The sequence below is a fragment of the Neodiprion virginianus genome, chromosome 2, assembly GCF_021901495.1.
Source record: "Neodiprion virginianus isolate iyNeoVirg1 chromosome 2, iyNeoVirg1.1, whole genome shotgun sequence".
Lineage (NCBI taxonomy): Eukaryota > Metazoa > Arthropoda > Insecta > Hymenoptera > Diprionidae > Neodiprion > Neodiprion virginianus.
In genome coordinates, this window is record NC_060878.1 from 18,824,737 (window position 1) to 18,896,825 (window position 72,089).

The 72,089-nt window shown below is 42.4% G+C and overlaps 1 protein-coding gene across 1 annotated transcript; it reads left to right on the top strand.

Annotated features, from left to right (window-relative positions):
- Nucleotides 1-48,094: 48,094 nt before the first annotated feature.
- On the top strand, nt 48,095-49,054 carry LOC124297714 (uncharacterized). Its single transcript, XM_046749021.1, has one exon. It carries the CDS (start codon nt 48,095-48,097, stop codon nt 49,052-49,054), a length of 960 nt encoding a protein of 319 aa, XP_046604977.1.
- Nucleotides 49,055-72,089: the final 23,035 nt, after the last annotated feature.

Below are 72,089 nucleotides of genomic sequence, written 5' to 3' on the forward strand. Positions count from 1 at the left end.
GTACAGAAAAATGCCAAAATACAGAAAAAAGTTGAGCGTGACAAATGTAACGGTTGGTACTGTAGCATCTGCGATGAAACGATCATCGAATCGATGATACAGTGCATGGGGTGAAAGGTTTGGGTACATGAAACGTGTGCACGAGTACGTCCAGGAGCCAAAAAATACTTTTGTCACAAGTGCAAGTGAAAGTATAGAAAATGTAAAGCGGTTCAATTTACAGATAGTGTGGTCCAATTAACCAGACCGGTTCGGTAAATTGGACTTTTGCAGGGGCCATGGAATATAAGTTTTTAGATAGATTATTAAGTTGTTTATAGAAGATCCATATGGTAAGATATTCAGAATAGTACGTACTAACTTGTGTAATTTCATTCAAATAATAAAAAATTGTTTACTGCATAGAAATTCAACAATTGTAAAAGTGGTCCAATTTAACCGACTTTCCCCTATTATGAATTTGCGGCTAGTTACGGATAGTTAAAATTCCATCAATTCGGACATTAGAGTTAGAGGGGTTAGGTATCCTATTTTGAGAGATGTTTCATGTGCGGAGAAATTTCTTGATATAGAGTTTTTGTTTCGTGATTTTAAATACCGAAATCCGTGTGATGTTGTAAAATATTTAGTTTTGTAATTTCTATGCATTGTACAGACATTGGAAGGGAAAGATGCCTCTGGTCAAATGCAAAGTGAAAGAGGAATGGCTTCAAAGAAAGGACCTCGGAGGACATCCCATTTCAGTTTGTGCTTCAAAAGCCAATTATACAGACATATTTAGCAAAATATGTAGCAAAACCTTGAGTTGCGACAAGAAAGGATTTCAAGCTGTTACGCAACATTACGAATCAGCGGTTCATTTGAGGAATTCGAAGACAAAATTGGATACGCTTCAGCTTCGACTTACTACCGATCCACCTGATTCATCAGAAGCTACTTCGAAAGTCAATTTATACTCTCCCCGGAATGCAGCAATAAAAGCAGAAATTACATGGTGCCTGAAATCTGTAATTCCTAATTATTCGAGTGCATCGTCACAAGATATTGCTGAAGTATTCAGAGCAATGTTCCCGGACGGCGTTACACATGCTTTCAGTCTAAATCCAACTAAACAGAACTACATAATTACGGATGGTTTAGGACCATATTTTCGACAAATGTTTCTCAACGACTGCGGAACTTCATTTTATACACTCAGCTACGATGAAACTACGAATAATGAAAGTGAAAGAGAGCTGCAAATGGCGATACGTTATTGGTCAGATGTTGAAAATCAGATAGTCACTCGTTACTTAGAAACTTGTTTCATCGGTACAGCCCCAGCCGAAGATATTGTAAAATGGCTACTTAAAAGTTTGGATAACGCTAATCTTCCAATTGTGAGACTGCTAATGTTGGGTAGCGATGGTCCAAACGTCAATAAGAAAGCCTTTACACTGATAAAAGAGCAAGTTGTGACGTTGCACCTAGAGTGCAAGTCACAACAAACCCCAAACCCGCGGGGAAGAGCCGAACGGGTGAGCCCTGTCCCGTCGGGAAAGACCCGAACATCACCGAAGCCCCCCGACGCTCGGCAGAGCCGAGCGCGAGAAGCAGTACGATCACGGCCGTAAACGCAGCAACACCGTCGACGCCAAGGATACGAGCGAAAGAGAGAGAGAGAGAGAGAGAGAGAAAGAAAGAGAGTGAAGCACCAATACACACACACCGACACAACCCCGCTACACGCACGCCGACGACTCCAGGAGAGGGAACCGGAGAGGCCCAACTACACTCCACCACACCTCGATACACACACACACACGTTGACGACACCAGGTTAGCCTGCATCCTACAGCCGATCTGCTCCTCCCCTCGCAACACCAACCCTTTCGACCTCACACTCCCCGTCACACGACATTCCCCGTCCCCTGGCAATATCAACCCTCCCTACCTCACATTCCCCGGCACCTCACACTCCTCCTCCCCCGCGCGCGTATCTGTAAGTTAGTATTAAGGAACGCTAAGGGCTGAGGCGTGATCAGCCACAGCTAACGTCTACAACCCTTTTGTACCTTTCCTAGTTTAAGTCGACTCATTCCCCCGATCGCAACACCTGTACACCCCCCCCGTCACAAATATACACATCAAGTTTTACCGATTATATCCGCCCCGTCTCTAATTGTCTTCCCCACCCATATTATTCGTGCGGACTCAAAACCCGTCACAAATTGGCGCCCAACGTAAATTACCCACATTTTTACCCCAAATCCAAACAATTAAGAGACAAAACACAGGAATAAACGCTAACAAAATACACATAGACTCACGAAACAAAACTACACAGTCACGAAAATTCAAATAACGACAGTTGAACACACACACTACCAAACACGATACACACAATGGCAGACCAAGGACACAGGGAACCGCAAGGCCTAGCGCGCGAACACATGGACATACACACACCCGAACGCAACCAAAACAACTCGACACAGAGCGGGCCGCGCGCGACACGAGATCAACAAACGCCGACCCAACCGCAGGAAATAAATAGACGAGGCACGATAAATTCACCAAACACAATAAATAGAATCGATGCAGCTATCATAGAGAATACACACAATTTACACAGTACACAAATTCAACACCAAGAAAGCCCAGAACCAACAAATCACACACAAACATACAATACAATCCCCACACCTACACACACGCAAACTAACACGGTAACAACCAATCAAACGAACCGACACTTCACAGGAACAGACACATTTTTAGCCACCAACACACGTAACACACGACTTATACAAAACCTAATAGACCTCGGAGCATCACCAAGCGACAGAAACGTATACGAAGATCCACACATATACAGCACACAGTCAATACATCCCACAAACACAAACCACACATCAAACCCAAACAGTACATACTGGAATCAGCCAGCAATGGCAATGAAAACAATACAAACATGGAACATAAAATACTCAGGAGACACAAACGAAGACATAGACGAATTTTTACAAAATCTCCGCGACTACCAAACGGGTTATGAAATACACGATACACAATTAATCAACAACCTCAGCCCGATACTCGAAGGTGACGCAAAAAACTGGTACAGATTAAATAGAGGCAAATGGCGAACACTGGAAGAATTCGAGAGAGATATTACACACGCATTTCAAGACATACAACATAGGGACAGACTGGAACAAAAAATCAGAAACTACGTACAAGGACCAACACAAAAAATCACACAATTCCTAATACAATTTAGAACACTACTATCACAACTAAAACCACCATACCACCCACGAACACAATTAGACCTGGCATACAGAAACATGAAAATAGAATACAAGGCATACATAAAACCATACGATTTCGCGAACTTCGACCAACTGGAAATGGCCGCAAAAGAATGGGAAGCAAATATCGAATGGGAAAACACGAGACAAACAATATTAAACAACTACACACAACCGCGAGAAACCTACACACACCAAACACACCACACACAATACATCCCATACAAGTACACACAAACACAACCCCGCCCAGCAATACTCCCAACACCAAATATACCACCGGCACTCACATACAACATACGACGAAACCAAACAAACCAAAACACGCAACAGACTCGATACCCCGCAATCACGTATAACTCACCACACTACACTCAGCAACAAACACAAACGAACCCAAACACAGGCACAACACCACGCAGATGCTTTAACTGCAACCAACCTGGACACTTCAGATGGCAATGCACACAAACACAGAACCAGGGAAACGAGTAAGGGTTGACCCAGCAAGGGTGGAGGGCAACCCCACAAACAACAAAAACACACCCGAAACAGTAGCACCTACGACAGACAACAACATAACGGAAAGTAGATTCCACATCAGAATCGAAATACACGGTCACGAATTTAACGCACTAATAGACACAGGCGCAACACACTCATACCTAGGCGCAGAAGTAATACAAATACTACACAACACAGACACACAAATAAACAACACACCCGACAGAACAGCCACAATGGGAAACGGAACACAGGTGACGATAGAAGGAGCAGTAACACTCCCAATACGCCTCGGCAACATAACAAAAGAAATTAAGTTCGGATTAATATCAAACTTAGGCTCGCAATGTATCATTGGTAACAGCGACTTAATAAGATTTGGAATATTAATAAATTATGGAAAAAACACATGGTCACTGATAGACGACCCACAGACACACTACCACATGCAAACTAGACCACAAGAACTACCAACACCACTCAAAGAATACACACAAATACATCAAACACGAGAATCACGACACCAATCAACACAAACACACACAAAACAAGCAAAAGCAGCAGAAAAATTAGAAGCAACGAAACAACAAACAAAGCCGAAAACAACAGAAAGACATGAAAACACAAAAAAAAAAAACAACCATAAAACAAAAACCACTAACACCAACACTACCCAACACAAAGACACCACCGGAAAACACCCCCCAAAAAGACAACCCACAGAACACACAAATCACAAATCAAAAAATCATACCCACAAACGCACAAACAACAGACGACACACAAACCGACAAAGAAACCGAACCACAGATATGCGCAGGAATACAAGAACTCACACAATCACAACACACACAACTACAGACGACAATACAGCAGAAAATCTCAACACTACCAGGCCAACTCGGGCTAACACACCTAATTAAACACAAAATAGACACACAAGGACACGCACCCATAAAACAAAGATACTATATGGTATCACCAAAAATTAGAGAAGCCATCCACACAGAAATACACAAAATGCTGAGAGAAGACGTGATAGAACCATCAGAAAGCGAATGGTCGAGCCCAATTGTCATGATAAGAAAACCAAATAACACATATCGCTTCTGTCTAGACTTTAGGAAGGTTAACTCAGTATCAAAAAAAGACGCATACCCACTACCATACATGACAGCAATATTAGACAAACTACGGACAGCACAGTACATATCAAAAATCGACTTAAGCCAAGCATACTTCCAAATACCACTCGACAAAGACAGCAAACACATAACAGCCTTTACAGTCCCGGGAATGGGCTTATTTCAATTTAAAAGAATGCCATACGGACTGACAGGCGCACCAGCGACATTCCAAAGACTACTAGACAGACTCATAGGCCCAGAATGCGAACCATATGCATTCGCATACCTAGACGACATCATAATAGTAACACAAACATTCGACGAACACTTACAAAGACTAGAGCAAATACTAAAAAGAATTACAGACGCAGGACTGACAATAAACCCAGAGAAGTGCGAGTTCGGATGCGCACAAGTAAAATATCTCGGATACATAGTAGACAGACACGGACTACACATAGACCCCGACAAAACACAACCCATAGAAAACTACCCAAGCCCAAAAACAATAAAACAATTACGGAGACTAATTGGCATGGCATCATGGTACAGACGCTTCATACCCAACTTCGCACACATTACAGAACCACTAACACGACTACTGAAAAAAGACCAGAAATGGCACTGGGGGGAAGAACAAGAAAACGCAATGAACACAATCAAACACGCACTCACATCACCACCCACACTCGCATGCCCAGACTACACACAAACATTCACACTACAAACAGACGCTAGCGGAACAGGGATAGGTGCCGTACTAACACAATCTCTCGATGACGAAGAGCATGTCATAGCCTACGCTAGCCGTGCGCTAAGCGAGGCAGAACGCAAATACTCAACAACTGAGAGAGAGTGTTTGGCGGTACTCTGGTCCATCAAAAAATTCAGACCCTACGTCGAAGGTTACCATTTTAAAGTCATTACAGATCACCACGCACTGAAGTGGCTTAGACAATTAAAAAACCCCACAGGCCGACTTGCACGATGGGCACTAGAACTATTAGAATACGACTTTGACATTACACACAGAAAAGGTACAATGCACGACGTGCCAGACGCACTTTCAAGACGACACGAAGACGAAGAACACATAGACACAATAGTAGACACGACAGACAAGTGGTACACATACAAAAAAACACAAGTACAAACACGCCCAGAGAAAAACGAGTCGTGGCGAATCAGAAACAATCAACTATACTTCCACCGCCCGAACCCCCTACACTCAAACCTCCTACCAGACACAAACCCATGGAAACTAGTCATACCCAAAGACAAAATAACACACATACTACACGAAAACCACGACGTAACACAAGCAGGACACTTAGGGATCGAAAAAACATACCAACGAGTAGCAAAAACATATTATTGGCCAGGGATGTACAGAGACACAGTAAACTACATAAAAAAATGTGACACATGCCAAAGAACAAAAACAATACAAGCGCGACCAGCAGGACTAATGGGCATGAGAATTATTGAAGAACCATGGACAGTAGTAGCTTCCGACATCATGGGCCCACTCCCACGATCAAAAAAGGGAAACCAATACATCATAGTGTTCGAAGACCTATACACTAAATGGGTGGAAATCATACCCACACGCAAAGCAAACGCCAAAACAGTAGAACAGACATTCCACTCACACGTAATATCACGATGGGGTACACCACGCATACTACTGACAGACAACGGCACACCATACATAAACAAACTCATACGCGAACTAACACAAAAATTCAACATAAGACACGCAACAATCCCCCCATACCACGCACAAGCCAACCCCGTAGAGCGAGTCAACAGAACCGCTAAAACAATGATCCAAGCCTACGTAAACAACGACCACACAGAATGGGACATACACTTACAAGACTTACAATTCGCAATCAATACATGTACACACACATCAACTAAACACACACCAGCCTTTTTAAACCTAGGAAGGGAATTAAATCCCACACAATGTCTAAGAAATCAGTTAGAGAACCACGACGAAGTAGAATTACAAGACACAGACAGATGGACAGACCACTTAAGACGACTACAAATACTTAGAGACGAAGTACAGAGGCACTTGATAGAAGCAAACGAAAAACAAGCACACTACTACAACCTACGAAGACGAGACATTCAATTCAAGGAAGGAGACAGGGTACTAAAAAAGAACCACACACTCTCATCCGGACCAGAACGAACGACAGCTAAGTTAAATAAAAAATTCATAGGCCCATACATAATCACTAGAAAAATCTCACCCACAATATACGAATTAACAACAGAGAGCGGTAGAAATATAGGAAAATGTCATATAGAAGACCTAAAATTATATACATAATCAAATAACACACCCCGAAAATAAACTAACATGTGTATTCACTCCACAGAAACACAACATGGAAAATAAACAACCAAGAATACCGGCCCTAATGACACTACGACTGACGAGACCGACGACAATAACAACAAACACAGAGAGAACACCACTACTACAAACACCAGGACAGGCCCCACACCCACACAGATACGGACGCGACGGCACACACCGGACAGAGACCCGACGAACTCTACTACCGACACCCACTACACACACACAGGTAACAAAGACCACCACGACAGTAACACACACAACAACCATTGCACCCACAACCGCACAGAGACACTCACAAACACACACAACGATGACCACACACACAATTACACCCTCCGGACCAAGGCAATGCCCGAAGTGCAACGGGCTGGTCCGGGGCACCAAATACACAGAACACATACAAACATGCACACAAACTAACACAGACACATCACACCCACCACAAACTATCACACACCCACCAACAGTTATCCACACCACACAAACCACGAGCCACAAGGTACAAAGAACAACGCAAAAACTCACCAGGACCCACACCGACGAGAGCCACCGTACCAAAACCAAAAATTCGAGTACAAAATAATATAAGAATAGAATAAGTTTATATAAGAAAAAAAGAGACTAAGTAGAATAAGTAGATATAAGACGACCCACAACCCACACCAAACACACACCCCGCAAATACAACCCAACCTCCATCCCTTAACCCCGACAGATCGGAGCAGACAACACAAAGACAACAAAAATAACAAAAGGAGAATACACAGACGAAAGGACCACAAAATCCGTCACCGAAACCGGCTCACCCTATAGGCCTCGCCCCGCGTGGGGAGGGGGGAGTTGTGACGTTGCACCTAGAGTGCAAGTCACAACAAACCCCAAACCCGCGGGGAAGAGCCGAACGGGTGAGCCCTGTCCCGTCGGGAAAGACCCGAACATCACCGAAGCCCCCCGACGCTCGGCAGAGCCGAGCGCGAGAAGCAGTACGATCACGGCCGTAAACGCAGCAACACCGTCGACGCCAAGGATACGAGCGAAAGAGAGAGAGAGAGAGAGAGAGAGAAAGAAAGAGAGTGAAGCACCAATACACACACACCGACACAACCCCGCTACACGCACGCCGACGACTCCAGGAGAGGGAACCGGAGAGGCCCAACTACACTCCACCACACCTCGATACACACACACACACGTTGACGACACCAGGTTAGCCTGCATCCTACAGCCGATCTGCTCCTCCCCTCGCAACACCAACCCTTTCGACCTCACACTCCCCGTCACACGACATTCCCCGTCCCCTGGCAATATCAACCCTCCCTACCTCACATTCCCCGGCACCTCACACTCCTCCTCCCCCGCGCGCGTATCTGTAAGTTAGTATTAAGGAACGCTAAGGGCTGAGGCGTGATCAGCCACAGCTAACGTCTACAACCCTTTTGTACCTTTCCTAGTTTAAGTCGACTCATTCCCCCGATCGCAACACCTGTACACCCCCCCCGTCACAAATATACACATCAAGTTTTACCGATTATATCCGCCCCGTCTCTAATTGTCTTCCCCACCCATATTATTCGTGCGGACTCAAAACCCGTCACAAAGTTAAGCTCGTGAGGCAAAAAAGTCTACTTGATATTGGAACATGTAACTTACATGTAGCACGCAATGCATTTTCAAAAAGGCTGGAAGTGTTGGGACAAAAGGCCTGCTTGCTGTCAAGGTTTACTATTATTTTGATGGATGGCCGAAGCGTTGGGAGGATTTCACGAAAGTTCAAGAGGAGTGTGAAGTTCCACATCATCGGTTCATTAAACACGTTCCATCGAGATGGTTAACACTACAATAAGCTGCTCTTCGGTTGCTCGAGCAGTGGAAAGCGCTGCGTTACTACTTTCTCAAAAAGGTAACGGAAAAACAATAACTTTCACCAAACATGGAAATGAGATTGTATCGATTTTAAATGAATCGACGATGGTGTCGGAGATATGTTTTGTGATCGATTTGGCTGAATTATTTCAAAATTTCACGAAGTTTTATGAACGTACTGAGCCACTAATCCATCTTCTATGTGACGAGTTGAGGCTGCTTATTTCTTCAGTTGTTGGGAGAATTTATGACCCAGATGCTGTGAAAAATTTTCTCAATGAAGATGATCCATTTTCATAAGAAAATTTGTGTCCTGAAACTAAAATTACATGCAGTACAGCGCTTACCAATGCTCTGAATCGCCTTCCAGAAGCTGATAGAATACATTTTCAGAAACGAGCGCAAAATCATTATCTCACAGCAGCTAAATACCTATACGAGAAGTCTTGTCTGTCTGTCGGTACTACTGAAAAGTTCTTTAACCCTCCTGCGCATATGAAATCCTGAGCAAAGTGATCACAAAATGCACCAGGAGTTGGGCCGATGGTTTCATCAGGGAAACTTTCAGACTCTGTTTTTGAGGGCGCTGAAACCGAATTTTGCATTAGTTTTCCGAAATCAAGAATGGCCAGGCCATTATTGGCCAATTTTATGGTGAAATTCAAACTTTTTGCGATATTCGTGAAAATTTGTGTACATAGGCTCTCCGTGTCGTTGAGCACGAATATACGGCCAAAAGTGCGCGATTCACAATGGCCGAGTCAAAATTGGACAGGTCAATATTCAATTGGCCAATTTCATGGCCAAACCCAAACTTTTGGCGAAATCGATGAAAATTCGGGTACGGGGGTTTTTAGGGTCGCTAAGCACGAATCGAGGGTCAAAAGTGCCAGATTCGAAATGGACAGGTCAATATTGGCCAATTTTATGGTCAAACCCGAACTGTTGGTGAAATCTATGCGAATTCATGTACAAGAAATAAATAAATTTGCTTATTCGTTTATTTTTTTATCGATCCTTTCTGAGTTGAATTAGACATATTGGCTTTGGGGATGTCAAGAATCTTCTCAAACCAGTGCAGCCAAGAAATTTTGGAAGGAGTCGTTGAAGGTAAAATTTCTCAGTCGCCCTGTCAAATCTGCCGCCTTTGTGCTGTTCAATTACCCTATTTTCCTTTGTAGTACGGGGAAATGTCAACAGGTGGCTTGGAATCTACAAGACCACGAAACCCGCAACTGAATTTCTCCACTGAATTTATATAAAGCTAAACCAAGCCGCCATATTGGAATTTCTAAAATCCGAAAACAGGTTCATGATCAGCGGCCTTAAAAACCCCCGGGTATGAAGTTTCAGCTCGATTCCGAAAGGCTAGCACGAGTTTCCATTGCGCATGGGCTAAACCAAGCCACCGTCTTGGAATTTCTAAAATCCGATAACAGATTCATGATCAGCAGCCCAAAAAAACCCCGGGTATGAAGTTCCAGCTCAATTCAGAAAGTCTAGCACGAGTTATCCATTGCGCATACGCTAAACCAAGCCGCCATCTTGGAATTTATCGAATCCGATAACAGGTTCATGATCAGCGGCCTCGAAAACCCCCTAGTATGAAGTTTCAGCCCGTTTCCGTCACTTTTAGATCATTCCTAGATGTTAGATAAAAGATCATAATTATCCACAATTGTAGACTTTTCACCATTTTCTGTGTCATTTTACAAAAAATCTGGGCCTGATTGAAATTCGTAATGCGCTGTCAAACACCCCGAATAAGTTATTGCATCAAAAGTTATCGATGAAAACTCCGACCCCGAGTATACTCGTGGTTGTGCGCAGGGGGGTTAAATGTTTGAGTTCAACAGAAATAACCAACAAAGAATCAATTCGCAGCATTCAGAACGTCGCTCGTGCACAACCCCTTGAGATGTCAACCGCAAAGTTGTCCGACGAATGAAATCTTCTTGGATTGGAAAAGTTATGCTTTAAAAGGAACCAACGCATTGATCACTTCTGGAGGGATATCATGGAGCTTAAAACATCCTGCGGAGATAGAAAATATCCGATCTTAACTTCGATTGTTAAAGCCGTCTTATCGCTTACTCATGGGAGTGCCGATGTGGAGAGAGGTTTTTCAACATCGAGTCGAATTCTTTCTGAAGATAAAGCTTCAATGTCACTGAGAATGCTTAATGCAAGACTTTATATAGAGGAAGCCATGATGAAATATGAAAACAAACTTCATTTAGTTCCGATAAGCAATGAACTTATTCTTGCGGTACAGTGTGCTTCTCAGAGGTACAAGCTTTTCCTCGAAAGTGAGCGATAAAAAACCGAAGATAAGCTGAACGAGAAATGAAAAAAAGAAGAAGAAATCAACAGGAAAAAAAAACTATAAGAAGAGATGACAGAATCGAAGAAAAGACTGAAAATCCTAGAAGACGATTATAAAAAAGCTGGAAAAGATGAACAACAACAACGTAAATCAGCAGATCGCTTGTTTGAAGAGGTTAATGAGAGATTAAAGAAGGCTGTTAAAAGAGGCGACATGGCAGATATAAAGATAGCTCAGAGCATGTTGGATACTTCGAAATAGTTAAGAAAAGATGAAGAAGAAAAAATGAAGATTAAGAAAGAAATATGTAAGAAAGTTGAAAAGAAAAAGTTGTACCTTTTGACTAAAATACTTTTAAAAAATGAGACTATTCACAATCGGTTATTGTTCCTATTATACTATAACGATACTAGTCTTTAAGGTACTAACATTTTGAGCAATGTTAAAACCAAAGGTATAGCAGTCTATATTGAAAAGAAAAGAGTTTTATAATATCATAAAAATAAATATTGTTCGTTTAATTATAGAAAATTTAATAAAGTTGAATACTTTTATAAAATTTCGAGTGTTGTCGTCACTTCTTTCTTATATTTCTGCCCCTACTCATTAATAAGATACTACTTATATATGAATAATCAGAAAAAAAGTATATAAAATAGGAGCAACAGGGTAACCTCGTTTTCACTCACTTTTTTTACTGATTTTACTCACTTTTAACTCACTTTTTCACTGATTTTACTCACTTTTCTCACTTTTTTTTACCCAGTACCCAAGTGGGAGCCCTGTGAATAATTTTTCAATGATTTCTATTTACCATTTTATTTATGCACCTTTGATTTATTTATTACTATTTTATTTATACACCTTTGATTTATTTATTACCGTTTCATTTATACACTTTTAATTTATTTATTCGTTTTTTTCAATCTTGAGAGTGAATGGATGAATGAATGAGTGTTTCTTTTTAAATAATTTATTTTTGCATCCTTAATTTATTTATTCGTTTGGTACAAGTACGAAAGTGTCTCATAGTTGAACTGCTCATGATTTGTATTCAGATTGACGATTTTCTATTGAATATATAAAAGTCGATAGTTTATGCGTCGTGGCTATAAATTGTAATAAAATAAAAAAAACAAATCGTCACATTAAAGCAAATCGTCACAATTTCCTTTCTTCGCCTATCAGCAAGTTGTAAAAATAGGGTTCATGTTTGTCAATAGAAAAAATTCAATTAAACCGTCCTGAGGATGACCCAACATTAGGGTCGAAACGTTGATGCAAACTATATTATTGTTTTGATGACCTACATATCTAAAATCCTTCTTACGTTTTCTGTATAATTTCACCAGTAACACTGTCGAAAGCTACAATGCTATCGTCAGAAAGTTCAACGGAGAAAAGTGTATTCATTGCCAAAGAGGACATTCCTATAACACTTAGTGTGCTGGGGATGTTGTACAATTCAACATACCAGAGTCGTACTCAAAATTGAGTGCTACGATGGAAAAGAATCCGACTACCGAATTTCAACTACAAGCAATTTTTTTAATCATCCTAATTATGGTATGAAATTCAGTAACGCAATAAAACTAAAAAAGCTTAGATTACAGGTTATTTGCATACCTACTTTATATGTTTTGTCTAAAAAATGTTATGCGCTATTGTTTAGAGTGAAGGCAAAAAGATATGGATCATCGACGTGGGATCCGCGAATTAGTGATGAGAACAAGTGTGAATGAAACGAAAGTGATGTTGAGATGGAGAGAGATAATGATTACCGATAAACGAGACTTTTATTGGTTTCGATGTGGCGATACAAACCGTATCGCAAGAGAACGTTACAGAAAGTGATGATTTTACAGAGCGAGAGAACACATAGATTACATACATACATGATTTCGAGACAGTAGACAATACATGAGATACAGATGATAGGTTTTGAGTCGCGACACGGGCAAGCGGCGAGATTTGACGCAGAGACGGCAAGTAAACATTGCACGCGAGTGTGCGTACATGTGCGAGGACGATTTTGAGTGTCGCGAGACACACATTTAACTATTCGATACTTTGCCGAAACAACTATGTAATATGACACTAGCGCATAACAGCCGTGCTTCCTCGGAAGCGTAATGAAGATTGTTTTTAAATTTCTAGATGAAGTACCTTCATCTTCAAAAGATTGCTGTGCCAGGTATATACTGAACATGATTGAGATCTGAAGTTTATTCGCTTGATGGCTTGAACACAGCCTGGAAGATCGAAAGGCACAAAACGAATTCCGCAAGAGCTCCAAGGAAGCACCAAGTTAAAAATGTACAAAATTGTACGAAGCGAAAACTGCAAGACAACATTGAGAGAGTCTATAATGTGTACCGTAACAATTCGACAATGGTGTGATGTGTGAATACTGCGAACCTGAAGATGATACTCTGCAGCAAGGAAATGCGACGAAGATGATATGGAGTAAGTGTACAGATATTAGTGATCATACTGGATGATAGGTAGTGTGACGTGGATTTTTCTTGCTCCTCGGTAACTCGGAGAAAATGACCGAGAACTTATCGCGTGCACAATAATTTGGCGTCCACGATAGTAGTATAACAAGGAGAGTTCTGCGTAAAAACACCTTTTTTACCGACCAAGCCGACCAATCCGCCTATACGTGCATCCCAGACGCAAATCCTTGAGAGTTACCCCCTACTCTCGTAAGATGAAACGTGCTCTGCCGACCGTTCGTCGGTAAGAAAATCTCCCAAATGATCATGATTGTCGGTGAAAAATCCTCTAAATGACCATGATCATCGCTAAAAGATGCCTGAAATTGCCGTGGTATTTTCCCTTGTGGGATAAATTGTGCTCTTTGTCGGTAAAGAAAATCATGCTCACGGGCGAAATCGATAACTGCATTACTGAGCGCACTCCGTGAATCCTTAGGCGTTCGAGCGGACCTCGTGGATCCTCGAACGTTCGACCGCGAATCCTGGCATGTGTCAGGTTTTGAGAGCTTCCGGAAGGTTCGAAAAGATTCTCACGACCTTGAACGAATCTAGACTGACAAACAATTCGTCCGACGTGTTTCGACTCGACGGTGAGCGGCATGCGGTCAAAGGATTTCGGTGCGACGTTGAATTTTAGACAAATAATTCTCGGAATCGTCCGACGCGTTTCGACTTGACGGCGAGAGGCTTGCCGACAACGGATTGCGGTGCGACGTGGAATTCTGGAAGGTTCTGAAATTTGTATGTGGCTGCTTCGACCCTGAACGAATGTAGGCTGACGAACAATGCGTTCGACATGTTTCGACTTGACGGCAAGCGGTCCGGGACCGTGAGAAAGAGCTTCTTTGACCTTGAAAGATTCTCCGAATCGTCCGACGAAAACAATACTCGGAATCATCCAACGAGTTTTGACTTGACGGTGAGCGGCCTGCGGACAACGGATTGCGATACGATGTTGAATTCTGGAAGGTTCTGAAAAAAAACTCTCAACTAGCGGGACAGAGGTTCTGAATAAACGGTTGATATTGACGATGCAAAATATTTTATTGAAAAAAACAACTTAAGATTACAGTTTTACATGAAATTCATAATGCTAATTTATGAGCGTTTTTACTCAACGGTATCGTACCCATGCTTTAGGCAATGAGAATGAATCAGTGTTCGAGTAGATACCGATTGTCTTTTGTGTTTGAGTGAAAAATTTCGCAGTAACAATACGTTCTGAGCTGCACAGTTTGGACGTAATATGGCGTAATGCGTACAGTTTGAATTCGTGTCTGATATTTTATTCCATTTCTGCAACGACGGACAACCCAAATCCATCAAATCCACGACTTCAACTTTTTCACCCAGAATTTTCTGCAGTCAACATTTCTTCTCCAAACCTTTTACGTAAACTGTTGAAGCATCACGCAGCGATATACATTCGATGGTGAAGTCGAGCTTCTCGAAAGGTAAATCACCACCTTCCCAGGATCGTCCATGATAATTCCGTGACAGACACAAATTTTCGCTTTTGAATGGAGCGAGTAAATAATTCCAATCGAGAGGAGGTTCGAAGAGAAAAATTGACGGGTTGGTATCTTCGTCGAGTGACACAACTCCCAACTCTATTGGTGTGAAACCAGGACCCGGTCTTCTGAATCCTTGTACGTCGACTATGAACTCCATCGTGAAAAATACTGAATCGATTGTCACAACGTTCAAGGTTTTTATACCAATTTTCTTAGTTATATTCATTTAAGTTATATTCAATTATACGGTCATGTAAAATCAAGCAGGAGGCAGATGTAGGAAAGTAGGAAAGTTATTTTTAGCCTCAAATTTGATACGAATGTCTACCGGTCCAGATTTCAGAGCCTTGTATTGTTTCGAACAGTCAATGATAATCAGAGGTTCGTACTGGAGAAATTCGCTCTTCGTTAACAGAGGCTCAGGTTCTTTGCCGTAATAGGTGGCTTGAAAGTTTGCGAACATCTCGTACAGTAATGCAAAGCGATTGTGACTCATGTCCAAGTTCAGGTTACCGTGCGGATAATACTCGGAATTCGAAGAGAGCTTGACGTCAGTAATGTTACAGTGACCAAGATGACTGGCATTTTTGCCGGCTTTGATTTTTCGATTCGTTTGGAAACCGAGCGTGACGAATCGCGGTTTTTCCAAATGGGTGGACGTTTTCAGGGTCCAAACGTGTTTTGTGGTTGCCAGTAGCAAAGGATATTCGTACAACTCCCAACTGCGGAAGCTCATGAAGACAGGTGTATCTCTCTCAATGAAATTCAACAGTGCGATTTTTCGTTTATCCGAGAGCTTCACATAAGGTACCAACCATTCCACCTGATCGATCACGATTCTAAAGTCTTCATCCTGATTTTGAACGATGGCATTCAAATCACTTTTTGATCTTGTAAGAATCAGCTCGTGTTTCGCGTTAACGATGATCTTGCGATAGTCTTCAGCAAAGCCCAATATCATGCTCAAGGGAATAACTACGTCAAAGTTGCCATCGGCATCAGTTAATTTTTTCGTTTCCTGAACATCGAGCCATCTAGGATTTTCCATAAGCCAACTTTGACCAGGGTTGAGCGCAGCGAAACCTTCCAGCAGGCTGGTCAGACAAACGTTTTCACATTTATCAATCTCTACAGCGTTTAGTTCGTACCGTACATCTTCGAACAAATGGCAGATGGCGTTATTGACTAAAGTTGTGATCGCAGCTGCATGCCGTCCGATTTGAGCAATTTTCCAGAGATATGCAGCGAACTCTTGCTCGGTAATACGCATAAGTCCTGATGCTGAACGGTGATTCAAATCTCATCGATGTTGTTGAAAGTTGACGATGCGTACGGTTTGTGTGCGTGTATTTCTTGGTGGGCGATTGATTCGTGAAAGACGACAGGTGTTTAAATGCTCAAGATTTCCTTCTCCATGGTACGTAGCATACAACGAAACAGCAGAATCGCAGTTTTATTTGTCGGAAATTCCTTTACCAAAAGGTGTCAGCTTTAGACCCAAAGCTATCAGGAACTCCACGTTTCGACGTGTTAGCGGTTCGGGAAACATTCGATGACTGACTTGATCGGGACATGCTGACTGACTTATATAACTCTTTTTGGACAATCTGTTATATACAATACCCATCTTTTATTGCGATTTGATGTGCAGTCTCACAGTTATAACTTCTCCGCGAAAATTAACCAGATCTCCGTCTTGATCGACTAACCGAAGCTGTACGTGATCTATTGTCTTGATGGAAATCGGAAGGTAAAACGAAACGAAGGTGGAACGATAGGGAAAATTTCATGAATAGTATGCACTTTATGTTCATTGACGTAGGCGCCCGTTGTAATGCTGCATTCGATTCGCAACGCGTTGACCTTGAGAATAGTTACAGGCATATCCGAATGGTGAGTTTGGTTAGCTGCCAATACGCGCGGTGTAAATCCGAGAAGCTGATCAATAGAATCAGCAGATTCCAAATTTACGATATGGTTACATTTGATTTCACAGCATAACGTATTATTGTTAGGCTTTATGCTGATTTCAATGTTGGTATTTTTTAACGCGTCTTGAACATACTTTTCAATATCCTCAATTTCGTAGCTGCCAGTGGATATAGTGACTACCTTATCGGCTACGTATATTTTATTGTGACCGACATCAACGTTGGGAATGGAATTAAAGGTGAACAGTTTAACGAGACCGAGAACATAATTTTTGTTCAGAGCAAGTTTGATCGGAGAAAAATATTGTGCTTCGAGAATCGACGACGTTCCCGATATCGTCAATGTAAACGAATCATCTATGACTACCAGTGCTCGACTGACGTTATTAAATTACGTGTCATTTTTATATAGCTCATTGCTTAGAAATTTTAGACACAAGTGTCCGCAATCGAATGTACCGTAATCCTGATACCTTTCGTCATTGTAATTAACGCTACTCACACCGAGATATTTTACAAGGTCTAACGGAGGTTGAAGATGTCCGAAACTGTCGAAGTAAACTACATCGCTGCCGCGTTTCTTACACGTAACCCAGTGTGTCCCAGAGCCATCTTTATCGTCGAGATTGACTACAGCTGTCTCGTCCTTCTGCGGTCCGGTTTTGGGCATTTCGTTGCGCATAAAGACACCTCGGAAGTATGGAATTTCCATGATTTTTGCATACTTCAGCAAATCCCAGTTGGTCAACGCTCGGCGTGATAGCTTCACATTTAGTTTTTTGAAAGATGACGACTGCAACCCTTTTTATAAGGTTTGAGATGGAGACCTTTACCTAAGGCGATCGCTTCCATCGTTTTGTTATGTCGTTTGCTTTCCTATAATTCTCGTTTAGCCGCGCTTGCATCGTTTACAGCCTTTGCTATACCCGCAGCACGTCCCGCTAACGCAACCGTAGCGCTGAGACGGGCAAAAATAGGTATGAGAAATGGTAGAAATACGCCAACTTTTGAGGGTACCGGTAGAACGCGCGGTGATCGCACATTATGTTTACCACCCTCTTTTTCCACACCTTCTTGAGCACCTTTGAGTGCAGACTTGATGCTCGTTTTCGCGTCGTAGCTCCGAATCATAGACTGTTCCGCAGCTCGTATGATTTTGTTCAAGAAAACGTTCTTAGGTTTTCGACACCCCATGCCTAACTTTGTTTTCACCTTCATCATGTTAGCTACAGCCCAAGCGGCTGCCTTCTCACCCAAATTTGCGTCCGTTGCGAGAACCCGTTTCCAGGCTTTTTCGGCTAATATTTTATCCGCAACGCTTCAAGCTTCAAGGTTCTCACGATTTTTCGAATACGCTATATCGTGTTCCTTACACGCTGCATCGAGAGGATTGATACCGGAATCGCCTCTCGCGAGTATTTTCGACTTGATCGCTTTCTTGAGGATCGCTCACGATCGCGTGTGTGCACAATCATGTCCGCTCTGCGACTGAGAGAAAGTTGTAATAAACGATGCATTTACGGAAAATTCAGCCAGTTACGTTCGAGATGAGGTTCGAGACACAATCGACCAAGCTGCCCGTGATGAATTTTGACAAATTTACGCGATAGAGTACAAAACGGAGAGAACGTCATGGCGAATTGTTGCCGAGTAGTGTACGTGCCGTATTCTGCGGACCATTTAACTGTGGCAAAACCAACGCATTATTTGCGCTTATAACGCATCCGAACGGTTCGAGGTTCGAAAACCTGTACGTTTACTCAAAATCTCTCAATCGACCAAAATGCAAGTTTCTGAATCAAGTGCTCGAAAATGTCGACGGTGTTGGGTATTACCCTTTTAACGAGCATGAGCACGTCATTGCACCGAACGAGACGCAACCTAACTCGATCATGATAATTGATGACGTAGCGTGCGAGAAGCAGGATAACATATGCGCGTATTTTTGTATGGGTAGACATCATGATTTAGACTGTTTCTATCTTTGTCAGACGTACGCTCAAATTCCTAAGCATCTCGTGCGCGACAACACCAACTTGCTGGTCTTATTCAAACAAGACGAGATGAATCTGAGACATGTGTACAACGATCATGTAAACACCGATATGTCGTACGTAGAGTGTGAAGACTTGTGTGCGGCATGCTGGAATGGTGAAAAATATGGGTTCGTTGTGATCAACAAGGATAGAGAGCGGGGTAACGGTCGGTACAGGAGGGGATTTGACAATTTGATAAATAAGACGAAAGAATAAAATACACGATCTTCGAAGGCGACGAAACAGTAGCTTTCCAGAACTAGTTGTGTCAACATGCAGGAAATTCGTAAGGAAACAGAAGTCTTGCACCGTATTGCACAAGTGAGTAATGCGATTCGTCGTAAGCACAGAATCCTCAATACGGGAAAAGAGTCGCTGCAGAAAACAATGAAGGATGTCTTCAAACCTGTGGTAACCCCGCTGCAGGAATTAGTCAATGTTTCTCGAGGCACGAAACTTGTCAAGGAAGAGGTGAAGGAAGAACTCAAAACTGAAACGAAGGATGAGCCGAATAACGAAATGAAAGCAGAAGATTCTTTTGCAACTGCAGAGGAAGAGGATCAAACTGTCACGCAATCGTCGGTGAGATCAGACGATGAATATCTTGAGATGCTCAACGATAAACAAAGACAGCACGAGTTGGATACCGTGTACGGGGTACGGAGTCTTTCTACCGCTGGGCCGATGGTTGGTAACTCACCGATAAGCTTCAAGCGCGATTCCGTTCGCATAGGCGGTACGCTCTATCCGAAAACTCAGGGACTGCTGGAGCTGCTGTACAAAAAGATGCCCAACAGCGCTCACGTTACCTGCAACGACAAGGAGAATTACAGAAATATCCCTCTCGCAATAAATGCTCACAGAAAGTACTATAGCGCAACCGAGCCTATCCGAAACGCTCAGAGCGCCAAATTCAAGCATTAAATTGCTGAGCTGCTCAATATTTCTACGCCAGGCAAAGGCGTATGACCATCGTCACAGATGTCGAAACGTACGGGCAAAGGTGTTCTGCTACCTCGGCTTGGGTTACTCGACAAGGTGTTAAAACAGATTATATTTTCTGGGACGACGCTAACGAGCAGGTGGAACGTCTTCGTTTGCTTATGGCATCTCAAGCGGCCGGGAATAAAAGTCACAACAATGTAATCATGTCGATTCTGGAAGAATTACGGGAAGCCGGAATCATTTATTAGCCAATTATCGTCGACTCTGCAATCGTTCACGAGATGAGCGTCGACGTGTTTGGACGTCAGCTGAATAAAAACACAGCTGCGAGCACTCGCGGTCCTCCAGGTGTCGGGTTTCAAATAACAGCGGACGGGCATTACGATATACGGAACAAGAGACTGTGCAATGTCGCAGATCCCGCAGAGCCGAACAATGCTGTAACTTTAAAAACCTTAAGACGAAAATTCAGCGTGCTGCAAAAACAAATTGACAACCTTGATCAAATGATCAAAGCTCTGGAGATAGGCGCGGAGAAAGCCTTGGATACCTTCTACACAGACTTTAAAACAGGCAGAGACCTGTCGATTCGAAACGCTGATATCATTTCCAAATTGAACACCAGACTCAGAGCGTTGGAATATGAACGAGAAAAAGCAAGCACTAGTGACGGAACTGCATAAGCCTGCACGCCGGAATTACCTGCGTCGACGTGTAGACGTGCGCGGCGTCGACGAGACCTGGCAGGCGGATCTTGTTGATATGACGTCGTACGCTGGACAAAACAAAGGCTACAAGTACATGCTCACAATCATTGATATCTTTTCAAAGTATGCGTAAGCTATACCGATAAAGAGCAAGTCTGGAGGTCATGTTACGAAGGCAATGGAATCTGTGCTTGTCCAAGGACGGGTACCAAAAAACTTACACGTCGACAGAGAAACCGAATTTTACAACTCGAAATTTGAATCGCTTATGACACGTTACGGGATCAAACTGTACTCCACGTACAGTAATTTGAAGGCTTCGATCTGTGAACGTTTCAATCGGACGCTGAAAGGTAAAATGTGAAAACGGTTCAGCATGCAAGGAAGCCACAAGTGGCTCGACATCTTATCTGATTTGGTTTCGGCTTACAACAACGCCAAACACCGAATCATCAGAATGAAACCGTCAGACGTCACCGTTGTATAGTCGAAGTTCCTTTATTTTCAAAGTCGCCTCGTGATTCTGTATATTTAATTTTTTTCGGATTTTTTCCTTTCGAGGGATAAAGGTTGAAGGTTTTGGTTTCGAAATAAAGTACACTCGCGATTTGAGCCATCGGATTTTTTTCGTTCATCGGCTCTTATGGGAAAAACCTTGCGGCATAAAAACCCACGACGTTTTATGTTGTTTACGTTTTTTCCTTTGTCAAGAAGCCAGTTTGGTCCGTGCCATTGCAATCCTCGGTTTGTGTTTGATTTTTTGATCGGAGAATCGAGGATCGTATGGCTGTTCACCCGCGTTCGGAGAATCTGGAACCATACGACCGTTCACCCGATCGTTTCGATAATCGAATTATCTCCCTTCTTTTGGGAAGTCGTATGTGAAAGAGCACATGACTCTCCCGCCTTGGTGTCGTGACGCGACGGACGACCGCGTCTTACTGCCTATTTTGACGTGTATTGCACGCTCGCCTCCGCGCTCATTGGAGATTTGGCATCCCTGTTGACGCGAGTTGGTCGAACGAGCTAACAACCGAAAATCGCCATGGCCCCGGACGCAAAAGACTCGTAGGCACTGAACAACCGTTGCAAACGAAAGGCTATTATTACATCCGGCGTACAGAGGGCTTCGAGCGATACCTACCATATCAGCAGAGTTCAAATGCGGCGACAAAGTTCGAATCAGCAAATTCAAAAATATCTTCGAGAAAGGTTACACTCCCAATTGGCGATTGAAATATTAACGATAAGTCGAGTCGAAAATACTTATTCTGTGACGTACAAGCTCAAAGACTACCGAGAGCAACCCATCGCTGGTGGTTTCTACGAACAAGAGCTCTTCAAGGTTAAACATCCGGATATCTATCTGGTGAAGAAGGTGCTCAAGAAGCGTGGATGAAAAATATATGTTGAATGGTCAGGTTTTGACAATACACACAACAGTTGGCTAAACAAATCGGACATGTAACATTTGAATAAATTAATTTTTTTTCTAAAAACGTATGTGCTTTTCCATTTTATACCCGACACGTAACAAGTATGCATCTTTATTTTTTAGACAATCGACAGACACATCTATCGTTGTACAATTTTCTATACTTCGGAGCGTTCTTATTCACCATCCTACATAATAATATTTTATACATCACGGTGCAGTTATAAAAATTAATTCCCACATAATAATATTTTATACATCATGGTACAGTTATAAATTGAGTCCTACATAGATTACGATACGGTAATTACAAAGCTAAGGTGCAGGCTTGTAACCCCACGGAAGCGTGTCGGTTGTGTTTTGAAACACGATCCGCTTGTCGTCATTCCAGCTCAGTGCCACTTTCTGCTGTTCTACGGTGTATACCTCGTGCTTTCGACTCAATATTAAATGCTGATTTGTGGACAAATTTTCACGTTTCAACGCACATTCCAAATAATCGTTGAAAGTTATTTTTCTCAACGCTGATCTTCTAACACCTTTGGCACGTTTATTGTCTTTCTCATCTCCCAAGACTCGGAGTGCGTACAATTGAGCTCGTAATCCTACAAATTCCAACATTATTTTCCCGTTATTCTTGTCTTTCATCAAGCCAAGAACTTTTTTGTTTGCTCGAGGCATTCCATAAGCGTTGTCAAGCGGATAATCAGACGTATCGAATTTATGCAAGTCCTCCTTCATATGTTCGTATGTGTCCGGGACGGTAAAGTTGTAAATCAAACTGTCGGTATCCGTATACATTAATTTAGCTCAGTTGCCAAATTTCTGCTTAATATAATTATAATGAAAATCATAGATAAATGTTTTAGACAGATCCAGGATTGAGAAACCTGCATACAATGGTTCATTCAACTTGACTGTCGTCTGACTCATTTCGACGATAATCATCTCTTTGTCGAAAACAGTGCAGCTGTGAAAATTAGGTTAGGCTATCGTGGCTCTAGCACCGTACCGTCCGTCCCATTCAGTGATCAATCGATCATCTCTGTACTTTCGCACGTTTTCCATTGTTTTGCCAAAAGCTGCGTTGTTTATCAGTTTGTAAAAATTTTTCTCGAATTCGTTGTGAGATTTTTTCCGCAAATCGGTATTCGAATCGATATATTTTTTGAGCCACGGGCTTTTTTGCCTGAATTTGAGAACTCTGTGAATTCTAAGTCATTTTAAGCCTAATTGTAAGCATTGTTCTAAAACGCTGTAGTGAACAACGTAGATTTTCTTGGAAAATAGCGTGGGCGTCAATTTGGCCTGTTTGTTGTTCGAAATCGGAGGTACAAGTACTCCGGACACAATGGTAAATCTTAATAAGTTTCATGCAGTTCTGCAGGATATTCCAAATCTACCTCCAGCATGTAACCAAACTCCGCATCGTCCGAGATGGTAAGAACGTCGCGTTGTCTGAAGTCTGATACCCATTCGAAGGAACTGTATGGCAAAGCAAAGCTCATAGCAGCACCGTACAAATTATTAACGTCAAAGTACATGAGATAAGATTCTTCGACCTCGGGATCGAATTCCTCTCCCATATATCTATTATCGGCCTTTGCGTATCTGTTCGAACGCTGTGACACACCACCTCGAATACCTTTTTCGATAAACATAACCATGTCTATGTCGGTAAGAAGCTCGAGTTCGATGCCTGAACATTTTAACATTGCATCAAACAACAGACTGGGCGCTGTGTAGTAATGTAATGGGTCCAGTTTGTACGTCGTCCAACAATTCAGTCCAAAATTTTGAAAAACGTCAGCAAGTAAAGACACGTCCGTCTGTAAATACAAGTCCGAATACTCTCCCAAAGTTTGAACGTTAAAAGTTTGCCATACGTCGCACGCGTGTGCGTAATCGTCGTCTGATATATTCCGGTCATTCAATTTTGAATAAAACTGTTCTTTGGCTGGCAAATGTTTCTCCTCGAGCTTCTCCCAACTGTTTATGTATTCGTACGATCAGACACCTTTCCTAGTTAATAACCGAAATTTATTCAAGCTACTGCAGAATTTACGTGTTATTGTTTTTTGACAATCGTCCAGATACGATGATAATTTATCGAGGCTGCTAGGCATGAAACGGTACGAATCTATGAAACGGAACGTTACATCCGTTCCCTTAACGAATTTAGTGAAGGAAATGTACTTTTCTTTGTTGACAGGTAATAGTTGAACAGTACCTTCGAATGACTTACCCAGAGCTTTGATCAGAAAATGCGCATCGTAACCCGACAAATTGTGGAATATCACTGGGATAGTGTGCGAATTTTGGTAATTCAGATTACAGCTGCAGTGAGCAGCACCACGGTACTTTCCCGTGAAATGACAGTGATCCCGATGTTTCACGTCTGTGGGCGTGAACGGTTTTTCACAAATATGACAGACCGCCGGTAAATCAAATTCGTTGATCTGATTGAAATTTAGTGGTTCCATCGGTACAACAGTCTCGTAGTATCCCTCTAACGAATGTGCCAATTCCTTTAACTCATTCACAAACCATTGGATGTAAGTTTCTCCGCGATTAATTTTGAATTTTGAAAGCGAATCGTCAAACGCACGATGCAGATAGTAAGCTATACTATACGGAAGATGCTTCTGATAAATTGATCTATTTTCCCCAAAACTTTCATGTGTGAGCTGCAGTAAACATTCTAGATCTGCGTAAACGCAGAACGGAACGGTTTCTTTGTGTTGAAAATTTTTAAATTTGAGAATCTTGTCCTCTTCTGCTGGTAAGATAACTTTGGTTTTGTTCAAATTCATGCAATCAACTCGGTGCTTCAACAAACATCTTTCGAAATTAAAATGAGACAGACACCTATCGTACAACCACGTCTGATGTTAGCGCTTGGAAATTTGGGAACTTGTCAATCTCGACAATTTTCGAATCCATGCAAAATGATGTGCTACATTCTTTTCAATATCTTCCATACCATCATCGTCATCGTCGTTTTCAGACTCTATCACTATAAGATGGATTGTAGGTTTATCAGACTTGTTTCGGCTCAGATAAATGGGTACAATTTCACTGCGCTTTTGTTTTTCCGTACTATCTATACCATAAACGTGAATTGAAAGTTTGTTAAGTTTCTAAAATTTTGGAATCTGGTCTAAAGACATTGGAAAATGCAAACCGTCGTATTGTAGCACCGAGCTGAAATGTGCATATGAAGTGATTTCGCTGGGATTGTTATTGGCTGGAAAGAGGTCTGCGGTGACCCACCATAGAAAGCAATATGAGTCGCTGTTACGAATGTTGACGACAGCCTTCTTATCTTGAATATCTTTGGATAGTGGTGTGTATGTGAACACACCGCCTCGTAGTGGCACGTACTTGTTGATATTCACAGTCAAATTGATTATTTCAGTCAGCGACCAACCAGAGTTTCTCTCCCGAAAATCTTCCACCTTGGCCAACATTTTTTGCTTTACGTTCTCTTCGAACCACCCGTGTATGTCAGCTGGCTGGAGAATGATATGGTTTCTGGTGTTAAAATATTTCATTTCTTCAACAAGTTCAGCGTTTTTCGTTATATTGAATTTACAACACAAGACACAGTTTGCTTTGAAACTTCCCACTTTTCGTAGCATTTTCTTCAGTCTTGCAACGACGAGGTGTTTCGCATCTTCCAAAATCCTGTTCAAATCTTTATGCCGCAGATTGATAATGGCTCCCGTTCGAATTCGGCTCTCGAAAGCTGTCTCCAAATCTTCCCACCGTACTCGATCGCTTCTTCGTCGTCTTCGTAATCCATCACCCACTTTTTGAAATTGTTGAAATTTGACTGTCAACGATTTCAGAATTCCAATTGTAGTCAAAATTCTTGTCTTCTCCCCGATCGTCAAGGCGTTTTTGCGTAAGATTTTATCCAAAAGCCTGGTATTTCGGGTTCCGAATCGAATCCATTTTGCAATTTCTGCCGGTGACGATCTCTTAGATAAAATCTTGAACGCCGTTTCCATGATTTGTATTGATTTCAAACACTTTTCGGAATCCATGTTTCTTCTTCTTTCGATCATGCACTTGACAACGATAGAGTTGCAAAGCTTGCTCTAGAATGATCGCTCTACGCTGACACAGTCTCTTTTATGGGTAAACACCGACGTGACTCACACATTGCCGAAAATTCGTGAACAACCGTATGCAAAAGTCTTCAGCGAAAAAAATTTCTAGATATTACTCGAACGAACCTGCAGCGCGTGGAAGATGGCAAGGCAGTTCTTGGAACTTGGCGAAGAAGTTTCGCACGCCTCATGTACGAGAGAGAGCTGTGGGAGTGAACTAATCGCTAGAGTTATACATGGAACTGTGATAGGCTTAGTAAATGTCGTTCACCGAGAGCGTTACGGGGATGTTTTACTTTGCCCCACGGTGTCAGTTTCACGATTTCGAGGTCTACGCACTAGTGCAGTAGGACAGAGTGAGAAGGATATATCCTGCAAACGTAACCGACAAGTGTCAACCACTTTGTGATTTGGTATTAGTTTAATCGTGAACCTAAAACATATGAAGAAGCTGTACGAAGAGTGGGGGTGCTCCGTCCGTCTGATGAATTCATTAACAGTTGAGCTTGCAAACTGTCAAGGTGGGTGATTGAAATCAGTGCACGTATACAGTTTTTTTTACCTTAAGTGTACAACAACAATTTTTCGATTTTACTTGAGTGAATAGAAATAATTTAACATGTGTGCGTTTTTTTTTCTCAGATTATTTTCAAGAAAAAAATGGAGTACGTAAACATTTTACAATATGTGCGGGTGCCTATAGAGTGGATATTCGAAATATTTTACGATTTTCTGGTACAATCAGTAAGGTTGGCAATGAGCGTGCACATGGCGAACGGTGACCGTAATGACGATAACAACCCTCGAAATGACGTTATCGTTTACCAGGCGGGTGTGGCGGCCCGCCTGGTACGTGATGAAAAGGGGGATTTTCTGTTTCAAGAAAAATTTTTATTCAATTTCACAACTTTAAGAACAAGTTTATTCTCCTTTTTTCTTTCTTTAACAACAAAAACCTTGAAACTTTTGTGATACATACATGTCCTACGTTTCTAAAATATCATTTGACAACTTTTGGAACAAATTTGATAAATACTTTTGTGTGAGTGATGTATATACCGAGAGTTCTAATCCAAAGATGGCGGCGCTCCCCCCTAGCTCGCCCCTACCCCTCCAAATCCGCAGCATTACCTCCCCCCCCCGCTCCTAAATCCGCGGCGCTACCCCCCCCTGACCCCTAAATCTGCGGCGCTACCCCCCCCCCCCCCCGCCTCTGCCGCCCGTTGATCATTTTCGCGATTTGCCGCAAGATGTCTATTTTCGTAGAATTTGACACACACACACACACACAATAATTCCTTCCTGTCGAGACTTGTTTGGCGCCGGAAAGCCGCACATAAATCGGATAGGGTGAAAACCCGCTAGATCTATTGAAAAAATTCCAGGAAATTACTCTTTAAGATGGTGCCGACAGTGAACTTTGCTGGTGGTGATGCACTTAAATCAATCTGGGGCAGTGGGAGTCCCATAAAAATTCCTCGCACAATATGCGTGTCGAGACTTGTCCAATGGAAAATTGTAGTGGGGGGTGGGTGGTATATAAAGCGTACGTCTATCGTGATCGTCACTCTGTTCTCATCGTATTCTCATTGTGAACTGTTCTCGCTTGTGAAATAACCTCGGAACGCGATGGATCTAGCAAAAGTTAACCACGTCAGCCGCCTGGAGAATCTGCCAACCAAGAAGATGTCGGAACTCGAAATTGGGGGAGTGTGTGACGTCATCGGGTTACGACTGGTCAAAACAAAATTCGGGGTACGTGTTCTGGCGACGATCAATGGAGAATACAACGTCTTCTTACCACCGAGAATCGTAAGAGTTCTACAAAAAGATTCCGGTCAGCTGACTGAAATGTGTAGCGTGGCCAGGGAAAATCGTCTGCAAATGAAATACCTTGGTGGAGAATTCAACAAGTTTGAATTTTCATGCAGTTATGTGCCTTGAATAAACTATGCGACCCCCCTCTACTTCCACAAAATTCATCCACGAGGGGATAAAAGCGGGTGTGCTGGAGATGGAATAGTCAGTCTTCCACATACCATCCGTCAGTATATAATCCAGCGCCACATTCCCGATCCTCAACATGGCGATGATCCTAGACGTGCAATGTTTTATCGGTCATAACATGAAGTTTGTACCCAAGGAAGTCGCAGTCATGAATGTGAACGGGTCGGGTCTGGATTGCATCATTTTCAAGCCGCCCTATGATTTGGCAAGCTTACCACTTGAATGTAGAGCTACCAATGTATGGTTGACACACAATCACCACGGAATATCATGGAATGCGGGCAACAAATCTCACGAGGACGTGACAAAGATTGTGAGAAAAATGGTTGGAAATGCGTGTTACGTATACGTCAAAGGGGCGGAGATGAAAGAATAGCTGACGAAGATCGTTGATGGTACGAGGGTTATTAATATGGGAAATTTGCATATCATACCCCCTGCAATGGAAAAATTGAGGTATATGGAAGCGGCACCGTGGCATGACGTGAACCATGGATACTCCCCAGCGAATAAGCTCCAGCAAGCAGCAGCGCCAGGCTCAATTTGGTATGATGACAACTCTGAATACATCCCGTGTTCAGTGCGTCAGCGTCGTTTTGTGCCCGTGTCATTGCGATCTGCGTGCGAGCCCTGCTCGAACGATTCGTCTCCGCAGGGATGCCAAATCCCGCGGAGACGAAGAGGCGAGCGCGCATCACGCATTTTTTAAAACAGTCCAGTTAAGTCGTCCGTCTAGTGACGATCGTGAGTGACGCCGTGCGTTCTCTCGTACCACGACCATAGACGAGAGGCCCAAATATACTCTCGTATACGTTCGCTCTACGGAGTAAGGTAGATGTGTACGGCCCGAGTGTCTCTCATTCTACACGGGACCGAGTGCCCATACACACATACCAAGGGTCTTGCACCCTTTCATCATACAACGAGCCCAAGCGCTCTTGGTGTACTACCAACACTAATTATACTCTCATATACGTTCGCTCCTCCGAGTAAGGCAAACGCAAATCATTCGAAATTCGATCGAATCGAATAAAACAAAAATCGCAGTACGAAACGCACTCGAGATCGCGGTGGCATGAGCCAAACGGGCTGTAACCGGCATATACACATTCATATACACAATCGACACATTTACATGTGCGACACATGCTTTTATACGTTTACAAATACACGTTCATACGTCGTGGGTTTTTATGCCGCAAGGCTTTTCCCACAAGAGCCAATAAACATTCATAATTCGATGGCTCAAACGCGAGAGTTTTTTATTCAAGAAAACCTCAACCTCTTTCCTTCACACTGATAAAAAAGTTTCTATTCAAAACTACGAGGCAACTTCACCTATGAAGAAGCTTCGACTATACAATTTGGTGTCAGAATCGGGATGCGAACCCACGCCCACATAGAGGACAAGAAGAAAAAGGTGCAAACGTGCATCGTATTCAATAAATCGTAACACTCTTCGACTAGTCAGCCATCGTCTCCAAACTCATCACCCCCCAGTTCGCCATCGATGGAAAACGATCATTATCTACAAAAAGATAAGTATGCAAACGGTACACGATTCTTAATATTGTATTATACACTTTCTTTGGCGTTAGACGTCTTTCTATAGTTCATAACGTTCGACGTAGTCGAAAACACATTTCGGTCCAACGCACGCTTTGTGTGAAGAAAGTAGCATGCATATATCCGACAATCACGTGTATGAAACAAGGTCTCGTTTTTTGTTATGAGAGTCTCGATATCTAGGCGTTGAAAGATAACCGTCGCACGAGGGGGTTTGTTTACACTTGACGCGGGCCGCGCTCGATCTCTTGATCTTATACGGTGAAAGACGGACGAGTTTGCGCGCGTTTTCGAAACGATACGCGCTGCACGGGGAGAGGCTTAGAGCCAACCCTTGAGAATCAGTCGAGCTTCGACATCGAACGCATAGACGTCGTATCCTGTTTTTCTCGAAGATCTCATAAATATTTGTACGCACAAGCTCAGTAAAATGGCTGCCCGCGTAAAGTTTATTAATCAAAAGCGTGCGACTTTAAAGGCGAACATTACCAAACTTAAGCGATTCACGGAGGACGCGGATTTTGAACCCGCGAACATAAAAATGCGGGCGGATCGTGCAAAAGAACAATTTCGGACATACGAGGAATTACACGATGAACTCGCATTATTAACCGACGGAGACGGTGATAACGTCGATGAGTTTGACGAGTTGCAGGATCGATTCTACGCGATCATAACTAAAATCGAGACAGATTTATTATCGACAACACCACAACATCCCGGTGTAGCAAACGTAACGTCGCTGCCGATCGACGGCACGCGTCGACTTAAATTGCCGGTCGCCGACCTCCCAAGTTTCGACGGCAACATCGAAAAGTGGCTATCGTTTAAAAATACATTTCTGACAATGATCGATTCTCGCGAAGACATAACGAAATTACAAAAATTCTTATATCTAAAAAATTGCCTAGAGGGTGACGCGTTGAACAAAATTCTCATTTATAACGTGAGCGAAGAAAATTACGGGACGGCATGGAAGTTACTTGTAGATTCGTATGACAAGACTCGAATTTTGATCGTAAAACATCTCGACGCGATCCTCGAGATGCCTGCGGTAAAAAGGGCGCCGCATAAAGATCTAGCGCGACTCATCGACGACATGCGCCGACACGTGAACATGCTCGCGTCATTGGACGTGATACCAGATAAACACTTGTTAGTCCGGATCACGGTCTTACATACAGGTCTTGCGTCTCTGAGTTTCGACGTGGGCCTCTTAACGTGTCAAGCCGCTAGCGTCGCTGCGATCGAGGGATGCCCGGTGCGATAAGGATGACGATAGTCGCGCTCGCGCGTCACATGGGCGTGGAATCCTAACCCATAAATTTTATTTACATATTATTATTTCTATAAATTTAGATTGTGCCGATAAAAAAAAATGTCTGGCGACTAATCAATGCAAAAAATGCAAAATCAATGCGTATTATGTTACTTAAAATTAAAAAAATTAAATTGATATTCAAAAATCTCTCTAAAAATCAAGCGGCCCTGATGAGTGTGTACGAATTTTCAAGCCTATTTTCCAGGTACCTGTTGGTGTAGCGTGATAAAGCATGGAATTCAATCTGATCGCGATGGGATCAAATCCCGAACGATTTTTTTTTTTTTTTTACTTTTTCCTTTATCATCATTTCAATATTAACTTTTTCCTTTATTATCATTTGAATATTATAAAACTATAATGGAATTCATGAAATTTTCTATTTGAAAAAACCCACCTGGCTATATAACAATATATAAATGCATCGTTTCCATATTTTTATTTACGTTTTAAACGTTTGAACTTTTTATTCGTGTATAAACATTTTTTCATCGTTATTGAGAATGAACATTTTGGTGGATTGATAGTGTTGCTAGAGATACAGCGGACGAGACAAAAATGATATTCATAGAGCAGGGAAAATAAAAGGAAAACCAATTACATTGGAAAGAAATGAGGCTTTATTCGTTGGTCAGCTTAGACAATTTTTTTTTAACAACAAACTTTTTTGTTACCTTCAGGTTCTCTTGATGTATGAACTGTCGCATTCTTAACCGTATATAATACACAATGGCGAAGGATAAAATGTCAGAGCTGTGATTTAGACAGGGAAAAGAAAATGTATATGTCGCCATCACCTCTTCAACTGTTAAGTCGAAAACATGGGAGGTAGAAGCATGCTTTGCAAAACATGTTTCGACATGCTGGATGAGGTGGAAAAATCTTGGATTTGGATGGATCAAGCTGCCTCGAGATTTCATGTCGACAAATTGAGCGACGGTAGATCCACCAACACAATTTGATCCGACAGCTTCTCGGCAGGTGTGACAAGAACCATACCGTTTCAACAGCTGCTTGCATAAATACCCTGAAAGTATATACGATATAAAATTATGGGACAGCATCCAAATGCAACCCGTTGTCATCCCGAAGTAAGAAAATATGCATGCGAACCTGGAAAACCGGGTAATTCTCAATTATTTCCCAGGATAAAGAATATGAGACATATTCAAGAAGATTAAATAGTCATTAGATTCGCACAACACCGAGAAAACAGTTTTTTTCTGCTTTCACCCAACATTCTTTATGCTGGGATATTAATTATTCAACTAACTAGAGAGACTGTACAAAAAGAAGGGTTAGGATATTCTACAACTACCGGTGTCGAGTTAGTGAAAGATAAAATTGTTTGGAAATAGCTTAATCAAAATAAAGAACCTGTCACGTAATAAATTATACAGTCTATAGCCGGAGACAGGGTATAATCGTGATCAGGATTCCACTCGATGAGCTCATCAGCCTCCCATGACTCGTTAGTCAAAGCCGCGTCCAATTTTTGACGAATTTCCTCCCTACATTTCGCCATTTTCGACTGCGATTTCTCGCCATCCTCTCCGCTTAAACTTTTGAGATCACTCAGCGATACTAATATTTTTGGCTCCGATTCTTCTTGGACTGTGCAATTACCGTACTTCGGAGGCTTTATGACACTGTAGACGGACAGTAATTTATACAGTTGCAAGAAAGTAGGACAGCTGGGATGATCATTACAACCTGCCGCCTGTCGAATTGTGCCAAAAAATTTCTGAAACAGATAAGTTGTAAATATTTCTTAGAAGAAATTTTGATAACATGACGTTCATAAAATTGTAAATATCTTTTTGCAAATTGAAATTTATATAATTTGTGAATATTGTAAATGTTCAATTACAAGTATTTAATTCAATAACTATTATGAATTTTATTTACCTCCAGATTATCTTGGTTCACTTTGCCAGTCAGCAAATATTGGAAGTTGAACTTGCCGATTAGATAGACGCACATGTCTATGGTTGATCGCAATGTCAATCTCAATCCCGTCAACGTGTCTTGCGTCAGGAATTCTCCGGGACTAAGTTTTCCAGCAAGAACAGCTGATTGCCAGTCATTCAGCCACTGTAAAGTATCTTCGAGCACCTGGAGAAGAGGCGCACAAATCTATAGATAAATTTTTGCCACTTTTTCTCTTTGCTTATTAACAACGAATTGTTCTTAGGAATAGGAACCAGAAGGTAAATCGGAGCCTCTTCTTTGCCTGTTTCATCTGGCCAAGGACAACTGGAGTAAGGATCGAAGACAAGGGCTGAAAGAAAGGTCAGGAACTGGGGCTTCGAAGATGCAATAAGGTATGTAAATAAAAAACGTTTCTATTTTTAGACCACGATCGAATAAATTGTTTTTCAGTAATAAAAAAAAAGAATCATTCGGTTACCTTGAAATTTGGAGACTTAGGTGTAAGACCTTCGTTTGGTGTTTTACGATCCAGGGCATCGAAGGTATCATTCAAACGTTTGCAAAAAGCAATTGTTTCTTCGCAGTCAGCGAGTGCTCCACATTTTTGCGACGCGTAGAACGCTAATCCTTGAGCCACAGAATTACTGAAGATCTATAATGAAACAAAAGAATATTACAGAATGAATAAAAAATCAGATGAGTCTGTTTAGAGAAAAACTGCGAACTCTTAATTCGAGAATGACGCGAGGGAGAAGTGACGGGATGCTTGGGAATGATGCAACAAATTATAACTGAATACTCGACACGTAAAATAATGCTTTATTTATTAATACATGTTCCTCGATTGAGAGATAGGTTCGGACTAAACGTGGTCATCGCGACAGCTCCGTTGCTGGGCGAAGCACACGCAAACGTATCGTAATAAACATCAGGATAGAAAAAGAAAAACAAAATAAGTGTGGTAGAATAGAATTGGCGAATTTTGACGTTGAAGCGATACTTTGCCATAACATTTCGCCCGCCTTGACAAGCTTGAGGAAGATTGATAATGATGTAGAACAGGCAGAGTATCGATTAGTCTGCAGGAGTGTCCTTCGGTTTGTCAGTGTCAGGACTCTGTAGGAGGCATAGCTTGACGATTGGCCGTTTATACGTCGAATGCTGAGTACGGACACTCACAACGCGAACAAGACCATCTTTTCCGGGGTGCAGTTCGACGACTCGGCCAAGGGCCCATTTGGTTGGTGGATATCGCTCGTCCTTGATGAGAACGAGAGAATTAATTTTCAATGCGTTCGTGCGGTAATGCCATTTTGCACGCAGTTGCATCTGTTGCAAATATTCCGAACTCCAACGGGACCAAAAATGCTCCAGCATTTGTCTCAACAACTGCCATCGGGATAACCGAGAGGTTGGAAGATGGCCGAGAGATGGTTCCGGGATGGCATTAAGAGCGGAACCGATCAGAAAATGTCCCGGAGTGAGCGCATAAAGGTCTGATGGGTCGTCTGAAAGTGCACAAAGCGGGCGAGAGTTCAAAACTCCCCCTATCTGTGCGAGTAGCGTAGCGTACTCTTCGTACGAGAGTCGTGAGTCGCCAATGACTCTTTTGAGATGAAATTTTACGGATTTTACGGCGGCTTCCCACTTTCCCCCCAAATGAGGGGCAGAAGGGGGGTTGAATTTCCATAAAGTTCCATCGTTTGCTAGAGAGGTAGCGATAGTAGAGAATTCTTTGGACGTTGCGTGGAAGAGTCTTCGCAATTCCGCGTCTGCGCCGACGAGGTTTGTCCCGCAGTCACTCGTTAAGGTTTCGCAAATCCCTCGGCGGCTCGTGAACCTCTTGTATGCTGCTATGAATCCCTCTGAGGAGTAATCTGTAGCCATTTCTAAATGAATTGCGGAAGTCGAGATGCAAACAAAGACGACTATGTATCCTTTGTACGTTCTGGCACCGCGACCACGAAATGTCCGTAAGAAGATCGGACCGGCGTAATCAACTCCGGAGTTGATGAACGGGCGCACTTGACTGAATCGCGAGGGCGGTAATTGCCCCATCAGTTGATACCCGAGCATTGCGCGATTCCGTATACACGTAATGCATCGTCGTATGAAGCTACGGACTGGTACGCGGCCTCCAACTACCCAGTATTGGCTTCGGAGTGTGACGAGGGTAACTTGAGTACCCCCATGGAGAGTTTTTCGATGAGCTTGGTCTATGACAAGTGTAGTAAGGGAAGCTTCTTGCGGTAGTATTAATGGGTGCTTTTCGTCATAGTTGCATGGAGAGTTGTGAAGACGGCCGCCAACTCGCAGCAAACCGTTGGAGTCGACAAACGGGGCCAGTCGCAGAAGACGGTTGGATCGCGGAAGTTGTTTTTCTTCTGAGAGAAGTTGTATCTCTGCGTTAAAATACGCTGACTGGGTCGCCTTGACCCAAAAAAGACGCGCATGCTCAAGTTCGACCGGCGTGAGAGGATTCTCTCTGCTGGGGGCGTCCTGCCTTTGTAGAAATTTTCGAGATGCTCGGAAACACCAAGCGGAAACGTGTAAGAGCTTTGTAAGGCAGGAATAGCGTTGTACGAGGTCCCATATGATGGTGCGATCGTCGGTGTTGACAATGTGTGCGTGTAATTTGCGGAGCTCAAGGGCGACCTCTGGATGGACTGGTGGATGCAATGAGGGCCACGATGATATATGCTGCGACAACCAAACGGGCCCATTCCACCAGAGGCTGTCTTCTTGTAACTGCCGCGGGCTAATGCCTCTTGACGCGCAATCGGCTGGATTTTCTTTGCCCGAGACATGGTGCCATTGAGATTGGTCAATTTCTCGAATTTCATTAACGCGGTTGCGGACATATTCCGTCCAACGAGACGGATCTCGACTGATGTAAGCCAGCGCAACGGTGGAATCCGTCCAGAGGTGAATCGTGGCGTTTTCGAGTTCGAGTACTTTTCGAAGGTGCGAGACGAGCTGAACTAGCAGCACGGCTGCAGATAGTTCCAGCCGCGGAATTGTAACTTTTTTTAACGGGGCTACGTTACCCTTGTTTTCGCCGCAACAAGTGATACTCGGATGTCGTTGCTTTCCGTAAGCAGGCGAAGAAAAACTACTGCACTCAAGGCACTTTGTGATGCGTCTGAAAAACCGTGCAGTTCGACGGACTGCGACGCTGCAAGGTTTGCTCGACTACCGAAATAACGTGGCACCGAGATAAGAGCAATATCCTTGAGTTCTTCTTCATAGATTCTCCAGCGAGTTGCAAGAATTTTGGGAAGTGGATCGTCCCAATTTAGACCAGCTGACCACAGCTCTTGAATGAAAATTTTTCCACGAACGACAACTGGGGCGATCCAACCGAGAGGGTCAAAGATCTGAGCAACTCGTGAGAGAACATTACGTTTAGTGGGTTGAGACTGTTGTTGCTGACGAGGCGAGGAGAATTTGAAGGAATCGGAATTAGCATGCCATAGGAGCCCGAGCGCTCGCACTGGATTGTTATCTTCAATGGAAACGAGCTGCGATATGTCCCTCTTTTCTTGCGGTATCTTTTCGAGTAATTCCTCGCAATTTGAGGTCCATTTTTATAAGTTGAAGCAGCCACTGGCGAGGCACTCGTTGATTTGGCGAATTTTTTCTGTTGTTCCTTCAAGGTCGTCGGCTCCTGATAGAACGTCGTCGACGTAGATTTCTCGTTCGATGATGTTCACTGCGAGGGAAAATCGGGATTTTTCGTCAGCTGCGAGCTGTCGGAGTACGCGTAAGGCCAGATACGGGGCGCTTTTAAGTCCATAAGTTACCGTGCACAGTTGATATGTTGATACAGGATCCTGTGGATTTTTTCTCCATAGAATTCGCTGCAGATCCCAGTCGTCGGGATGTACTCCGATTTGACGGTACATCTTCTCGATGTCTGCTGTGAAAACATACGCGTATCGACGCCATCGAGTGATTACATCTGCGAGATCATTCTGAAGCTTGGCCCCAGCGTACTGTAAGCTGTTGATTGAGATTTTGCGTGTCGTAAGGGCAGATCCATTAAAAACGACTCGAATTTTCGTAGTTGTACTGTTGTCACGCACCACTGCATGATGCGGTAGATAAAAAACGCGTCCCGAAGCTTGGTCTGGATTAGGCACTAGAGTCATGTGTCCAAGATTCTCGTACTCCGCGAGAAAGTCTGAATAGGCGGTTTTTCTTGCCGGATCTGCCTCGAATTGTTTTTCTTGACGCGTTAACGCGAAGAGCGCAGATCTCCGAGAGTCCCCAGGATTGTCTGGGGGTTGTTTAAGAGGAATACGTACGATGTACCGGCCTTCCGGTGAACGAGAGTGAGTCTCGACAAAATGCTGCTCGCATTGCGAGTCTTCTTCGGAGAGTAAAGTTTCGCTATTTGAGGTTGTTTCTTCTTGCAGCCAGAAACGTTGAAGAAGGCTGAGGAGTTCATGATCTACGGAACATTGAAATCCGTATGCCGACCCCCTTTTTTGAGGGTTTTGAGGGGGGTCCTGTGACGGAATTGAACCCGATAGGATCCAGCCAAGGGCGGTTTGCTGAGCTATGGGGCTTTGTTGATCTACTTTACGTAATCCTTCCTCGAGAATCACGCTATAGGCCTCTGCTCCAAGAAGAAGATCAATTGCTCGTGTTGAGGACGAGTCTGGATCGGCAAGTTCTAGATTTTCTAGATGAGGCCAGTTATTTTTGAGTACTCGACAAGGGGGAACGTAAGACGTTAGTTTTGCAAGTATGTATGCATTTACGGGAAGCGAAAACGTTCTGACGCGAGACTGGATATTGAGATTGACGAGTCCGCGCGCATTGACGGTGCGCTTGCCACCGATTCCGCGTATAGGCAGCGAGGTATTCATTCTTGGCAATGCTAAGCGTTGGGCGAGTGATTCTGTGACGAATGACACCTCCGATGCTTGATCGAGTAACGCTCTAATTATGAGTTCTTCCCCGGTACGAGAGGTGACCTTCACGAGCGCGGTTGCAAGCAGTACTGGCTTGTATTGGATCGTACTTGTAAGTGCAACGTTTGTTGAAACGGAGGTGCTAGGCTGATCATCGCGACCCGGGATCGCCGCACCGTTAGTTTGTTTGCTAGGCTCAGGTGTTTCCGATGGCGACGTGGCGCTGGAACCGGGAGCTCGTTGCTCCACGGCTTTCGAACGATGTATCGTGGTGTGATGTGGGCCAGTGCACACTTGACACCGCTTTGCTGTCCGACAGTTTCTGAATTGGTGCGCCCCGAGACAATTGAAACACAGATTTCGCTGTACGAGAAGCTCGCGCCGCTGATCCGGTGTTTTGTTGCGATACTCGGGAGACGTTGAAATATAATGCGACTTTGTGCATAAGGCACAATTTAGCCCTGAGGGTACGGCCGTGGACTGTTTTGATTCGTTCTCGTTCGCTCGGTTGATATTTGTTTGATGTACTTTCGCGCTGCGTTGAGGATTGGCTTTGGCGATTGGGTTAGAATGCGCCTTACGAGAGGTCGATACTCGATCGACGGCTTCCAGAGCACGAACACGGCTGAACAGGAATTGTTCGAGGTCATCGAATGACGCGGGGTCTGTTTGTGCTCCGATGTTAATTTTCCACGCCTTGAGTGACTCGGAGTCTAGTTTTCGCGCTGTCATGTACACGAGAATATGATCCCAATATTCAATTGGACTACCGAGGGATTTAAGCGCCCCGAGAGCGTCTTTCGTGTCGTTCAAAAGCTGCTTTAAGTCGACAGCTGACTCGTTATTTACACGGCGCGTCGAGAATAATATCGCGAGATGGGCGTCGATCAGAACGCGTTTATTTTGGTACCGATTAACAAGAGTTTCCCAGGCGCGCCCAAAGTTGTCCCCAGCGACGGAAATATTTTTTAAGAGCAAGGACGCGTCTCCTGTCAGGCTCATTTTTAAATACTGCAGTTTTTCCACATTGGAAATGTCCTGATTCTGACCGACCATTACTTGGAATAAGTCGTGAAATTCTGTCCATTCATTACACGACCCGGAAAATTTCGGTAAATTTATACGCGGTAGTTGTCGGGAAGTAAGGGCATTCCCCGGCGCTCCGTCGTGAGCAGGGGGCTCCGGGCCTCTCCACGATTTGATAATCACGAGCATGTCTGCCTTATTAGTGAGAAATGCTTCCTCGCATGTAGCATAGAGATCATCTGAAAAGTACGGAAGCTCTGCCCTTTTTTCGGGCTCGATCGTTGTCAGCTGTTCGTGAGCTGTTTGGAATTTTTTCCAATTGTTTTCAAGAGCCTCTATTCGTGTTTGACAGTGTATGGGTGTTCGCTTCTTCGACTCGAGCTTCTCGAGATTTATGACAGCTCGACTTATATACCCAAACAAATCGTGTTGTGTTGCGATTAGTGAACTCGCCGTGACGGGCATCGTTTTTGCTGGAATCTCTTTCGCGGAATGTTACCTTGACTGTAGTCTCGAGTGTTGACAGTGCCAAGAATCCGGCAGCGATGAGGTAGCACAAGTAACTATCACTAGAATATTCGTTACAGTTTTAATTTATACAACATTTTGCACTGTTCAATAGTTCAAACGTCCGATTCTGTTTCCTCTTTCCCGGTTTTCTCCGGCAGACACTAATTGGAGTATACAGACACGCGTAAACCGAAACGAACCAAAGAAAAACGGGGAGGATTGAGTTCTTGGCGCTTACGATGCACTTCACTTTTCAGAACCGCGCCTTTTCCGCCGTTTTAAGTTCTATGCGAGACCGAACCGAAAATGCAATCTTCCAAGACCCTTCCAATGCGCGCGCCCTCTCGAATCCGGCTCGAAGGACCAGAATATGTTTAGAGAAAAACTGCGAACTCTTAATTCGAGAATGACGCGAGGGAGAAGTGACGGGATGCTTGGGAATGATGCAACAAATTATAACTGAATACTCGACACATAAAATAATGCTTCATTTATTAATACATGTTCCTCGATTGAGAGATAGGTTCGGACTAAACGTGGTCATCGCGACAGCTCCGTTGCTGGGCGAAGCACACGCAAACGTATCGTCATAAGCATCAGGATAGAAAAAGAAAAACAAAATAAGTGTGGTAGAATAGAATCGGCGAATTTTGACGTTGAAGCGATACTTTGCCATAACAGAGTCATTTTCATACAAAAAAAAACAGAGATTCAAAATACCTGAGTCGCTAGACGGACACGCATCTTGGACGTGTTATCCAATTGGATGTGACGCTTGGTTATCTTTGGACATGCTCTGGCGTTCTCGACGTGCTGCGTATCGACATCAAATAGGGTTTCGAAAAATTTCCACTCAATGAATTTTTTATCCGGACTGGTCTGTAAAAGTTCGAAGTATCATTATATCGGTTTACTGTGTCGTAAATTATTTATTAAATCAACTGAAATCAACTCAAACGTCGTTCAAATATAAGAATAATTTGCTTGTCGTCCGACTTACCCTCAAACGACGCTTGTTATATAAACGGTTGCGGATATTTTTGAAGACATGCGGCCCGTCAGAAAAGACAAATATTTTCCGTTCATTGTCAAGCGGGTGAGTGAACCAAGATTTGATGTCCGAGATGGACCCTCTCACGTCCAATAGCGACCACATCTTTTGATTCGTTTTAGCTCCATCCGCAATGACCCCATGAATTTTGGCACCACAATTCTCCAAATAAACAACCGCCTTTACGAGTAGTTTAGTCAACTCGTCGCCTTTAACTGAATTTTTCGACGCGAATACAGCAATCGGTTGGGTGTGTTTGTCGGCCAATGATTGGAACATCATAACGAGGCCATGCGTTGCCTGTTCCGCCACGTTCGAAGATTGTGGTCCATCGTCGCCGAGGTCCGTTAAGCCAACATACGTGAGATTTTTCGAACAAACAGCAACAGATTTCCTTAGATTGATTTCATCTATGAGGAGTACGCCGTGTCGTTGCATGGAAGTTTTTTCGTCGAAGTGCCTTTTCAAGAGATGGCTAAATTGTTCGTCAAATCCGCATTTCGTACTTATTAATGAAAAATGAGACCGGATCGTTCGTTTCGATGGCAGCGGCATCACATTGTTTTTTCTCAAAAACTCATAATACGCAGGCGACCTGATGTTTATCAACATACACAGCATGATCCAATCTTCGGAGTACCGTCTTCCTTTCGCATTTCTTGCGGATTTTCTGAGCCGCTGGGACCAACAACTTGGAGCATCTTTGTTCCAGTGATCCTTCTTGAATCGCAGCGATTTCCAGCTGTTGAGCTTTGAAAGAATTTTGCAGGATTGAAAGCCGGGACTTGGCTCGAGTTCTTCCGCGTCTCTCACATTTCATTCTTTTTTTAATGATTTTCAGTTTTTGGTTGTCGACAGGGTTTGATAGGCCAGAGATTCGATTAAAGGAATACAGACTTTCCGTTCTCTTTACTTTTTGCAGAACACGTTTCCGGAGCTTGCAACAATTCTCGCATCTACGTTTTTTCCATAGTAAAGAGCATTTTTTGTGGTGCCATCCATCTGTATAATCTTTGAAGCTTTCCTCAGCTGGCAAGAAATTAACATTTACTTCTCCTATACCGCAACACATTTTCAAGTCTGCGAATTTGATTAAAATATTGGGAAGATCGGTCAGAGAGTCCAATTTTCCTTGAAGATTTACTTGATCACCGTCAACGAGATTGCCATGGACGAAGTAACGCACGTTTTTCTCCTTGTCAACTGTTACAGTCTTGGCCGTTATAGGAAATCCGATGCCACGTTTTTTTATGATTTCTGGATACAGAAATACAAGACTCTGATCTGGCCATGAGGATAGTTGACCCGCAACCCAAGGCACTGGTAGACTTGCGATAGAATGAGCACCGTCGTCGAGATATGCACTTGACGCATCTGCAATATCCCCAAGAATTCCTGCGTAAATATTTTTTGGCTTGAAAGCAAGGAGTGCTAAGCAAAGGCTTACTTCTGGTCGGGTGGAAAAAGAATGCGGATTGTGCAAAAAAAAATATCAGCGTCACTATTGTGAGAATGCTTGGCTACAAAGAACCAATGACTCCGAGAAGCAGCGACGTGCAAGCCGAATAGGATAATCAAGAGTAAGAATACATCATTACAAGGTAAGTTACCGAGGACCGTGGTAAGCAGATTTTACTCTTTCTATTTTAGTTAAGTTTTAATTTTTAGTATTATGTTCATTCAATCTCAAATTACAATAATTTTGCCCTTATAAAATTAAGTTCTATTAGAGTGAAATATTTCTCGACAAATCAACAGTCGCTGCTGCAACCGAGGATTAGAAAGAGGAGCTACGACGGACCAAACTCCACTTCGTAACAATATAATCTTATTATATAAGATCAAAATTTCTATATATTTAAAAATAATTATTTTCAATCTTCAAGGTACTGCAAACAATGAAGATTCAACAAAAAACTTACTTCAGCTAATGGCGACTAGTGAAATGTCCAATTTCATGTCTGCGACAACCTGGTGAGATGGAAATAAGGCATTGCTCGGTCCATTTATCATTTGGACCTCGGTTGCATGTATTCCAATGTCATCAGTGCTGCTGGAATAATGAGTCCATGTTGTTTCTGAAAAAAGAACAATATTTTTGCATTTATTAAATGAATTCGGAGCATAGCAAAACACTTCGATTCATCAACGATCGTGGCAACAGTTCAGCGCCAAAGATCGGAGAAAGAAACCATCCCAAACCCTGCTCCACTTTTATACTCGAGTAAACAGTATCAAATATTATATAAATATATTACCTGGTGTATTCTTCATTGGGATGTCGGTTGCATGTATCGACGATTCCTCATTACCCGAGCTGGAACTTTGAATCGACGCTGTTTCTGAAGAAATAACAAAATTAAATACACCGATAGAAAATAGACAAAAAATAAAGCGTCATATATTGTACACACCTTTTATAAGGACATCCAACGGTGCATCATTGGAATTCGTTACTGCGTCGATATCCATTGCCTCATCAAATATAGTCGGGATTGCTGATTCTTTGAGGCGAGGATACTTGTACAAAACCTGTGAAAAAAAAACCAGGAAACACACCAGGGTTTATTAGAACAAAACATGTAGCAATGTCATTTTCTCTTCATTCATAATTACATAGACAGCAGTGGTGAAGTTTACTAATCTCTTTTCTACTCACTTCCTCTACATGATAGAAAGAAATCAGAACTCACCTCTGCGATAACTTTTCCATCTGCATCATGCTTGATGTACTTTCGCAGAATACATTGATCTTCGAAATGTCTTTCACATACATAATGCGAAGAAGTCAAAACTTTTTTGGGAATAGCACTTTGCCACTTTTTGAGTCTTTCACTATTCGATGGCACTTTGAAGACCGAAAGTTTTGTTTTTACACATCTTGACCCAGTCTTACACTGCGGTACGATACAGGGCTTCGTCATGTCTCAAATAGTATTTATCTCACGATTTGATCCACGTAAATTCTTCACAACTCACTAATAAGTTTGGACTTCGAAATTGTGAACGAAACACGATACGGAACACGCACGTCAGTCGTCAAAGGCTTATTCAAACATTGTAGGTTATGTTGATGCATCCCTCGATCGCAGCTCCATCTGGATTTTTCTTCAACAAAGGAGCCACTCTCTACCATTGGAATTCTATTGAGTCGCAGGACCTGTATGTAAGACCGTGGTCCGGATAATCGAACGCGCGTTACCCAACAATATTCGGGTCAAGTGGGAAGAGACGCTCAATCTCGACACCTTGCCAACGCTCGAGCAAATTTACAAATTCGTCTCCGAGACCGCATTTCGTTTATGTACGCTCGAACAGGATGTATCGCGTTCCAAAATAGAGACCAATTACAAACGACCGCTTCCGAATTATAAAGATTAAAGCGGAGTCAAAACTCGACGCGGAGAAAATGGCGCGCGTACGTTAGCGATAGGCACGTCAGCAAAGTGCGTAGTGTGCAAACGGGAGAGTCATCCCACATACCAGTGTCGCGAATTTCAAAAAATGACGGTTCATCAACGGTGGAATTTCGTCAAGGGTTCATCGCTGTGCAAAAATTGCCTGCGCTCGCACCGCGGCAAATGCACTTCGACGCATTGCAAAAACTGCTCCAGGTTTCACCACACTCTTTTGCACAACGAATCTCCTACTGCATCCACCCACGCGACCCAAGAAACGATACAATCGGATACACCTAAGTCGACAACAAAGGTAAATTTTACATGTAGCAAAATGATTACACACAGCTCACGTCAAGGGCGTTACAGTCGCAGTTAATGCTGAGCGCTCAAATACGCGTCAAAGACTCACGCGGTCAATACCTAAAACGTCGCACTTTATTAGATACTTGTGCGACAGCGCATTTTATCACGGAGGATCTTGTGAGAGAATTGAAACTACCGATACGCGCGTGCACGATCGCGGTAGGAATGATCGACGACGCAAATACAATTTCTAAAGGCGCGGTCGAATGTACATTTTATTCGATACACGATAATTTCAACAAAACTCTCACGTTTCTGGTCATACCGAAAATAGCTGATAACGTACCGAACGAAATCTTTTCTCGCGAATCAATCGACTTACCGCGGAATGTAAAATTGACCGATCCGCAATTCCATTTGCCTGGAAGGATCGACATCCTCATCGGGTCAGGAACAACGTTATCATTATTATCGATCGGACAATGTGATTTGTCCCGCGACGGCTGCGATCTCATCTTACAGAAAACTCAGCTCGGCTGGGCCGTTGCCGGCGGAAAATCAAACACCACGGTCGGGAAACGAACGTCGTACCAACTGACCGAATTAAAGGAAACAATAGAAAAATTCTGGTTGCTCGATGATGCAAACGCTAGTCAAAGAAAATTATCAGAAAATACAAGCTGCGAAACTCATTTCATTCGAAACGTCACTCGCGAACCGTCGGGACGGTACGTCGTTCGTCTGCCGTTCCGCAGCGCCGATCGAGACCTCAGTGATTCGCGATCTATGGCTTTGCGACGATTTGCTGGCTTGCAAAAAAGGCTTAACGCGGACCCGGTCCTTAAAGCGGAATATCATCGCGTTATGAATGAGTACATAGAACTAGGCCATATGTCACTCGTTGTCGACGAATCGCTACCCGGTTATTATCTCCCACACCACGCGGTCATAAAGGCGACAAGCGCTACGACGAAGACCCGAGTTGTCTTCGATGCGTCCGCCAAAACAAGCATGGGAGTGTCGCTTAACGATACGCTGATGGTCGGCCCGACTATTCAATTGAAACTAATCGAGCATCTTTTCCGATTTCGCAGTTATAAATTTGTGATTACCGCGGACATCGCGAAAATGTACCGACAAATTTGGATCGCCCCCAGCGATCGTCGGTACCAACGAGTTTTTTGGCTCCAACAGGAAAGAATTCGCGTATTCGAACTAAACACCGTAACGTTCGGCGTGTCGTCGGCTCCGTTTCTTGCGATACGAACCGTACAAAAACTTGCAAGCGATGAGAGCGCGGATTATCCTAAGGGGGCCGAGGTTTTAACGCGCGACTTATACGTCGACGATTTGTTATCAGGGGCAAACACCTTTGAGGAAATCGTACAAATTCGGGACGAAGTGATCGAAATATTGAAGCGTGGCGGATTCGACATTCGACAGTGGGCGTCAAATCACCCGCAGGCCCTAAGTAATTTGAGCAAAAAAACCGCAGATATCGATTTTCTGACAGACGAAAGTCCTGTGCACAAAACACTCGGTACATCATGGAACGCGCGGAATGACGACTTCCTTTATACGGTGAAACGTATCGAGCCCTCCGAGAGGGTCACAAAACGATACATCTTATCAGAAATCGCGAAAATTTTCGACCCCCTCGGTTTACTCGGTCCGGTGATTCTCACCTCGAAAGTGATTATGCAACGATGCTGGAAAGCAAAAACTACATGGGACGAGTCCGTACCCAGCGCGTTAGATTCCGCGTGGCGATCGTTCGCGGGACAACTGTCATTAATCAACAATTTAAAAATTGACCGATACGTTTCGACAAATAACCCAATCGATATCCAGATTCACGGATTTTGCGACGTGAGTCAAACGGGTTACGGAGCTTGTATATACGTGCCCTCTTGCGAGCAGGACGGCGAAATTCGCGTAAGACTTTTCTGTTCAAAGGGACGGGTGGCTCCGCTAAAAGATCAAACCATCCCTCGACTCGAACTCTGCGGCGCTTTGACACTTGCTCGCTTATATCGCGAAGTCCTCGAGGTAACGAGCTTTCGCGTGTACAAGACAATTTTCTGGTCAGACTCGACAATAGTTTTACAATGGCTAAACAAACATCCGAGCGTCCTAAAGGTGTTTGAAGAACATCGCGTCGCAGAGACACAGGAAGTCAGTAAAGACGCGGAGTGGCGGCACATCCGGACTGATCAGAATCCGGCAGACGCGTTGTCGCGAGGTCAATTTCCACGGGAATTTTTGAATAACGACTCGTGGTTTCGGGGACCTGCGTGGCTAGCTCAGCCCGAATCCGTTTGGCCGCAAGTCGCGGTAACGCCTCAGAAGGATTTACTGGGGATTAAAAAATCATTGTGCATGTTCTCGCAATCGCAATCGGAAGAAATTTTCAAAAATTTCTCGTCATACACACGATTGATTCGTGTCGTCGCGTACTGCTTACGTTTCTCACCCAACAATAATGTCAAGGGCGCTTTGACAATCAAGGAAATTGAGGAGGCCGAGTATCGCGTTATTCGATTAATCCAACAAGCGCACTTTCAAGACGAAATCGATCGTCTTTTATCCGAAGAAAGGGTGAAATGTGCAAAACTCGGATTTCTGAATCCGCGAGTCGACTAGAGGCTTGATTCGCGTCGGTGGTCGTATAAATAAGGCCGATATCTCGCTCGATCAAAGAAATCCGATCCTTCTTCCGTCGCGACATCACGTAACCGACCTTTTGATTCGTCACATACACGAAAAATTCTTTCACACCGGGATCCAATCGACATTATATATGTAGGAGTAAAGAATATTCTCTATGTTAAGTTTATATTTGAAAGTAAAGATAAGATTATGTTTATTTTTAAGTGTCGTAAATTTAAGGATTATGTTGTGACAAAGGCTATCCAACATGCTGTTGCCAGATGAGGAAACGTGGCTAGTTGGTGAGTCTCGGTCACTAAAGTATTGTATAATTGAGATGGATACGAGTCGTGTGAGAGCGAGAGAGAGAGCCAGGTATGAAGTATGGAGTTCAAAGTATAAGTAAGGTTATGAGGGTGGGGGTGAGAAAAGGCCAAGAGGCCCTGCATGTACCTAATAGCTAAGCAAAAGTCAGTCTAAGACCATCGGGACTACTGTAAAGATGTACTTGTCACTTTGCCATAATAAAGAAATACTTCTATAAAATTCAAACCTGCCGTCACACTGCAAATCTTTCTTTAGTAAAATTAATAGCATCAAACCTATTATTATCATTATACTACATATAGTATCCGGCAAAGATTCTGGATACTAGACGGCAGAAATCAAATACGTAAAGTCGTGCGACGTTGCGTGCGATGCATCCGGTTTCGGGCTAAACCAGAGACGTACAAGATGGCCGACTCACCAAAATCTAGAGTAGACAGTGCACCGCCGTTCTACCACACGGGAGTAGATTATTTCGGTCCGATACTCGCAAAAGAAAAGAAACATCGGAATCGGAGTAGCATTAAAGTCTACGGCTGCGTATTTATTTGCATGTCGACTAAAGCTATTCATATCGAGATCGCAAGCGATCTGTCAACAGACGCGTTCATAGTGGCTTTACCACGATTCGTCAGTCGTCGGGGCATTCCGGGCCATATCTATTCGGACAATGGGACGAATTTCGTCGGCGCGAACAGTCAACTTCGTGAATTTTACGCTGTCAGAGAGTCCGAAGACTTCCGTTCTCAACTGTACGAATTTACGTCGACCAGAAAAATTGAATGGCATTTCAATCCGCCCCTCTCACCTCATTTCGGGGGTATCTGGAAGGCGGCTGTAAAATCGTGTAAACACCATCTTAAACGCGTCATGTGCGATCTTTTGTTTACGTACGAAGAATTGACTACTCTAGCAATCGAGATTGAGGGCATTCTCAATTCGCGCCCATTGTGCCCTATTTCCACAGATCCAAACGATCCAATTGCTTCAACCCCCGTGCACTTTCTTGTTGGAAGACCGCTCACGATGCTGCCGGAAAATGATCTTTCGCTTGTTCCAGACAACCGAATATCCTCGTGGCAACTGATCACTAAGACACGACAAGAATCCTGGCGCCAGTGGCAACTCGAATATTTGAGCGAGTTACAAAAGAGACAGAAATGGATAAATCCGACCGAAAATATCGCGTTGGACACGGTAGTCCTATTGATTGACAAGAACCAACCATGTATGCAGTGGCGACTGGGTCGAGTGGTGGAACTACATCCTGGAGACGATGACGTAGTCAGGGTGGTCACCGTAAAAACGACTCGAGGACTCTACAAACGCAACACGAGATCGATTTGCGCTTTGCCCATAAGCGCTTGAGATTATCGGGAGAATTCAACGAAAACGATAATTTTCGAACTCTTCTCAGTTGAAATTTACAATTAATTCTTTCTAATTTTCAAATTCGAGTTTTGATTCATACTTCCGCAAGATTCAGTCAATATACTATGTAGATGTAAGCCAAGTCTTCAAGTTTCTTCAAAGTCATATTCCAATTAATTATTTACTCTTTATGCATAAAATATCAACTTTAGACTTAAGGTAATCGTTGTAAAAGGATCAATTATAATAAGGTTAATGACATGTACTACTGTTTGCATAATTTTGTTCGTTAGCACTCCCAACGGGGGGAGGGTGTTCAGTGCCTCAGCGTCGTTTTGTGCCCGTATCATTGCGATCTCCGTGCGAGCCGCGCTCGGACGATTCGTCTCCGCAGGGATGCCAAATCTCGCGTAGATGAGGAGGCGAGCGCGCATCACGCATTTTTTAAAACAGTCGAGTTAAGTCGTCCGTCTAGTGACGATCGTGAGTGACGCCGTGCGTTCTCTCGTACCACGACCAAAAGACGAGAGGCCCAAATATACTCTCGTATACGTTCGCTCTACGGAGTAAGGTAGATGAGTACGGCCCGAGTGTCTCTCATTCTACACGGGACCGAGTGCCCATACACACATACCAAGGGTCTTGCACCCTTTCATCATACAACGAGCCCAAGCGCTCTTGGTGTACTACCAACACCAATCATACTCTCATATGCGTTCGCTCCTCCGAGTAAGGCAAATGCAAATCATGCGAAATTCGATCGAATCGAATAAAACAAAAATCGCAGTACGAAACGCACTCGAGATCGCGGTGGCATGAGCCAAACGGGCTGTAACCGGCATATACACATTCGTATACACAATCGACACATTCACGTGTGCGACACATGCTTTTATACGTTTACAAATACAAGTTCATCCGTCGTGGGTTTTTATGCCGCAAGGCCTTTCCCACAAGAGCCAATAAACATTCATAATTCGATGGCTCAAACGCGAGAGTTTTTTATTCAAGAAAACCTCAACCTCTATCCTTCACATTGATAAAAAAGGTTCTATTCAAAACTACGAGGCAACTTCACCTATGAAGAAGCTTCGACTATACATCCCGGCATACAATTGCGCCTTTGAAAATGTGCAGCGAATAAGGAGTTGGTATTCGAAGGAGTGTACCAGCTCCCTCCAGAAATCCTTCCGTCTGTACAAAGAATTGGACGGTTTAAGGGCAATGATGTCCGAGGATATGGCTTTTTTACCAAAAGAATTTATCCGCGCGTTCGCATCAAACTCCATCAATGGTGCGTGGGATAAACTACCAGAGAATATGAAAATGGACTACGTCATCGCAAGTTTCCGCAGATGTAGCATACATTACACACCAGGATCCGATTGCGATATCGTGGATAGACCGAATCCTCTAATTAAAGACTGTCTAGGTTGCAATCGTGTGTATAGATAATATGGACAATATTTACCAAAATAACAATAGAATTTATTACAATATATACAATTACATCCGGCTTTACATGTAGAATATTCAATAGAATTAATCTCAATTATATCATAGCTTATACATAGAATTAAAAAAATATACTATTCGATAAAATTATAATCTAGAGATAGGATACATTACAAATATATATCTTTATAACTTTCACCCATTCTCGTCGTACAAAATGTAAATGTTATGAATTTTTACTTGTGAAAAATATATAATCAACAATTGTGAATTTAGCGTGGCTTATTCCTCAAAATAATCCATAAAATCATTATCGTTATCCTGTTCGCTAACATTATCATCATCATCATCATCATCATCATCATCGCCATTTTCGACATCTATAATTATTACGATAGTTTCATTCGCCCATTTTTCTACAATTATTTCCATACATATATCACCGTAATTTATATAATGTTGGCTGTTTGGCCTTACTCGAGTAACTCGCGCGTCCTCAACGAGATCCCGAAGTTCCTCCAACGAGAACTCGCGTGTTGCTTCGGAAAAGCCTATAATTATCTCTTCCTCAGTCTGCTCATCCTCGCCGCAATCAACGATCGACCACTCATCGTCATCATCACTTGAATGAGATGGCATTTTTTTTTTCTTTCTAAAATTGATTCGCGATGAAAAATCTGTAGGAAGAGCAAGCCGAAGTAGAAAAGTTGATGCTGCTGCTGCACTCATCATTTATATGCATGATAAATCTCCAATTCAAAAAAGTTTCCACCTATTCAAAATGAGTGATACGGAGAAGGTGTGGAAGATACTAGAATTTTATTTTAATGTAGTGCTACACACCAATCCCTGTCCGAATAATAACCATCATCGTCAGCTCTATCGATGTCTCCCAGCATTTGATGGATTTGATCAATCTCGTCCAGAAGCCAACCGAATCTGATGCGTACGTCTTCGCAACCGTCAAAATCATTATCAAACTCAATGCCCACTTCCCGTACATTCACCTCCACCCACTCGTCATCACCATCACCGCCATTCCAAACACCCTCCACCTCCGCTTCTTCCTCCTCCGCCTCCTCCTCCTCCTCCTCCTCATCCTCCACATCACTCGATGATGATGATGATTCTAGGTGATGCTCGCCAGCCAAATTATGTTCAAACTCGCGATCATCATCACCAACACTATCGTCAATACATCGCTCGGGGTCGATAATTAGAGTATCAGCATCACTATCAGTCAATTCATCCTCATCATCCTCCTTATCATGAGCCGCCCTTCTGCACACCCGCTTATATGTCAGCGATCGTGGTGGTGAATGGGGTGGGTAGTCTGATGACCCTCTTTTCCATCCTTTCATATTTTTTCGATATGATTCTAAAATTTTTCCAGAATCTTTATGGATATGATAATAGGGAATACAGAAAAGTTGAAACAAATAGAAAAACTTTGTTAACATACTAATCAAATGTGATAATCATTACGGAATTCAATTCAACATTCACAGTATCGTAAGAGGATTGGCGTAGCACCATATACATATACAGGGTGTCCCTAAATTGCCTTTCACGGACTAGCCAGCACGATACGTCCTTAAAATCCAACCGAGAATTTCTTTTTCGGAAGCTCGTCCGACGCATGGTTTTTGAATTATAAGCGATAGCGCTAGGCCAATCAGAGTGCACCATTTCATCTAGATTTTCCGCCACGGAAATTGCTGTTTTGTTCGTCTGGGTGAATTATTATTATTCGTTCACGAAATAAATATCGGCACCTCCCCTCTCTCGCTGCTGTACCCCTTCTCGGGCGCTGACCTCGGTATTGTCACCGCGGCACACGCTGCCGGCTGCACATCCATGGGCGCACATTTGTGTGTGTAAACAGAAGCGAATCCTCAAGCATAATGGGTACAGCAGCAAGAGAGGGGAGCAAAACGCTTGTTTTCACACGAAGGATTTTCAAAATTACTAGAGAAGTTTCAAACCGCTGCCGCGCTGTTCGAATTTATACTGAAAGGAGTCGGAACCACCCTCCACCGAGCAAAAACCAGCCGGCCAATCATTTGTAGAGCATGCACCACGTGGCATACAGACAAAAGAGTGATGCGGGGGAGGCAGTATAAGCTAGGAGAAAATTTTCTCAAGAGCTCGCCAGCTTTTCGTTTGCCGATTTTTTTCTCGTTGCATACCCCACGCTAATATGGTTAGGGATGTGCAGGCTCGGACTTGTTCGCTATTAAGAGTCGCAAAACCCAAAACTGCGTGTACACATACCAGCCGGTCAAGAGCGGGCAAGACAAGATTTTTTTCACACCAAACACTGTTCGCTACCTGCTTTTCGTTGACCAAGTTTTCCCACCACATATCCCACGCTGATTAACGACTCAGAAAACCCAAAAACTGAATGTGCACATAGCATCCGGTCAAGGGTTGGCAAGACAAGATTCTTGTCACGCCAAACACTGCGTACTACCAGCTTTTCGTTTGCCGATTTTTCTCTCGTTGCATACCCCACGCTAATATGGTTGGGGATGTGCAGGCTCGGACTTGTTCGCTATGAAAAGTCGTGAAACCCAGCCACTTTAGCGTGAAACACGCCTACGAAACTCATCGACAAGATTGTATTATGCTAAATAAAGTACGCATGGAATTTCCCAAGTGTAAAAATTTAGTATTTTCCAATTTTCAAAACAAAGGCACCGTTCCGTTTGTCGTATACGCCGATCTCGAATGTATATTAATCCCCGAACCTGTAGATGAATTTAAATCTCGTAAGACTTGTGAAATTCGAAAGCATATCCCGCACAGTGTGGGGTACTACGTACATTGTGCGTACGATGAGACTTTATCGGAGTTCCACGGTAAACGCGGTGTCGATTGCATAGATTGGTTTACGCAACAGCTTAAAGATTTATCAATTCAAGTAGAGTCACGCATCAAAAACATAATTCCGATGAAGTCTCTTCCCCAAGTACAACGCGATCGTCACATGCGTGCAAAGAATTGTTATATTTGCGAAAAACCGTTTCCCCCTGAGGAGAAAAAGTGTTACGATCACTGTCACTCCACGGCTAAATATCGTGGTTCTGCTCATAATCAGTGTAATTTGAATTTCAGAGAGTCGCACACAATTCCAGTAATTTTCCACAATTTGTCCGGTTACGATTCTCACTTTTGAATAAAATCCCTCGCGTCAACTTTCCCCGGTAAAATTACACTGCTACCCATAAATGAGGAAAAATATATATCCTTCACGGAACGCGTCGATAAAACGATGATGCACTTGAGATTCATCGATTCGTTTCAATTTATGGCTAGCAGCAATGATAAACTTCCGACATATTTGACCGATACCGATAAACGCATAACACGTGAATTTCATAACAACCCGCCTCAGTTCAGTTTGATGACCCGCAAAGGCGTTGTTCCCTATGAATACGTCGATTGTTGGAGGAAACTCAATGAAACGCGATTACCTGCAAAGACGCATTCCTACTCTCATCTCACCAATTCAAATATTAGGGACGCCGATTACGAGCACGCAAAAACTGCTTGGGGGGAATTCCATTTGGAGTCATTGGAGGGCTATTCAGAGTTACATTTAAAGACCGATGTTCTTTTGCTTGCCGATATTTTCGAGAATTTCCGCGCTAGCTGCTTCAAAACAGACGATTTAGATCCGTTGCACTACTACACTGCACTGGGACTTGCTTTTGACGCGATGCTCAAGCATACTAATGTAAATTTGCAACTTTTAGACAACCCTGAAATAGTGTTATTTATTGAAAGAGTCATTCGAGGTGGCGTAGCACTATATTCTAATCGAAACGCTCGGGCCAATAATAGATTTATGGGAAAAGATTTTGATCCTAGTAACGTGGAAACGTATCTCACGTATTTTGACGTCAATAATCTGTACGGTGCAGCTACGAGCGAGTATTTACCAATCGGTTCGTTCGAGTGGGAGTATCAGCACATCGATATAAAAAACCATCCGGACGATTCGCCGATCGGTTACTTTCTGGAGGTAGATTTGGACTACCCTGTAGAACTCCACGAGGATTACAAAGGCTTACCTCTTTGTCCCGAACATTTTACTCCTCCAGGTAGTGAAAATGCCAAACTCGCGACCACCCTTTACCCCAAAACAAAGTATATATTGCACTATAGAAATTTGAAGCAGTGTTGAAGTTTAGGATTAAAAGTAACGAAAGTGCACAGAGTTTTGAAGTTTGCACAATCTCCATGGCTCGAGCCTTACAGCACGCTCAATACAGAGATGCGCAAGCAGTCTAGGAATGAATTTGAGAAAAACTTTTACAAACTCATGAATAACGCTGTGTTCGGCAAGACTATGGAGAATGTGCGAAATCATAAAGATGTTGAATTGCTCACAAAATGGGAGGGAAGAGGTGGTGCGAGAACGCTTATTGCCGGAGTAAACTTTCACAGCTGCACCGTATTTGGCAATGATATGGTTATCATTGAAATGAATCGTGTCAAAGTTTACTTCGCCAAACCTATTTACGTCGGCGCATCAATTCTAGATCTGTCAAAAATCTTTTTCTACGATTTTCACTATAATTATATTAAAACCAACTTTTCGAATAAACTAGCTAAATTGATGTATACCGACACAGACGGCCTTATTTATCAATTCAATGTACCTAATATCAATGATATCATCAAACGTGATGTAGATACAATGTTTGATACCTCCGACTATCTGCCCGACAATGTGTATGGTATTCCCCTTAAAAACAAAAAACAACTAGGGCTAATGAAGAATGAAAATAATGGTAAAATTATGAGAGAGTTTGTGGGACTGCGAGCAAAGCTGTACGCATGTACTACGATGGGTGAGGATGGGGAAAAATATGACAGTGGCGTTAAAGTGAGTAAGCGCGCCAAGGGTGTGAAAAATTCATCGATTAATAGCATCACGTTTGATGATTATGAGCGGTGTCTAACGGCTTACCAAGAGTTGACTCTTCCACAGTGTTGAACACGCAGTAAAAAAACAAAGTAAACACGATCGTACAGAAAAAATTTGCTCTGAGTTGGCAGGATGACAAGCGGCAATTGATACCTGGACAGACCGACACCGTACCTTGGGGGATTGTCCCAGCCCCCGAATAGCTGTAGGATAAAACTGTAGACGTAGAATTGATGTAAATATTTGATGTTTGACGCCTCGGACGATCCACCATCGGGCGGAAACGTTTCACGATCAAGACGATATTTAATAGATTTGAAGTTTCAAAATGCGGTTTATACACGTAACAATCATTTATTCATTCATTTTTAATATATCAAGCAATCATTTATATTTATTCGTTTATTAGGAGAAAAGTTTTCAGAAAATGTAAAAAAATTTTCAGAAAACGAAAAAAAGTTTCCAAAAAATAAAATGTGTAATGATCATATGGAAAAATTGCATATTATCATTATTATTATCATTATTATTATTATTTTCGTAGTACAGGGTATGGCACATGTGCGTACAAAGGAGATAGAATGTGGAAATATTTGTATATTCAAAATCATTTATTGTAATTCGGAAAATACATACAAATTATGTTACATGTCTGTTTCATTTATCCAACTATTGTGCGAACTATGGAAACCCAACCACTTCAGATTGAACAGATTTCCCCGTTTGCGTAATACTTTCTCCACAAGGTAGTCGTCGGCATATTTCACTTTGGTGAGCTCTTCCTCGTAGAAGCCCCCCGCCATGGGATGATCTTGATAATCGGTAAGCTTGTGGGTGGGTGGATTGGTATTTTTCACCTCGCTCACGGTGAATATTTCTGTCGTCCAAGTGGGTTTAATGGTTTAATGGTTTATTGAGATCTTTCCCATGGCAATGTTGGGAAATAACAAGAAAAGTATACAAAGTTGAGCTATATTCAGAGTCTCAAATCCAAAAACTTAGCCTAGTTTGATGTATAGTGTAAAGAGGAGCACAGAATAAAGACAGAGAACTACGAAATAGACAGGAGTAGAAAATATAGAGATGGAAGGATGCAAAAATTGGAAGAGTGAAAGACGGCAAAGACAATGTTAGAAAAAAAAAAAAACAAATAGAATAAAAATTAGAATAAAGTAGAAACATAGAAACATGAGAAGCAGGAACTAGAGAAATCTAAAATCTAAATGAAGAATCGCCATCAGGAGTAAGTCTCTTTTATCCGGAAGAGATGCTGATCGAGTGCACGTTTACGACATCAAGCGTCAAGAGAGACCTGAGTTCGGTCCGTGTGGTAGCCTGGTAGCAAGATAACAGAGTCCGAGATCTGCGAGTGGAGCCAGGTTTCAGTCGCAGCTAGCAGCGGCCGAAAAGGCGAGAGATGGAGGTAGCCACGGGGAATCGAGCCTCGAAAGCAGCTAGAGCGGCAGCCGATGAGATGCGGTGAATAGGAGAGCCGTCAGATCTTCGTAGGAGAATGACGCCCTCACGGTGCCAAACGTTCTTAAAGCCACGAGATTTCGCAATAGCTTTGGTGGACATAAGTAATTTATGAAATTCAGAGGAAAGAGCTTGATTTACGTTCATACTGAAAATTCGTCCCTGCTGAACCACGGGTAGGTCGGTTGTACGTAAAATCCCCTTATTCTTCTTGGCAGCCAATAAGCGATGGGTGAGATCCCTGGACGAAAACCTCACAAGGAGTGGCAACGGAGTGTCCTTCCGAGCCTTTGAAGGAGGGATCAGAAAGCGGCAGGCCAAGATGTCCGATCTGGCAATGGTAAGGTCGAGCGCAGCAGCCAGTGAGGTGACGGCAGGACGAATGCCATCAGCTGAGGAACAGGGAAGGCCAGAAATTATGACCTCCTCTTCGCACAGACGAGCGGAAGCACAAAGGCGCTCAGTGCGATCAGTATCGCGCTGCTTACGCAAGTCCTCGACTGCCTCTTGTAGCGTGCGATTTTGGGCCTCGAGTTCTTGGATGCGGGCGGTATTGGCGTCAATCTGAGCCTGCAATGCTGGTAGGGCGTCAAGCCGAGACTCAAGCGCATCGAACCGACGATCCATATAGGCTGTAAGGTGACGCAAAATCGCCTCAATAGAAGTCGAGTCAAGAGCTGCGGCCGTAGTCTGTGAGGCGGTGAGCGTCTCGGATGAGCTAGACGTGGACGGTGCGCCGGTCGGTATGCACTCAAGAGTGGCACCGGGGCAGCAATGCTGAACACCGGTCTGCAAGATTTTCTTGCGGCAGCAGCCAGGATGATAGTGGGAATTGCAGCCCGAGCAAAAGGTGGTCTCTTTCACCACATTTTTGGAGCACATACGGCAGACACGAGCGGGCGCCATGTATTTGTGGGAGACAGTCAGTAAGTTGCCGACAGTTGTTGAGAAGGTCAAGAGTAGACAAGCCTTACGTTAGATGGAGCGGCAGGTAGTGATCAGGCTCGGGTACACAACAGAGATGTGTCACTGGGCAGCAGAGCAGTAAAAAAAGGCAGCACTTCTGATTGGTCAAGGTGGTCAGGCCGGAGACGTTTGAGCAGCAAAACCGTTGACAGGTAGAGGTTATGTCCAAACAGGCAGTTCCAGATAAAATAGGAAGGACAAGCAGGAGAAGCTTGTAGCGGAGAAACTGCAAGTGCCAAGCGGGCTTGCAGAAAGGCGCATGCAAGAGAATCTGAAAGAAGAGCGCCCGAGGGCGGAAAGCGGCAGAAAAAGGTCGAGGAAGAGAGAGGAGAAGACGTGCAGAGCGTACTCACGTGTGTGTGTGTCCTTCCGTGTGGGTGTATAGCCTTTTTCAAATACATTCTTGTACTTGCTGATTCGAACTCGATCGCCTACACTGAATTTTCGCGATCGATCACTTCGTTTGATTTGCCGAGGCTTGTACACGCTATGATACAGCTGTTTTTTATTCTCCCTGCTAACATCCACCGGTTTCATTCGAATCGTGCGATGTCTGGTGTTGTTGTAAGACTTCATTAAATGATCCAAAATATCAATCCACTCGTACGATCCTTGGAGAGTAAACCGCTTCCACATTTTATTCTTCAATGTTCGATTAAAACGTTCGCATATCGACGCCTTTAAGTTGCTCAATGTCGAATACATGTTGATATTGTGATGCTTCACGAGGGCTTTGAATTCGCTGTTGTAAAATTCTTTGCCTCGATCAATGTGCAGATGTGTAGGTATACGGCTCTGGATCAGTACAGATTTCATGGCAGCAGTAACATCTTTTCCACTCTTGGACTTTATCGGCACCGCTCACGCGTACTTGGAAAATATATCGATGATAGTTGGTAGGTATTTGTATCTCTTGTTGTACGAGCTGTATGCGGTCATATCGACGAGATTAGCTAGCCAGGTCTCATCCAGTCCGCGTACATCTTCGAATCGGCGCGGATAGTTGCGTCGAGCCTGTCTGTGAAGTTTAGCAGCTATTACAATCTTCATTGTTCGCAACTCTTCACCTATCAATTTTTCGAATTGCCGTCCAACCACTCTGGTTCCTCAATCGATACTAATTCCCTGCTGGTCTGTCCCAGCGTCGGTGTTGCTTGCTCCCCAATATGTTCGATGCGACTCAACGTGTTTTCCATGATTTTGTTATTTGTGCGTAGCTGTTTCAACTCCTTGTTGTGATTATGCGCGAAACTCTCAAAATCCGATTAAAAAGTATCCACAATATCCACAGGCATAGATCGTAAAGCGGTGTTAAGGACTTTTAGGGAAACGGCATTGTTTTCCATCTGCGGATCAGCGATATTACACAATCGTTTGCTGTCTTTATCGTACTTGTGGATATAAAAGAGGGAGTGCGGTTCTATGGAATTAATATTAAAGTAGTTTATTAATGTATAATGACTATTTACATAAAGCACTGTGCGACATGTCCTATTAACAAGGAGTCCAGGAGAAGAGAGAGCTGGATTGAATCTTGGCGCGTACGGTCCCGCGCGAGCTCGTCTCGCTACGCAAAACTATCACTGGCCAATAGATGGCTCGTCAAGCTTCATACTGGCCATTAATCAAGAATATAAATTTGTCTATATATTACAACATGCCTCCTTAAATTTATAATCTTGATTCTAACATAATTAGCATTAATTTGGAACTTTTAAATCACTCTGAGTTCTTCTCGATTCTTTATAAATTTTATCTTATCTAGACTCTTAGTTAGCATATCCGCTATATTCAAATTTGACTCTATTTTTACAATGTCAATTACTCCATTTTCATAATTTTCATTTATATAATGATATTGCACCTCGATGTGCTTTGAGTTTTTTGTAAAATTTCCAAACTTTGCTATCGCGATTGCGCCTGAATTATCTTCATATATTGTTGTCGGTTTATCAAACTTTACATTAAACATTTCGCTTAACAAATTTCTAACGAACAATATTTTAGTTGTTGCTTCTGACATAGCAGTATATTCTGCAAAAGTTGAACATTTTGTTACTGTACTCTGTTTATGAGTTTTCCAGAAAATCAAGTTTCCATATAATCTTATTACAAAACCCGTTGTATATTTTCTATCTACATTATCTCCTGCGTAATCAGAATCTACCATGCAATCTAATATTTCACAATTTATATTATTGTAATATGTTAGTTTTAAACCTTTGGTCTTATACAAATACTTTAGAATTCTCATTGCATATTTGAAATGTGTTTGGTCGAAACAACTTTGATATCGACTCAAATAGTTTACACTGAAAGCTATATCTGGCCTTGTGCCTGTGCCGATATACAATAATTCGCCGATTCAATTTCTATATTTTATATTTTCATTGATTTCATTTGCTTGTTCTAATTTAAGATTTGTCTCCATTGGAGTATCGTATAACTTAGAATTTTCTAAATTGTATTTTACAGCCAATGATTCAATATATGTTTCTTGACTTAAAGTCATTTTACCCTTATCTTTGTTATAATCAATATTTATTCCGATATAATTTTTAATCTTTCCTAAATCTTTCATAACAAATTTCTCCATTAGACTAGCTTCAACTTTGTTTATTTCTTTTTTATCTTTGCAACAGATCAAAAGATCATCTAAAAATACTAATATATTTATTGGATCTTTGCTTGTATTTTTCACATATAAACAGTAATCATAATTACTTCTTACAAAATTTAATTTTTCGGCAAACTTATTGAAACAGTCATACCAAGCTCTTGGACTTTCTTTTAGACCATAGAGTGCCTTTTGCAATTTACAAACTTTATTGTCCCCTGTTTCGTAACCTTTTGGTTCGTTTATATACACTTCTGATTTTACATCGCCATTTAAAAAGGCTGTTTCAACATCCATTTGTTCAATAAATAGATTATTTTTGCAGCTGTATGACAATGAAATTTTCAATGTTTGCATTTGACCCACTGGTGAATAAACATTTTCAGTGTATTCCCTTTGTTGGAATCCTCTTGCAACTAATCTTGCTTCATAAACATTATCATCTTTCCTTTTATAGACCCATTTGACATCAATTACTTTTTCATCTTTTGGTCTTTCAACAATTTTCCATGTGTTATTTTTCTTTAAACTATCTATTTCAGAATCCATTGCTATTTTCCATTTTTACTATCACTGGAGTTTAACGCCTCCTCGAAAGTATTTGGTACATTCGCATCAACATAATGAACATAAATAAAATGTGATACAGGATTTCCATACCTGTTTATAGGACTTTTATTTCTGTGTGATGTTCTTTTTACTTACATTTGAAATTCGTCGCGAAGAGACACATTTTTGACTTGTGTGTGAAGCTTGTTGGTATGTACACACATATGCTGTAAGTGACTATTAATGTGAAATTAAATTCACTTAGCCATTTATTTTCGAACGGCGCGGCGTTCATTTTGGCGATATGAACTACGCATATCATGTTTATAGCGAGAACAGTTTGCTAGAGGAGAGTACAATTTTCGAAATTTTTAGGTGAGTTGAAAAATTAACGACGGAGCCAGGAATCGAACCTGGTATCTAGAGATGCTTTGCCGGAGACTTACTCCACTAGACCACCTAGCCGCCCTGACTACACTGTCATTAATTTCTCTCATCACCTGTATTTCGAAATTGTTTTTGTTTTCGTGTGCCATTGAATTTGTTTACATTTGAAATTCGTCGCGAAGAGACACATTTTTGACTTGTGTGTGAAGCTTGTTGGTATGTACACACATATGCTGTAAGTGGCTATTAATGTGAAATTAAATTCACTTAGCCATTTATTTTTGAACGGCGCGGCGTTCATTTTGGCGATATGAACTACGCATATCATGTTTATAGCGAGAACAGTTTGCTAGAGGAGAGTACAATTTTCGAAATTTTTAGGTGAGTTGAAAAATTAAGTTCTTTTTACTGTTACATTTTCATCACTTTCACTTTCAATATCATTTTGATTTGAATTAATTCTAGTTCTATCACTTCTACTTTCCTCGAGAGGATGAGTAGAATGTAAGGGATTTTTTTCATTTGAATCAATTTCATTGCTTCCAAACGCTTCCTGATCTGAGGTTTTAGATTCGCTATTTTCCGAATCGTTATCGCTTTCTTCATCAAATTTTTCCAAACATATTATTTTAGTATTTTCTTCAACAATTTGTACATGTCTAGCATTGATTACTCTATTATTTACTAGAACTCTGTATCCATTTTCAATATATCCTACTAGTACGCCTAATTGTGCTTTGTCGTCCCATTTACTTTTTCTTAAAGCTTCCGGAATTCTAACAAAAACTCGACTTCCATAAATTTTCAAACTTTTTACATTTGGTTTTTTTTTTTTAAATATTTCATAGGGAGTTTTATTCTCCTCCGTATTTGCAATTGTACGATTTTTTGAATATGCTACTGTTTTCATAATTTCTGGCCAATACCTTCTATGTATTTTGGCTTCTCGCATTAGACATCTACCTATGTCCATTGCAGATCTATTATATCTTTCCGCTACTCCATTTAATTCATGGACGTAGGGTGGACATGGTAACAATTCAATTCCTTTGGATTTAACAAAATCATAAATTTCGCAATTTACGTATTCTTTGCCATTATCACAGCGTAATTTCTTTATTTTTTTATTGAATTTATTTTCTACCAAATTTACGAATTCTTTTAGACAACTCGCTGTTTCTGATTTATTTTTAATACAAAAGATTCTTGTGCATTTACTATAATCATCTACAAATGTTAAAAAATATTTTTCTCCACCGTAGCCAATCGTGCTATGTGGACCATTTAGATCTGTATGAATTAGTTCTAGGATTTCACTAGTTTTTGTTCTGTTATTTTCAAATGGTACATTAGGCATTTTGCTCTCTATACAATTTGCACATTTCATATCAGTGCTTTCGATTTTATTCGGTAATCCATCAATTAATTTTTCCTTCACTAATTTGTTTAAATGTTGAAAATTTACATGACCTAATGCTCTATGCCATTTCTCTTTATCAGTAATTTTTATGGAATTTACATACGTTGTATTATTTTTTCCTTTTGAAATAAAAATTTTCAAAGTGTATAAATTATCTACTTTGTTTGCAACAGCTACTAACTGTCTTGATTCATTATAAATTTTGGCACTTTCATTTTTAGCTAGTATTGTATAATTTGTTGTTATCTTAGAAAAACTTAATAAATTTTGTCTCATGCCTTCAACGTAATGTACATTCTTTAAATCAATTTGTACCTGATTATAATAATTTTTTAGAAAAATTTTAATATTTCCAATTTTTGTAGCTTTCAAATTTCTACCATCTGGCATTTTAACATCAATTGGAATTTTCAAATCCACATAATCATAAAAGAATTTATCATTTTTTATGATATGGTCTGTACAACCACTATCTAGTAACCAACTTATTTCGGTATAATTTTCGTTAAAACTTGTTACATGATTTACCTGTCTCATTTTATAATATCTAAGTTTTTCTCTGTTGACGTTGTAGTCCGCTGCTTTTTCTTTGCATACCTCTGTTGACCAAGTCTCCGATGAGTAGCTGCCCTGTTGATTGCTGGAATAGTCTTCTCTGGGTTGACCTTGTCCTTTGCCTCGACCTCGGTGATATCCACCTCTGTAATAGCCTTGCTAATGACTTCGCTGTCCTTGATTGACTTGAATACCCCATCCTCTGTTGTTGTGTTGGCCCTTTTTACAGTCTTTCTTGTGATGACCTGGTATACCACAGTTGTAGCACTTATCTTGTGTTTTTGCACCAAATGTGCTGACATTGCTTTCATTGTTTGTGTCGTTCGAATTCAAATTCTTCTCCTTTATTTTGGACTTCAAGTAATTAACGGTTCTTTGCTCTTCTGGTATTACATCAAGAAAGTCGCCAATATAACTGTAGCTTGGTGGCAAAGCTTTGATCAAATATCTCATTTTTTCTGATTCGTCTATCTTTCCTCCAGCTGCTTTAAATTCATTTGTTAATTTCTCAAACTCTACAAAAAATTCTTATATTGACTGGTAATTTGTCAATCTAATATCATCGATTTTTCCTCTGCACATTATTTGCAGTGCTGTTGATTGTGTCGTATACATTTTATCAAATCTTGTCATCATTTGTAATGCTGTTTTGCATTCACCAACGTATTCTAATTGTTTATTGGAGATTGAGCTGACTATTATCGTTCTTGCTTTTAAATCCATTTCTATCCAATCTTCTTCTTTATTTTTGAACTTGTTGGTGATATTACTAACTGCTGGATCTTTACACCTTTTGTATTCCAGTAATAACATTATTCTTATTTTCCAACTTGAATAATTTGCCCCGTCAAAAATGGGTATCATAATATCTTCCATCTTAACTTGCTTAGCCATTTTCGATTCACTTATACTTATATTTTCGTATATTAAATTTTCAGAATAACAACTTTCTTAGCTTCTTCCAAATACACTTGACGAATTTGATTTCTTGTTTGATTTTCTAACTTAATATCTGTGATTTTTAATTTGTGTTCTTGATTCACTATCTGTTTTATCCACGAAAACATGTGCTTTACTTCAAAATTTCGAATTGAATTTGATCTATACTCGCGCTTCATCACTTATTTCACAGTTCTTTCCATTTTTAGTTAAATTAGCACTTTATCTTCTTGGTTGCGCGTATATCATTTTACTTTAAATTTAAACCACAAATCACAAACCACGGACTGCTGCCATGTGGATATAAAAGAGGGAGTGCGGTTCTATGGAATTAATATTAAAGTAGTTTATTAATGTATAATGACTATTTACATAAAGCACTGTGCGACATGTCCTATTAACAAGGAGTCCAGGAAAAAAGAGAGCTGGATTGAATCTTGGCGCGTACGGTCCCGCGCGAGCTCGTCTCGCTACGCAAAACTATCGATGGCCAATAGATGGCTCGTCAAGCTTCATACTGGCCATTAATCAAGAATATAAATTTGTCTATATATTACAACAGTACTGATTGTCGTTGATGGTTTTGAATCCGACACCCGGAGGCTCTCGAATAAATTTTTTACCACCACCACGCTCCGAGTGTCGTCCGATTATGTCTATGCTCATCACTGGACGGTCACTGAACGAATGATGATTTTATGTTTGCACGTCACTAAGAAACGATTCCGGCCTTGCGCAACTCCTCAATAATGGACACTATTTCATTGGAATGGTTGGTATTGCCTGCAGCCTGTGACGCCATAAGCAGCCGGAGGCGATCCACAATTTCATTTGGATCATCACAGTAGACGTAATCAACATCTTGGCCATCCTTTCGCGCAATCTTATAGTCGGGTAAGCCTTTGCCCGACTATAATTTTTCGGCGAGCCGATGTGTTTTGCAATGAAATTTCTATACTTCGCGCTTTTTAAATCATCTCGAAGGCTTTCATCGGCTTGGTAACGTTTTCGATGCGCATTTGTCGTTGTTACAATTTTTATGTAATTATTCTTGTCCGCGTCATTTCCAAGCGATGCATCGGGCGATTTTTTAAACAATAATTCAAGTAATCCTGGTGTTCTCTTATAACTTTGGTCTCCCACATTGACCTGATTATCAGTGAAATTGATCGGCGTATCACCAATCATCATACCGTTTGTCTACTTTCGAACACCGTACGTGGTACCCAAATCCCTCGTTTTACTTGTGCTAAACATTTTCGAATATTGCGCCGTGGAATCCGTTGTTTTCTTTACCGGCGTACTTGTAGCAGAAATTTCACCAAACTTCAGTGTTTTATCATTTGCATCCATGAAATTCCCATCATCCATATCCTCATCCTCCTCATCATCATCGTCATCCCCGGTACTCTCGTCATCTTTTTTCTCTTCTTTCTTTATTGTCACATCCGGTAGTTTCGTTTTAATTTCATGTTTCATATGCTGCTGCTGCTGTCTTGAGGTATCAACCAATTCTTGCAACGGTGTTACTAAAGGCTTGAATACCTCTCCCATAACCTGTTCGGCCCTGTCCTTGTCCAACTTGAGCGTCTTATGCTTCCGCCGTATGACATCAGTTGCTTTCGATATTTTACTCAACGTATCGCTATGCTTACGAATCTTGGCACTCTCCATGTTGTCGGTTCGATTGCTACAACGAAATTGTGCAAGTTTATGTTAGTTTATGCTTATGAAGTAGTCAAACCCCTTCCTACATCGCCCTTCATTGATTTCGCTATCCTTGTCAATTACGGAAAAACTGTAATTGTCATCATTCCAGCATGCCGAGCACAAGTCTTTAAATTGCTGATACGTCATGTCAGTGTTCACATGATCGTTGCAGATATGTTTCAGATTCATATCATTCTGCCGAAATAGCACCAATAAGTTTGCATCGTTGCGCACTAGGTATTTTGAAATGTGCGCATACGTTTGACTTAGATGAAAGCTATCGATATCGTGATGCCTGCCCATGCTAAAATATGCTCTGATATTATCCTGATTTTCACAGGCCGCATCGTCGAAAATCATAACAGAGTTGGGGCGAGCATCTTCCGGTTTTACAACTTCATCGTTCTCGCGAAACGGGATATAACCCACTCACTGCACGGGTTCTAGTAACTTTTGCAAAAATTGATACTTTGGCTGGATGAGAGATTTTGAATAGACGTAGACATTTTTGAATCGCAATCCATTGCCGTGGGTAAATAGTGCGAGAAGAGCGTTAGTTCTACCGCAATTGGATGGCCCGCACAACATTGCTCTCACGGTATTTGGCAGCAATTTTCCATGTCGTTTTCCTAGCTTTCTCTTACTACGTCGAACCATTTTATTAAAATTCGCGATAGGTATTTTATCGGGCTGATCTTGAAATCTCATGGTGCTTCGTTAGCATTAAAACGAGAAGTAAGATGACGGTCTATAAATTCCTCCTTTTATAGGAGTCACGTTAGTCGTTGCCCGACTGTGAGGACGTGCACACGGAAGAGACGCGGTGGTGGTTCGTTAAATAAAATCATCAATCATCTCCCAGTTGAATTGCATGTGCCAGGGTATCAGTACTGCGGACGTGGAACGGAATTGGCCAAGAGATTGGCGCGTGGAGATTTAGGGATCAATCCGCTGGATGCCGCGTGTAAAGACCACGACATGGCATACGCAAAGAATCGCGATATCGCAGCGAGAAATCTTGCCGACAAAGTGATAGCTGAGAAGGCGTGGAATCGCGTATTGGCCAAGGACGCTAAGGTGCGTGAAAAGGCTGTAACCTGGGGAGTCACCAACATCATGAAAGCTGAATCTAAACTGGAAATGGGCTTAGCTGCGAAGCGGTCGAAACTTGGAGCGGCTGCGAAGAAAAAATCTAGAACTGGCGGGAAGGGTAAACAGCGAAAGAGAACTGTGAATCTTGAATCCATCATCACAGCAGCAAAGATCGCCATGCGACCGGGTTATAAAGCCGTCGAGTCGGCGTTGGCGGGTGCACGTGCGTCCGCGCGTGGGACTGGGAAGAATGTTCGTACGCCTCGCGTCATACCTGTGCCTGATAAAATTGGTGGCATCCTGCCGTTTCTCAGTCCAATTCTGGCCGGCCTAAGCGCTACTGGGGCTTTTGCAGGTAGTGCTGCGGGTATAGCTAAAGCTGTCAACGAAGCTGGTGTCAACAAACATCGGTTGAATGAAACCAAACGGCACAATACAACAATGGAGGCGATTGCTTTGGGCAAGGGATTATACCTGCGACCCTACCGCAGCGGAATGGGCCTGTACTTACGTCCGCCAAAAAACTAATGAAGCTACCACACCGAACTCTTACAAACATTGATTTACGCAACTTTGCTAAAAATATGAAAATTTCACATTTTCGTGGTGTTTTCATGCGGAACGATCCGCCAAAATCAGGACCAAAAATGCTGGAATGCGCAATTATTAATGTTGACGATAAAAACGGTCTGAGGACACATTGGGTTGCATACAAGGAAAATGGTGACCATGTTGTGTATTTCGATAGTTTTGGTGATTTGAAACCGCCTAAAGACTTGATGAGGTATCTCAATGTTGGTAGCGTTGAATACAATCATAAGAGGTATCAGCAATATGATACTGTGACTTGCGGCCACGTGTGTCGTAAATTTCTCCCCCAATCGAGTAATCACCGGAGAAGAACCATGTTCTCGGTCTCGTCGAGTTCCAGACATTTAATTCAATACCCAATATTCACGAGACGAGTAATCAATTTTACCTGAAACGAGTGGACAACAGCAGCGAGAGCATCACGATACCCACGGAGAGCTATGAAATTGAGGATATTGAAAATTTTATGCGTAAGGAGCTACCCTCCGACATCATCCTCAGTCTGAAAGCTAACAACAACGAGCTGAACAGTGAAGTCACGTGCAATCATGTGGTACACTTAAAGCCGAAAAATTCCATCGGCCGATTATTGGAATTGAAGGCGGTTGAGCTATCACGAAACGTTACTCATAAATCTGAATTACCCGTAGCCATACTGAAGGTTAATACTCTACGCGTTGAGTATAGCATAACCACAGGGGCGTACATGAACGAGCATCGAGCTCACGCGATTCACGAATTTTTCCCAACCGTTCCATCGGTATATAAGATTGTTGAAGTGCCTACCAGCGTCATGTACCTACCAATCGCCGTACAGTCGATACATCATTTACAGCTGAGAATAGTCGATCAAGACGACGAGCTGATTAATTTTCGCTGCGAAACGATTTCAGTACGTTCACACGTGCAATCACTCAAATAATGCGAATCGTGTTTGAGACGAGAAAGTTGGGCAAAAGTTATAAAAGTCAAACGTCATGGTCAAAAATCATCAGTCGCCCGACACCTCTGACAACGTTTACACCGCCTACGAGACTGACACATCTGAACGTTCGGTTTCTCCAGAGCCTGGGTCTTCAATTACGTGGAAATTTTGGAAAATAAGAATTCGTGTTCGCTGCATCCTGTGTGTGTTACCATGGAAGAAATAATAAGAATACAGAAACCTGTGGTATTCGACGAATCGTTCGCGCACTCTGAGATTCATGCTCATCAGCCGTTTGCATCATCCACCTTCCAGAACAACGATGAAATTCATATTGTTGTTCAACATTAAGACTTGTGTCTACTGCCCGGTAAAAGCTCTCTACACATTCATGGAAAAATCACAAAGGATGATGGTGTGGCTGCAGTACGGGTACGAAATTGATCAATATGGCCGTTTGTCATTTGTTTGAGGAAGTTCGCTATGAGTTGATCGGTGTACAGATTGATCGGAATAAAAACGTTGGCATCACCAGCACTATGAAGGGTTACGTATCCTTGACTCCAGGCCAGCAATATAGTCTAGAGAATACCGGATGGTTGAGTGAGGATAACGAACTAACCGATGCCGCTGGAAATTTCGATGTTGTTTCACCGTTAAATTATGTGCTAGGCTTTGCCGAGGATTATTGCCGAGTTGTTGTTAATGCTGAACATAAGTTAATTCTCACACGTTCCAGCATTGATTTGAATGCCGTGATTCAGGCCTCGGCGACGGAAAACTTCAAAATCACCCTCAATAAGATCGAGTGGTTGTTGCCCTACATCAAACTAGCAGATGAACCCAAAATCCAGCTACGCAACTACATCGCCAAGGATCCGGCCATATCCATGAGTTTTCGTTCCTGGAAAACGTACGTGTATCCGATGCTCCCATCAACAACGCGGCATATATGGTCAGTCAAGACACCGACGTAGCTTGAGAAGCCGAGATATGTCGTTCTAGGAATTCAAACTGCAAGGAGAAACGAGCCGCTGAGAAATGCCAGCGTATTCGATCATTGTCGGATCAGAGATGTCAAACTCATCCTCAACTCCCAGTGCTATCCCTACGGAAATATGAATCTTGATGCATACAATAATCAACACGCCATTCTCTATGATATGTATGTTCGATTTCCAATGACCTACTACAACAAAGAAGCTGAGCCTTAGCTTTCGAAGCGTGAATTTATAAACCAAACTCCCCTTATCGTCATCGATTGCTCCAAGCAGAACGAAACATTGAAAACTGGACCTGTGGACATTCGATTGGAATTTGAATCCAGCATTACGTTCTCACCACACACTTCTGCCTACTGCATGATCTTGCATGACCGCATTGTTGAATATAATCCGATTAGTGGTACTGTAAAAAAAAATTGGATTTGGGGGGGGCGCCAGGGGGGAGCGCCACTATCTTTGGATTAGAACTCTCGTATATACACTACTTGTGTGCGTAAGTGATACATCATATCTTAAATATCCTAAATTATTGTATGTCTCAGAGAGCTGTAAACAACAGCATGCAACAAAGTAGTAGTAGTAGTAGTAGTATATCTAGTTAATGTACAGTAAAAAAAAAAACTAAAAGCTCTGTGAAAATATTTATACAATTTTCTCAAACGTTATGAAACGTAGAATACTTGGAAACTTCTTCGAAAGTTTTGTTTTTTTGTTAAGTTTATGAAATTGGTTCTTGATCACGTTTAGTAGTCGCACGCTCCATGCTGGTGAGAAGGAGACGCTGCACACGTTGTCCAGGTACGGTGTACAAATTAAGCGAGAGTCGACGCATCTTTCAATTCAATTTGACCATACTGGCCGCCCAGATACTGCAAGAGCAACCGCTCCTCCTCCATCGTCTGCAACAATTTCTGGTATTGGGTCTCGTCTTCGTTCAGCAGTCGCTCAATCCGTGCCGGAAAGAATACGCTGAATTCGTCGTTCAGATCTGTGATGACACGCTGTCCAAACCTCGTTTGGACTCGTCGCATGTTGGTGACTTTGTAGATTTTGAAAATTTCTAGCTCCGTCAATTTCTTTGTCGGTAGAAATTCGTTCATGCTTGCAACTTTGTTCAGTTTTGTGAAATCCATTTTTTTAATGTTCAACAGTTACGTGTTTTTTTGATAAATTTAGATTTGCGAACTTTTTTGTCACTTTGTTTAGTTCTGACTTCTGATTCACAATGGTTTTCAAGTCGTGAATATTTTTTAAGAACAGATCGATTCGCTGTTTTAGTTCTGCTTTATTTGGAGTTCTCCCCATCAGAGCTGAAGATGCATGACTGTCTTTCTGACCTGAAATTCAGCCTTTTATAGCTGTATTTCTCCCACGAGGCACACAGAATCCTTGAAAAACTTCTACAAGCTACGGAAATGATGTATCATCGATTGTACGTTAGAACCTTCCAGAATTCAACGTCGCACCGCAATCCGTTGTCCGCAGGCCGCTCACCGTCAAGTCGAAACTCGTCGAACGATTCCGAGTATTGTTTTCGTCGGACGATTCCGAGAATCTTTCAGGGTCAAAGAAACTCTTTCTCACGGTCCCGGACCGCTCGCCGTCGAGTCGAAACTTGTCGAACGCATTGTTTGTCAGCCTACATTCGCTCCGGGTCGAAGCAGCCCCATACAAATTTCATAATCTTCCAGAATTCGACGTCGCACCGCAATTCGTTGTCGGCAGGCCGCTTGCCGTCAAGTCGAAACTCGTCGGACCATTCCGAGTATTGTTTTTGTCGGACCATTCCGAGAATTGTTTGTCTAAAATTCGTTCAAGGCCAGAACGGGTCTTTCAGAATTCAACGTCGCACCGAAATCCATTGACCGCATGCCGCTCACCGTCGAGTCGAAACACGTTGGACGATTCAGAGTATTGTTTTCATCGGACGATTCCGAGAATTGTTTGTCTAAAATTCGTTCAAGGCCAGAGCGGGTCTTTCAGAATTTAACCTCGCACCGAAATCCTTTGACCGCATGCCGCTCACCGTCGAGTCGAAACACGTCGGACGAATTGTTCGTCAATCTAGATTCGTTCAGGGCCGTGAGAATCTTCTCGAACCTTCTGGAAGCTCTCAAAACCTGACACATGCCAGGATTCTCGGTTGAACGTCAAAGGTTCCACGGGGTCCGCTCGAACGTCTGAGGATTAACGGAGTGCGCTCGGTAATGCAGTAATCGATCCCGCTCGATGAGCATGGTTTTCTTCACCGACAAAGAGCACAATTCATCCCACAAGGGGTAACACCACGGCAATTTCAGGCATTTTTTACCGACGATCATGGTCATTTGGAGGATTTTCTACCGACAATCATGGTCATTCGGAGGATTTTTTACCGACGATCATGGTCATTTGGGAGATTTTCTTACCG

What these genes read in the sequence shown, in the direction of transcription:
- LOC124297714 (XM_046749021.1), top strand. Translation starts at nt 48,095, where the DNA reads ATGGCCGACTCACCAAAATCTAGAGTAGACAGTGCACCGCCGTTCTAC.